Source organism: Aplidium turbinatum, chromosome 11 (genome assembly GCF_918807975.1).
Source record: "Aplidium turbinatum chromosome 11, kaAplTurb1.1, whole genome shotgun sequence".
Classification (NCBI taxonomy): domain Eukaryota; kingdom Metazoa; phylum Chordata; class Ascidiacea; order Aplousobranchia; family Polyclinidae; genus Aplidium; species Aplidium turbinatum.
The window spans coordinates 7,013,834-7,071,942 of NC_137482.1; the positions used below are offsets into that span (position 1 = coordinate 7,013,834).

General features: G+C 36.7%; 1 protein-coding gene across 2 annotated transcripts; it reads right to left on the minus strand.

The window, feature by feature from the left end:
- Positions 1-9,452: 9,452 nt before the first annotated feature.
- LOC145780044 (uncharacterized) lies at positions 9,453-57,459 on the minus strand. 2 transcript variants are annotated; one of them, XM_082591750.1, is made up of 19 exons: positions 56,987-57,459; positions 36,993-37,072; positions 29,889-30,182; positions 28,919-29,575; positions 28,727-28,832; positions 28,157-28,268; positions 27,357-27,467; positions 27,088-27,162; positions 26,910-27,003; positions 21,421-21,524; positions 20,412-20,561; positions 17,596-19,185; positions 15,774-16,586; positions 14,767-14,852; positions 13,827-13,873; positions 12,827-12,935; positions 11,047-11,113; positions 10,694-10,805; positions 9,453-10,329 (listed from the first exon to the last, which is right to left on the minus strand). In XM_082591750.1, the coding sequence occupies exons 1-19, from the start codon at positions 57,367-57,369 to the stop codon at positions 10,205-10,207; spliced, it is 5,115 nt and encodes a 1,704-aa protein (XP_082447876.1). In that variant the 5' UTR covers positions 57,370-57,459; the 3' UTR covers positions 9,453-10,204. The 2 variants fall into 2 exon arrangements, with proteins under 2 accessions (XP_082447876.1, XP_082447877.1); XM_082591751.1 differs by lacking the exon at positions 56,987-57,459 and adding an exon at positions 37,325-37,440.
- Positions 57,460-58,109: the final 650 nt, after the last annotated feature.

A 58,109-nucleotide genomic window follows, 5' to 3' on the forward strand; every position in this document is an offset into this window, starting at 1 on the left:
GCGACACGTAACAGGAACTCGATTCATCGTAGCAATTAGTGTTCGAAAAAATTTCTGAAATTATGTTATGTAGGCCTACCTTAAATTGTCAGAATTTTCTAGGGGGGGCTGAAGCAATTATTAAAATTCCAGGGGGGGCTGAATTTTCTCTAGGGGGGGCTGCAGCCCCTTGAGCACCCCTACTTCCCGCGCCCTTGCATTGTATTGCTGTTTTTGTTCAAGATAGCAATGCAATTGGGGCTATGTTGAACATGTAATCGATGAACAGGGAGACAGCATTTAGAAATTCTTTCTTAATGAGCTTGAAATTGACTATCGGAGCCCAATTGTTTCCTTTTGCCTCTCTAAGAAGAGTTTCGCCCAGTCACTGGTTGGCAAATTTTCCTTGAACTCACGAACTTTCCTGCCTTCTTCGCAGAGAATTTGCTTGGCAAACATTCTGACATCAAGAAATCAAACAAAGTGACATCAAGTTAAAAGAGAATCCCTATTCCGCAAGGCAAATCAGCAGGTGCTTTGCCATCACAAGCTTTCGTTCTGGCGTAAATACAGTAGGGTGCCCTGCTTTCGAATACGATAGCCCACCCTTTGCCTTTTCCATGGTTTGAGAGGGTTCCAAGAGAAATTTTATATTTCTTGTTAGCCTTGCTCAAAGCGTAGCCGGTCATTTGGTCGACAAGACATTTGGGTTAGGTTAGGTCTCATGACCATACTAGTAGAGATGACCGGCTATGTCACATTTTGAAGCCTTAAAATACCGGGCCGACTGTTTCGTAGCAGTTTGGCAGACAAAACACATTACTTTTGCCTTAAGAGTATGTAGACATGAATCGCAGGTTTGTGGACGTTGACTCAATGTAAAGAAAGTTTGTAAATCGAGAGCTGAAACATTGCGCAGCTGGACATTTTGCTTGATGGGAGTGAACCATTAAGTAAACTCATACGCAGTTAGTCACAGCATAGTCAAGTCTAGCAGCCAGAGTGAAAAGGAAAACAATATAGTCGCACAATATGTGCACTTGTGCAGTTAGTTTTCATGCGATATTCTCAAGCCACATAGCACAGAAAAGTACAGTAGAATTCGCCTATAACGGCACCTCTAGGGGATTTGCAAAAACTGACGTTATAACCGAATTGACGTTATAGACGAAGTACCGCAAACTATTCCACAACTGTCTTTTGATCAAAGAAAGAGGTGTATAATCCAATCAGGGTTACTGTGTACCACCAAACTGACAAAAGGCACACAGAAAATACAGCAAACAAAGAAATTGTTTAAAAAAAATAACCAACAGCGAAAGGTACAGGAAATTTGCGCAATACAACTCGTTACATACAGTAGTAGAAAAGTTCATTGTTTATTAGCAAACAAGGCATTGATCTTAAGCTGTTTCGGTTTTGACACGGATTTGACACAGCTGTAGAGCTGCTTTTTACACGTGATAGTTTTTCACGCGAGAAAAAAAAGTTGATTAGTTTATACAGTAGTGCACGTACATTGTACAACTGTTGCTTTGAGTTGTTTAAAGGTCAGCTGTAGAGCTGCTTTTTACACGTGATAGTTTTTCACGCGGGAAAAAAGTTAATTCAGTTAAAGTCCCTGCTGAGAACGACGTAGCGAAATAAAGGGAAGACATTTTGCAAGCAGCAGCGCTAACTGGATTTAAAGACTGACCGTTCGTGGTGAAGGTGATGGCTTAAAGTAACGTTATAAACGAACATAAGACGTCTGGGGACCAATCAAGGGTGCTGTTACATGCGAATTGACGTTATAGGCGATGCTGTTGTAGCCGAACTACAATGTATGTAAAAGATAGGAATTCTGCCGGGACCGAGCGAAATGTGACGTAATGGGCGAATTGACGTTATAAACGAAGCCGTTATAGGCGAATTCTACTGTAATGCACGATAGGCTACCGAAATTATGCAGCTGATTACTGAGCAAATCATGATTCTGGTATGCAATGGCTACAGACCTAGTTGTATCTTTACTTCAGCATACTTTTTAATTGCTACTGTAGCCTACTTTAACTTTGTAGTCAGTTGACGAAAGGAAAGCAGGTTAACTTCATGTTTGCAAAACTATACTAGATAAACCAATCGTTTTCTGTCAGCAAAATATTGTAACTCTTTGACCAATGTATGAATCGTAATGCAAGTCTTGGCATGTAGGATAGCCTATACAATTATACATGACCACGAATCGGTCATGATCTGTAGTTCACATGTTCAAGTAGTCAAGTAGATGATGGACTTGTTGTTTCATTGCATTGCATTTTATAGGAATTAAGTGACAAAATGCCTAACAAATGCGTTGCGTTTGATTGCAAATCAGGCTACTTTACTTCTGCTACCAATATTTCTAAGTTTGCTTTTCCTCTGGATATAGTGTAGTGTTGCTGCCGTAATGGATAAAATTTGTTAACCGAGGGAGCCTACAAAAAAGTCTGTTTGGTGTATGAAACATTTTAAAGAGAAATTTATAAGTAATGGTAAAAGAAATAACCTCAAGTGGCATCTAAATCTAGTTCCGACAGTTCACTCAATTCAAGCATTAAAACGCCATCACTCCATCAGCTTTAACAACTCCAGCAGCACCTCCACGAAAAGCACCCAAAATTTGTATAAAACAACTTGATGAACTGGTAGACTTTTCGCAGAAAACAGAATATTTGATTTTCAGTGACATAACTGAGGCACACTGCCCAGATGGTTTCCAGTACTGTCGGGAATTAAACTTTTTGATTTTTTACAACATTATTTCTGACAAGTTGTCTGGCTTTCCCAAAGTTGCTGAAGCTGTTAGTAGATCGAAATTTGCATGTGCAAAAAGATTTGTTGAAAAGGGATATTCAATTTTGGAAAGAGGATCTATAGCTGCAAGTGATCCATGCATTTTAAGCTTTGAAAAGTTTCAGGAAGACGTGGATGAAGTTGCCAATGAAATATTTGACGCAACATTCTTCTAATAGTGCAGAAGTTGGCTTTACAATAGCCGGTTATATTGCAAAAAACTTGTTAAACGCTCCAAATGTGCAATGTACAAAAGTTTACTGATTCTGCCGCTAAAGCTCCTTTGTACTTTCAGCTTTTGTCAAGGGGGGCTTCAATGTGCCTTCTCAGCCACTTTCTGATTTTGTTTATAGTGCTTTTGATGTTGTTGAAGAAACGGTACGCAAATGTGGATTGCCTTGTCGAAAAGCTATGCAGTAGCCTATGTTTTCAAAAAAATATCTTTGCTCCGGTGTAAAGTTTACATGTGACACACATGTGGTCTGGGGCAACCACTTTGCATCGAAAATTGTTGTTAATATTTATTATAATAATTACCAAAAGGTTATAAATGAGTCAAAAAGAAAGGATAACATTGTAGCATTTAGGCAAAGGCAAAAGTAGTTAAGATTCTATTGTAGTTATGGGATGTCTTTTTTCCGTCACCATGATCACTATCGTCTTTGCAGTCCCCCCCCCCCACTTCATTGAATAAAACATATATCATTATTTTCGCATGTCCTTACACTATTTCTGTTGTAAAAAAATAGTCTGTGCTGTTTGTTATTGTTTATTTTGAGATGTTTGTTCACTTACAAATTATTAATTTGCACCATCATTATGTGGTTTGGTAATGCAATACGTCTAAATGTAAGGTCAGGCACTTGTTAAATGCATTAAAAACGCCCAACAAATCTGAAAAATATCTGCTTTGTTGTACCTCATGCCAGTAAGAGCAGTTTCTTTGTTAGTCAAAATTTCAAGTATTTTTCTATCGGCCCGTTGTAAAAAGGCCTTTATATGTGACATAGCCAGCCATATTCTACTAGGTGGCCATGGTTAGGTTTAGTTAACCCTAACCCTAAAATGAATCGTGCTTTCGACCAAATGACCAGGTACTGCTCAAAGACACCCCCCTATCGGTTACTTGTTTCACGGCATTGTGAAGGCCTTCAAGGGAGTAACTTTTTGTTCTTTTGCTTTTGTAATCGGCCACCCCCACTAGTGGGGAACAAACCGACGATGGATTATGATGATTCTCTAACCATGATGAAACCAGCAAAAACATGGCAATGATCTATGGATTTTTCTAAATGTCGTCAAATGGGCTTGAACTATCGTGTGCATATGTTCAAAAACAAAGTATGGGGCGATTATAAACACTGTTCACAATAGCCCCCTAAAATTTATGTTCTTCACAAATTCATGCAAATTTTTTTTATTAAACCATCACACCAAATGTGAAAGATGACAATGTAATCATAACATATTGTGTCACTAATTGAAAAGGTAGTTTTCATCAAGCAAGACTTACCTTGCGCAGACACCAAAGTAAACGGCTTTAGTTTTACAAGTCTTTTCTAACGGCGATTTCTTGGCAATGCAAAAGACTAAATAAAGCTTGCAAAAGTTATAACTTACTATATTTAAGAGTCATAACTATACATTATACATGCAGATAACCGGCAAAAGTTTTTAAATGGTGTAACAGGATTTGCAAAATTTCAAAAAAAAACTTTTTCCTAAAATGTGTTCACAATAGCCCCTAGGTTCATAATAGCCCCCACTCTACGGTAGCATGTTAAACACAAAGAACGTGGAAAATCGCCAAGTCAGGTTTTTTCTTTAGTATTCCTTTAAGAGTTGACAGCTGTTGGAATGGTAACTACAAATCAGTTCTACAGGGTGCGGCCGAATAACTCGAACAAAAGATTTTCCTGTAAGCGTTAGATTTTTGCTGTAAGCAGTCAATTAGATGGTGCGGCTTAGAGCAGGTTTTAGTTTGGTGGAGATGAGACCAGGGCCTCCGAGAGAAATCAGCACTGGTCGGGAAACAATAGGAAAAATGGGCCCCATAATATTTTTTAGCAAATATACAACTAATTTGTATCTTGCGTTGCATGTTCGTGTTAAGCTGAAATTAGCCTAGTCTACTTTCCTCAGCATGAAAAGAACTTCCTTCAATGTTAAAATCAACAATAATCACTGGATTACACTTGCAGCAAAAATGCCATTAAGGCAAACTATTTTGTCTAGAAAGCTTTGTAAACCACAATACAGGCAACGAAAATAGTTCAACCAAGCTTTTAATTCAGGAGTGTCCAAACTTTTTCCCACACGGAGTTGGCCCGTGGGCTGGACATCCCTGATTTAATTCAACCCTTTTTGGACTTTTTGCAATGCAAAGTTACGGATCACAGCATCAAATAATAAAATTTTGCGACGTTTGAATTGATGCACAACATGTATAGTTAGGCTTTTCAATCCGTTTCGAGTCATAGGCTTACTGGAGCGCAAACAATTCTTTACAAATTTCAGTAATTGCTAAAACCACGTTCTCAAAGCGCAACCGTTGGAGGTAGCTATCGGAACACAAAAAAAAATCATAACAAAACTATTTGGAAAAACCTTTCGAAATTTGCAATCAATAATTCCTTGTGTAGAGATTATGGGGTGGTTCGTTCTGGTTTGCAGTTGAAGTTTGCTGTGTGGCTTTCTGTCAAAAGTACCAACTCATGTGGCTTTCTGTCAAAAGTACTTTAAACCAAGAATGCATACAAAGCTTGGTCAACGCTCAATTAAATTTCTTGGAACAAACACTTGGAACAAATTACCGGAACAGCTAAGAAAAATTCAAACAATTAGTATGTTTTCTAAAAAATTAAAACTGCACTTAATGTCTGGGTATAAATTAAGTAACTGATATAGTGCCATCAAACTGTTTTTACTTATTCTCACCGTATCTCGCTAATTACTGTATATTCGCTTTTTCCTTACCAGTATCCTATGCTGTGTTGTATGTATAGCCTATGCCATTTTGTATTTCTGCATCGCTTCTTGTATTCCTGTTTTATATTGTACTGTTAAATTTCGTGTGTGTATTGTTTTTTATTTTGTAATGTATACAATATATATTTGCGTTCAACTCCGACACCGTTCCATGTCAAATAAGCTATGACACCACACGGGTGTGGCAGACTTGATGACCAGTTCGGTCCTTCTGCCACTCCCATCATCGTCAGCAAACATTAAAACAACCTAGTTCACATTGTAATCTTGTATTGTTTTTTCCACATGTGCTGTTGATGCAAATAAAAGAACTTCTCTCTCTCATCCAAAATTTCTTGAAAAATGTCATTGTTGTAGCCTACAAATGGTTTAAATTTGTCCCACATGCCCGCAACTGCACAACAGACATACGATGAAATTTTCATGGAATTTCAAACTCATCGACGATATGTTTGAGTTTGTTGATACATTTGTCAATTCCAACAACTATCGAATCCTTTACAATGTACGGTAGAATACATTTCCTTCGAATGATTCAGCTAGTTAAGTGGAGTTATAAAAGCGTTCTGTCCTCAGGAAAAGAAAATCATTTTCTTTTAAATTTATAATTGCCAAGGCAACTTTAGCTTGCGAGTAGTAGCCTACTCTTCTCAGCTTTCTCTTATATAGATTACATCTTCCTTTAATGTCATTAAATTCATCAGTGAATCTTGTTTAGGACCGTAATCCACATAATGCAAAGCAGTCACAAATTTAAAACTACTAGTTGTAGGCTACTTTAGCATTGACTCAGCTTCCGATCAAGCTCTTGTTGGTTCCAACTTGATGCATTTAAGAAATGTCTTTAGAGCTTCAATTGCAAAAGGGTAATGTAAAGCATTGGGTTTGACTGCACCACGTCTTGATTACCCTCTCGAAGTCAATTTTCTTTGCAAGATGATAGGACAGCTTTCTTTAGATTTTTCAGAATTTTTTCTCTGACTGGGCTATAACTTTAAAGATGCCACAATCTTACAGATAATCAATCAGTCCAAAAATGATAAGACATTTGAACAACGCTGTCTGTAGGCAACATTATGAATTCCAATTAGATTTAGCCAAACAATAACATCCATAAACAAAAAACTCAAATAAAGAAAAAACTCACTATACCTTCCAAAATCACATCATGTAAAGCATGACCACCAAAAGGCTACTTGACCACACGAAAACAGAAGATCTTTTAACTATGACAAAATTACATCCAATTGCAGCAACAATAAAATCAAAAGTTTTAAAACTGTTCGGCCACACAAAAAGATCACAATTCGGAATCAGCAAAGTTTGCACAGAAGGAAAAGTAGAAGAAAAAAGAAAACGCGGCAGACAACCAAAACGATGGCAAGACAACATCCAATCGTGGACCGGACTCAACTTGGCGACAATGGGAGAGCTGGCTCAAAATCGCCACTCTTGGAAGCAAATAACTCATGATGATGCGCAATCTGCTGCAGGCAGAGATGACGACTGATGATGATCCATAAACAAAAAATATACAGGATTTACTTTCTTTAATCGTGCTTGGACTGATACCTTTAACTTTCCCAGATAACTTATGTTGGATACAACATCCTATGCCTGGCCAACGCAGATTTTGAAGTTAAGGTTCAGGTGTCAAGCAAAAATAGTTCCCGCTTAGCTAAAACAGCACCAGTTTTCAAGTTGAAACTATCAATACAATCGAAACCGTTCAGTGATACAGAAATCATTTCAGCTTCAGATTTTACGTCTTGAAGCTGTTAGTGTTCAACATCGCCTACCATAACACGAAAATGATTTGTTCTTGATGAGAAGCATCGAGAGTGACATTTACAATGAGTGAGAAATACTTGGAACTACGCACTTCATTTAAGAATTTGTTGATTATTTAGTTGGTACGTACATTTTTACTTTAGTACTAAAAATGGGCCCCCCTCAAAAGTGCAAAAACAAAAAACTACTCGTTTTTCCTTTACAATGTTTTGCTAGGGGGGAAACTGGCCCGACTTCCCCCCCTCTCGGAGCCACTGGATGAGACCAAATGGTTCTTTCAATGCTAAAGGTTGCCGACCGTGGGCCCTAGAAGATTTTCTGACAATGATAAACTGCATTGCTATGCTTCGCATAAAGAATCCATGTGTGTAGAAAACGATGTAATACTTTTAGAACGTGACGGTTTTCCACGAGTAGTAATTCCGCAATGTTTGCAGGCACAAGTTTTTAAACTCTTACATGAAGGTCACTGCGGAATCACCCGAACGAAGCAGACGGCACGCAGATACGTATGGTGGCCGGAGTTGAACAAAAGCATTGAACCTTGTCGTAAAAGCTCCAGACAAAGAGTACCAAGCATGGCCGAAAACAACAAAGCCGTGGTAGCGGATTCATCTCCATTATGCTGAACCTTTTTTAGGGAAGAGGTGGATCATTTGCGTTGATGTACACTCAAAATATCCTTATGTTTCTATGCAGAATCGCTTCGTACAAACCTTTAAAAGGGCAATGGACAAAAACTGCAGACCAAGCAAGATGCTCATCTGTTAATACTTACGACGTACAGAAGCACACCTCACCCATGCCTCGACTGGAAAACTCCAGCAAAAGTTCTTCATGTGCACCAGCCGAAAACGCTAATGTCTTTGTTCTCTCCAAACAATGAAAGCAATTCAAAACAAGTACCTGCACCTCACAAGCGAAGCTATGAAAAAGGTTCATTAGTTTATGCTTGAAACTATGCATTTGGTTTGAAGTGGCTACCAGGTACGGTAATTAAAAGACGGAGACGAGTCCAGTACAACGTACGAACGGAACGAAGCGTTTGGAGGACAGATAAATCAACTTCAGCCCGGGTTTCAAAACTTTCAAACTGAAAGTAAAAGTGACTTTTCTGATTCAAGTAAAGATAAGATTGCGCCAAGTCCAAAGAAAGAGTTTGAACCGACTGATACGAATGAACATTGAACACTCTGGACATAATAAAGCCGTCACACAGAGACGCTATTCTGTTCGCAAACCTGAAATTTATTAAGCTTAGCCGATACGTTTTTTAGTCGTAGGCTATGTGCTTCTGACCCTAATTGTAATATGACCATTATCACAGTGATCTGTTAGAAGCACTAAGTATATATTGTTGTGTATGTTAAGCTGTGAATACTTGGTTAGTATCACCCTCCTTTAGCTGATACAGTTTCACTAACGTTAGTTTTGCGTTGTGGTTATTGCCTTAGTGTTGGTGCATTGCACCGAGTCACGTGCACTTGATCACGTCGTGCCGCCCTGTGGCTGTGAGTAGTTTGTGATTATTGCAGCAGGACTTGGTATCCACTGTGATTTGTCACTTGTACACATAGCTTTACTCGTGTTAAGACGTCTTTTCAATTCCTTTATGTTGGTGGGTTGCTGTAGCTATTCTGCAGTACCTACAAGCGTAACACAAATAAACAATGTGTCTCGTATAACCTTATTCTGAATGTGTATACCTACTTGTTTATGCTGGCATACTAGCCTATGTCATGTAGTGCATGTTGCAAGCAAGTGAATTTGTTCTCTTCGCTTCATATAGATCACAAGGTCTGAAATCAACGTTTAATAATAACATATGCCTTAATTGACTTGACTTTCAGATATCTTCTACTGTACATCCCGTCAGGTGACATGTAAACCACAAAATGCTCAAATTTGCATATGTTTTGTTGCATAAAAATGACATTTAACAACACGATATTAATAGGCTCTGTCCCTTTTATTGTGCAAGAAAATCAGGGATTGTTGGCCTTCGGGCACTTTCGTTTGCCAAATCTAGTCCTGGGGAAATGTTTGGAAGCCCATGTCCGAAACGAACACCAGGTTTGTAGTCAAAATGTTGCTCCCGTTAGATCACTAATTTTTGTTGAAAAATTGTTTTTAACTTGTAAAACATTTCATTCCATCTGCCTAAACTGCGCTCTGAAACCATAGAGCAAATGAAGAATTTCATTGCAGTGAATTTCTTTAAAGGTTGATTTGGATAGTAGTACAGAGAGTTTAAAGTTTTACAAGCACCGCAATCACTTTTCGACTTTCAGGTAGCCAACTTTCATAAAACGAAAACTTTTCATGATTACGTGAAAATAAAAAAATAGACACATCAGGCAACGTAATTAATATTCAAATACTGACATCAAAACAAGGACGTTTTTTTGTGGGAATAAACCCCAGCCATTGATGAAGCCGCAATTGCATATTGAAATTGATTTACTTCTTTGTGCTTTACTCGTATTCTTCGCCGTGTTTTACCTTTATTGTGCATCATAGTGCATGGTACCAACACAGTGAAACATCGCTTGGAGGAAGTGGCAGTATCAGGTTTGCAGTACATACTGCAAACACATGTTACTTGACAAACTGACGTCACATTTCTTAAAGATCAAGATTTCGTCAACGCATATACTCGGCATAAATTCTCTAAATCTTGTTCCATTTTGCAGATTTTATCCTTCAAAGTATCATTATTGATTTGTATATTGGCATCAGATTCTTTGCCGCGAAAACCTGAAACAAAGCAAAAATAAATCAATCGTTTTGATGATTATTAATTTCATTGCAACAAACCCAACGGTTGATGTTAACCCAAAGCAACAATGGGTGTTAAAAACTTGTAGCATGCACAGAAGGAAGTAACAAAGAAAAACTTCCGCACAGTTTAACGTCAAAGTTATTTCAGAAGTAACTTAGCAATATTGTACTATAATGATTGTAGTGTGGTGTTAAGCAAACTCACCTCAAAATCGTTCAACAATTAGTTTCAGAGTGCAAGAAGTCGTCGTTTCAACGGCACTCTTCTGGAAGAAACGCTGAATCTACTAAACTAGGTTTTTTAAAACAAAAATCAAATACGACTTTGACAGGCACATACCTTCCAAATTACGGATGTAGAGTTGGAGCAACGTTTGTTTGTCCTTTAACAATTTTTTCAATTCTTTTAAAGTCTGTTCGTCTTTCTTTAGTGCTATGCAGTCTGCCTGTGCCTAAATTTTTACAAAGCAAAAATTCAAAGACCTATTCAACGACATAGAGTAAAAAATAACAACGTTTATTCAGGTTTAGGCCGAATAGGTTATAAATATTTGTCACTAAATTTCCATCTGCAAGACATTGAAAGGTACAGTATCATCATCATGATTCTCCTTATATAAATCGCCGAAACCTAACCATGAATGTCACAATATTTATACCAAAATCTGACATATATTATCCAAAAGTTCCTACCCGCTCTAAGATGCCTCGTTTTGATCTTTCTTTCGAGAAACTGAGCACGTCACGTAAACCTATGAACCTGTAAAGATATTTTGATATATAAAAGTGACACATACATTACTTCAATAATGAAAAGCAAAGTATTGAAATCGCAAAAAATAACCTGAAATCAAAGAGTCGATATTTGAATGATTTGAGCATCTTGAGAAATTTTCAGTTATCATGAACTCTCTTTGTAAACTTTGAAAAATAATAAAATTAAGACAAATGTACGACTAGTCCAATTGATGTCAAGTTATCTTGTTGTGTATCGCGATTTCGAATAATAAATTCTCTTCAGCACAACTTTATAACAGGCATAGTAAAATCTTCAGTAGGTCAGTTTAAGAATGCAGCAGTTAAGTTTAGAAAGAAATCAACAATAGTGTTTTTCGGTTGCTAAGAAACAAATAAATTTAGTCTGCGAGCAGTAGTGACAATATTATGTAAATTATGAAGGGAATTAAGTCATACATTAGTAAAACGGAGTGACAACGCCAGGGAGGGATTCTGGGGAGGCAAGCCATCCTCGCACAAAAGTGACACAAAATTGCCCTATAACGGATCAAATTGATACAGTCACTATCAATTAAATGCAAAAATAATGAAAAAGGCAATATAACGCAAGAGAACAACTGCACGCCCAGCAAGCTGATGCAAGAGAGAGGCCCAATTACGGATCCATAGGATGCACTGCCAAATAATTATAAATTCAAGACAAATGTACGACTAGTCCAATTGATGTCAAGTTATCTTGTTGTGTATCGCGATTTCGAATAATAAATTCTCTTCAGCACAACTTTATAACAGGCATAGTAAAATCTTCAGTAGGTCAGTTTAAGAATGCAGCAGTTAAGTTTAGAAAGAAATCAACAATAGTGTTTTTCGGTTGCTAAGAAACAAATAAATTTAGTCTGCGAGCAGTAGTGACAATATTATGTAAATTATGAAGGGAATTAAGTCATACATTAGTAAAACGGAGTGACAACGCCAGGGAGGGATTCTGGGGAGGCAAGCCATCCTCGCACAAAAGTGACACAAAATTGCCCTATAACGGATCAAATTGATACAGTCACTATCAATTAAATGCAAAAATAATGAAAAAGGCAATATAACGCAAGAGAACAACTGCACGCCCAGCAAGCTGATGCAAGAGAGAGGTGACTGTAATGACTGTAATTGTAATTGATAGTGACACTGACTATAATTGATAGTGACTGTATCAATTTGATCCGTTATAGGGCAATTTTGTGTCACTTTTGTGCGAGGATGGCTTGCCTCCCCAGAATCCCTCCCTGGCGTTGTCACTCCGTTTTACTAATGTATGACTTAATTCCCTTCATAATTTACATAATATTGTCACTACTGCTCGCAGACTAAATTTATTTGTTTCTTAGCAACCGAAAAACACTATTGTTGATTTCTTTCTAAACTTAACTGCTGCATTCTTAAACTGACCTACTGAAGATTTTACTATGCCTGTTATAAAGTTGTGCTGAAGAGAATTTATTATTCGAAATCGCGATACACAACAAGATAACTTGACATCAATTGGACTAGTCGTACATTTGTCTTGAATTTATAATTATTTGGCAGTGCATCCTATGGATCCGTAATTGGGCCTCTCTCTTGCATCAGCTTGCTGGGCGTGCAGTTGTTCTCTTGCGTTATATTGCCTTTTTCATTATTTTTGCATTTGAAAAATAAATTTGAATTTTTTTTTTACAATTATGATTAGAGAAACCACGCTTACTTCATTCTTAGCGTGTGTCTTCTTAACTTTTCGTTGTAGTTGTGAAGCTTTACTTGTTCAGCACTGTCACTTGAAAGAGTCGAAGGTGAACAATCACCTTGCGTTTTACCTACGTCAGAATAAATTAAAGACATCGTGAAAAACAAAGCGGTTAAAAAAGCAAAGCCAACTTTTTATGCCACAATGTCAAAAACAACTGGGATGCGACACAAGAATCACCGTGATGCGAGTGTGGTGCCACAGATCAGACAGTAGACCATGTCGTCCATGACTGCCCAATCCATCAACCACCACATGGAACGCTCGGACTGAAGGCCCTGGATGACGAGACTGTCGAGTGCCTGATGACCTCATGCCCAAACATATAGTCAGGAAGAAGACAGCTCATACGACGAAGAAGAACAACTCAACCAACAATCTCATACTTATCCGAGCAAAATCGTGGCCACAATGGAGCACATTATCAACACGATAAGAATGTTCATTCACTCCATAAAAGTAACTATTAAAACGTCATTAGACCTATGCTTTTTGACACCGTGGTCAGCATGTAGCTTTACTAAGCTATTCTGTTTTCGACAACAGAATATTGTACCGAGGCTTAGTGGTTAGAGTTTCCACCCTTGAATCAGTATACATGAATTCGATGTCGAGTCATACCATAGACGTTTTCAAAAGTGGTACTGAATCCTATTCCTGCTTGGCACCCAGCATTGAAATGAATTCGGGTAACAATGTACTTAGTTGCGCTTCTATACGGCTGCACTGACATTGTCTGCTTTATAAAGCACCAAGGAGCAACGCATATCTACGATGGTGCAGCGTTATATACAGTAAAATCACACATTATTATCACAAGGGCAACTTTTAAGGAAATAAATTTGCTGTGCCACCACCAGACGATTCCATGAAACTAAATACGTTGAATAAAGTTATTCAAACGTTTAAAAACCTGGAAAGAACCATATGCTGATAACCAAAAGGGTCAACTTGTACGTACGTTGTTGTTTAGCTGCTTCAATATCTTCCAGTCCTTTTTGTACTTTTCTGAAAAACAGAGCAGCTATAGGAATAATCAATGCAACATTAACGACATATCTCTGGAAGTGAAGAAGTTAATACAGAGTAATAACTAACTACTGCTGCAACTATTTTGTGTGTTGATTTTCGCAAGTGCTGCATTGTGGAGCCAATTTATGAAAAATTGGCAATACTGCTGGCGACAGTACGTCAAAAATCACACAAACCGACTCCGACAAATTAAGGTTTTAGGGCGCGGTTCCAGATACCAAAGTTTCAACAAAATGACAAAGTAAGATGACACACACTAATATGGATGGAATTTGCTGGAAAAGGGCTCATATCTATCTGCTCGTACACCTACAATCCTACATTAACATAGCACAACCATGTTTCAAATAATTTTATTTGATGTCAAAACTTATTGTCTTGCTTTCGTTCCAAATTCTATTTTAAAGAGTTTCACTTTGATCAACCAGTTGTAGAAGTTAATCACGTGCGAATGCCTTTAACAGACTGATGGTGTTAGCTCTGATAACCGTGGAAAACTTATAAAATTATGAACTGATGACATGTTCGAAGGGTCCACGACACTTTGGCATATTAATCACTCTGGGCAGATTTGAGTTTTTACATTATCGCTGCACAATTCTGATGTTACTTATCTTGTCACATTACGAACTTGGCATCTTACTTTTCTACTCAACTCAACTTATCTTACCTTTCAACAAAATACATCTCACTCAGAGCAATGAAGGCTTGAAGCCAAAATAATCCTACGACAAAATCAAGTAACATCAAAATCGTCCGATAATAAAAAGAGGACAATCTGGCGTACACCAAAGTGACTGCACCAATACGGTATGTCATGATTCACGTTTGAGCACGCAACAAAGATATAATTTTTCAATGAAAGGTACCTTGCGGTGATAACAGATCCACCAAGAAAACGTAACATCTCTTTTTCTTCGTCTTCCCACTCACAAACATCAATAACTTCTTCAACCTTGAAACGAATCATGATTAAACATTGTGCATACAACAAATAAGAAAAATTCAACGTAAATTCTCATAAGTACCTGACAATAAAACGTCAGCACAAAAATTTGATAATATAGTAGTTTACAAAGTATTCGACTTTTGCTGACACTAAAAGTAATACCACACGCGCTAATAAATTGTGAGGCACTGCTAATCGATTTATTTTTAAACAAAATTGCATTCCTATGACAGAACCCATCAAATAGAAGCATTGTATCAAGTTTGAAACAGTTTAGTGATATTCAACTGAAAAAATCAGAAGATTCAGTAATTTTTTAGATTTGGCCTCAAAGCTTAACTTGGAGAAAGTAAAGGTTTTATAACTTTAAAGACGGCAACCACATCATTAAGACCTAAACATACACAGCAACCTAGCAGCAATTGTAATGAAAAAAAAAGTGTTATTTTTGATACTTGGGTCACAGATATTAACGATTAATTCATCGGAGCACGTCTTTCAGGTGCAAACAGTTAGGTGCCTGCCAAATGGGTATGCACGCTGACGCTGTGGCATCAGAAGATTTAGGTGCGGAGCCCGGTCATTTAGGTGCTATTCCCAGTAAAATCTATTTCACTAAGTACTTGATGGTAATACCGCAGACAGTGGTGTACGAATGATTTCAGCAGTGGGGGGGGGGGGGGGGCATTGGAAAAATGCTGTTCATATCGAAATAAAATTAGCCTACCATACTCAGCTTGCATTGACGATGTTTTGTTAGTTTGCAACGCTGTTATTGAATATCGAGCGTCTGCAGCAGTATTTGCATCATTTCAAATAGCCAAAAAAACTGGTTGTACTCACATAGTCAGGAATTTGTCATTTTTAAAACTGTAGTTAACTTTGAGTTTGATTAAAAAATAAAACTTAACAACTATGTTTTCTGACCTTGATAATTTTCTTCGCTTTTCGAGCATAAACCAATTTATTGGTGGGTTTCTTTAAACCATGTTTGATTTGAACAAAAGGGGGAAGTCCTTGATTTTCCATTCGATTAGTCTTGTGAATTTCTTGTGCCACAATAATATCTTTCTCAACTTTTGTTTTTGGTGCTTCCTTAGAATTGTTTGCTTCCAAACTAGAATCAGAAAGCGATTTACGAAGTGCTTCTTGTTTATGTGGAGACCCTGCAGAACAATTAGCCTCACTACAAACAGCACTTTTCCCATTGAATGACTGTCCAGAATCGCTAAAAGTGGAACGAGACGGAGGTTTATGATCATCTTGATTTGTTGAAATAATGTCTGTTTTACTCAGACAGTCTTTAATGCAAAGTGTTTTATCAGAAGCATTATCCACAGCACCTGGCAATTGGATTGCTGTTTTAACTTTATCATGCACTGATTGCTGTTGATTGAATTCAGAAGATTTGATTTCAAATGCTCTACTTTCAGCCACTGGTTTTGATAAGGAAAACAATGATGAAGATAAGACTGGTTGTTGCAAACTTGAAGTAAACAGTGTGTTGTTGGTGGTTGTACTTGTTGTTGATGTCGTCGTAACGTTGCTTGTATATACAGAACTCGATGACAAGTCTTTGAGCAAATTTTGCGCAGTAGTTTGTACACAATTTTCTGTAGGATGTAATGCAACCGAGAAGGTTTGGGTTGAAGACTGTTTTATTCCACTACAAGCAATCAACTGCTCCTTCTTGCCATTGAAATTATTGAAGCTGAGAGCAGCAATTGATGTGGGAACAACCTAAACAAAATATAAGTGAAAAAAGTTACATTGCCAACAGCAGCAATTCAAGCAAGTCTTAAGCCACCTTGGACTGATCAGAAAACTCTGTGCTTCATTCGTCGACTTTGCAGTGCATCAGACATTCAGACAAGTCGACAATAAATAAAATAGCAATAAAAAATAGTAAACATGTGACGTTTGGCTTCGATCACCGCAGCTCGCGCTTGCCTCCAGGTGATCTCACAGCTTTTGTAAAACACATGATGAATTTTTGACTACGTTGAGAAAAATTCGATGAAAACCACGAAGGAGATGGAAAGAAAAGTCAGGCAGCGCACAACATCGTCTTTCCGCGTTTCTTAAACGACTGTTCTTTATTTTGGTTACCGTTTATTAAACTGACGCCACTCTTTCGCAACGCAATTCCCGCACAAACATACCAACCAGACTTGGATCAATTGTAATTCAATGTAATTAATTACGGTACACATTTTCGTGCAGTGGGGAATTTTGATTGGTGTGTAATATAGTTGCAAAAAAATTTGGTTCAAATTACAATTATTAAGTTGCACGCATGCTACCAGTAATTTTGGTGAGTCGCTAGTTAGGGTTCAAAACAGACCTTAACAACATCACAATCTAACTTTTATCAAATGCATTTCTACTTGTCCTTGATAAAATCAGACTGTAAACAATAATCAGTGAACATAAATATTGACACACAGAACTTTAGTGATTGAAGCTTGTAATTAACTACATTTCAATTACAATTACTTTCCAATGTAATTGATCCAATTCTGATACACACTGCACCAAATAAAGACTGATGTGACTTAGTTACATAATATTAAATATAATTTCATATTTAGTGTACAATTCCACGTAAGTTCATGAAATTAAAAGCTAACAAAGCAACTTTTGGAAAATGAGTTTTAAATTCTATGCAAAACTACAATTAATGCTCTTGTGTTGCAACCACACAAAATAATCTAGCACACTAAAAAGGTGTAAAAAATTTAATACTTACACGCACACATTTCAGAGGTACTTGGTTGTTACTTGTAGAAGTGGTAAGAACAGGTGCAAGAGGCCCATACTCCGTGTTAGGGATAATCTTTTTGCAAAGCTGAGAAGAGGATTGAGCTGATGAAGACAAAGAAGAAACCACTTGAGGTTTGGCAAATTGCTTGTGTTGTCCATGCAATGTACTGAATACTTGTAGGTCAGGAAAGGATACGGTTGGGTATGGCATTACTGTAATGCTGGCAGAAGATTTCACTGTAATTGGCTGATATGGCAATTTTCCCAGAGGGATTGCCTTCAACAAACTATTTTTTTGTGTCAAATTTTGATCGACAAAACACTTTGTTGAGAAAACCGGAGGACAGTTGATGAGTTTGGGGGTAGTACAAGAGACTTGATGTAGTACAATAGGTTCAGGCGTAATAGTTTTAACTGACGCAGGTTTGATATGTAAATTGCAAGCTTGGGATGCTATAACGCTGATCTTTGCATTTTTTGGGAGACTAAGTTTTTCAGACAATTTGGCATGAAGCACAGCAGAAACAGGCTGTTTCTGGGGACTTGTTACAAGAGCACAAAATTGTTTATTTGCTTTAAGTGATGGTTCTGCAGAGGTACAGTCTGTACTGAAATTGGAACTTTGTGGTATTCGCAAAGCAGGTTTTTTTGGAACTTTACATGCAGAGACATTAAATGTTAACAACGGCTTCATTTGCTTTTGTACAACCTTTAATGAAATCGGAACACAGAAAATTGAAGTGGCCTTAGATGAAGATGAAACAGGTGCTAAAATCGAACCGCCTTTTCCTGGTTGTAGGTTTTGAACAATTTTTGCACTTGAATATGTTGTTAAATTTGGTTTATTGGAACAAACTGTTAGTTGATTTTTGGCGAGATTTGTTGTTGACAAACTTGTAGAGGAACTTGATTCCACATGGGCAAGTACACCAACTCTATTCTTTGTCAAAGTGGGTGACTTTGTTTTATCAGGATCATCCAAAACCTTAACCTTTGGTAATTGTAGTTGTGTATATGTTGGTGAAAAACCACCTTGGTTAATGCCTTGGGGTCTTGTTGCCGTTTGGTTAGAATTAGATACAAAGGTCTGTTGAACCAACGATTTGGAAATTGATGCCTCAGAACTGACATAGTTCAGTGCTGAACCAGTGGCATTCTGTGTCGATAAATTAGCCGTAAATTTGTTTAAACATCCAATCCTTCCCACTTGAAATTTTTGTCTGCTTGCTTCGTCTATTTCATAAACTGAAGAGCTCATTGTTTGGATGTCTGGTTTAGATTGATTTTCCATTTTTTCAGCCAACTTTGACAGATCACAAGATTTCAATTTATCAACAACAGATGATTTAAAAGTATCATCACTTTTTGTGGTATCCACTTGAGAACCACTGTTTGTGATACATGAACGGTCTTGACAAACACTTTTTACGTTTATTGAATGCATGTTGGGATTTTTCGTTTTAGATACTTCTTTGTTGAGCTGCAGCATGTCTTCAATTGCAACTGCAAAATTGATTGTACGATCCAAGTTGACAGTATTGTTTGACCGCTTTGTAGGACGTGGAGAAATTTTAACCTGTGAAGTTTTAACTTCAATGAAATTCTTCTGATTTATGATATGTAATTATGTATTAGTACCTATAACCTATTAAATATATAACTTAAAATATTAAACAAACTAAAAGCTGTTAATACTACAAAAAGTCCTAACTGTCAAGCAAAAAGCCAAGCAGAGCAAATTACTTCAAATTAATTTTATTTGAATAAGCACCTTCCGATAATCCCAAACAAGAGTGAAACAGGCTGTTGAGGAGGTTGTTGGAGAATAGAAACTTAATTTGATGTAACTCAAAATGTTTATATTCCATATGCTATGTAGCAAAATAGGAATTTTGCAGTTCTATTTAAATTCATGTCACTTTGACACAACGTTTCTACAAAAATACCTCTCAGAATTCCACAAAGAGCAATTAGTAAAATAAAATTAACACAGATTAGAAAAAGAAGTGCAAACAAGAATTAACCTTTCGTAAATGATATAGGCTATATTAACGCTCTCAAACGTGCGGCCGGTGATACGATTTTGAACTTTCAAATAATTAACAATTAAAATTCTAAAACAAAACTTCATTCCTAAACTTTTCATCAAACTTTATTATAATTCAACTGGTGATCTAATAGAATGCGTGCCGGTGTGACAATCCATTTGAAATAAAGTAAACAATATCACACTAAATCATTATTAATTTATTACCTGGGGTTTTTTTCGCTGAGACTTTTCGGTCATTTGTCCGAAATGACTTGAAAAAATTCGGTCATTTTTTATTTATTTTGGTCATTTTTTCTGATGAAAATATTGCCTTTCAAGTAGCTGATACAAACAAAATTTGCACTTCCTGACTAGCTACAACATTAAGTTTCGCTGAGAAACGTTGTCGTGTTTCTCAGCGAAACTTTGAAACAGCGTTGTCATGCCATTTTGACCGATATGACTATATATTTTTTTGGAAATTTTGACCGAATTGACAATATGTTTTTTTCGGACATTTTGCTAAAAAATCTGTCAATGACCGAAAAAAAAACCCAGATTCATTAAAATATAGAGCTTTCGCCACACAAGTGTGGCTTCTTTAGTATAATCTTATTCAAATAGAATCATATATTTTTCTCTATATTTTGTGTGTGTGTGTGACAAAAGCTCTTTGTTTGGTGTAACTCCGCAAGATTAATGTGCTGTATATATAAAGTGTTCTGTGGTTCAAAAAACGTTAAAAACACTGGGCTATGTGATATAAAACTAACCAGTGAGACATATTTCCAGTGAGGTATATCTATCTCATTTCGTAAATGCAACGGCAGATGATCAAAAATAATCCGTCCAGCAACTTCTCGCAAAACTTCAAAAATACAATCGCCAACATCTGTTCGAAGATACTTACCCCTTTGCATGACCTGTACAACAGATACAACAAAATTGTGAACTCATGGGACATATCAATACACTATAAAGTGTCAGATAGAAGAAAAAAAAATCCAAAATACACAGAGATCAAATATCACTTACCACCACATAAAAGCTGAAGTCACAATGCATACATACTAAATTTTAAATAATAACCACACAAAATTAGGTAAATCAAATCAAAAAACTTCATTTGAAATCAATGTTCTTATCTAATCAAAAAGAGATGACTCGTTAAAAATTGGGCACCATGGCTTACTTATTAAAGGGATACTAAAGGAAAAACTGACTTGGCGATTTTCCACGTTCTTTCTGTTTAAGTGTTTAACATGCTACCATAAAATGATTTTCAATAAAATTTTGCCCCATTGCGGTCTGACCACCATTGCGCGCGTGCTTTTGTCAGAGCTTTCAAAACTAGATTGAGCTTGAGCAGCGAAGCGTGCGACTGTACAGTTTGCGTCACTAGAGACTAGCAATCAGCTGATCTCGCAATAATTGTTACTGCGGGCGATTTGACTGTAGGCTATGTATGTATGTACATCAAAACATCAGACAGTTTGCTCAAAACATCAGATGTGGCAACGTGGCTTTTGTTATTGCTGTCTTTTGTGACGTATTCTCAAACAGGGTTTGCACTTTTGGTTATTTTGAATAAAAATAAAAATAAATGAAACATTGGACTTTGGGCCTTGCCAGCGCCATTGAAAACATTTTTTTTTCGGTAATTTTTCTTGAAATGTAATCTTGAATGTTCAGTTTACGCATTTTAATGCTTAATTCCCGTTTGAAATTTTCATTTAGTAGGCCTTTAAACAATTTCAAGACAATGTACAATATCGTACATACCGCAAGCTCTCTGTGGCAACCAACTATGAGGTCCATAATTTCTTCAGTGTAGTTACTCCAATCACAAAGTGAGATGATTTTTACGTATATAGCGCTTTCATCTTCTAAACAAATCAAATAAAATTAATTACTGCAGCTGAAAATCACTTTCTTTCTCTATTCAAAAAAGCCTGGTCACTTCGAATCACTGGGTTCGACCAGTTGTCTCAGGTTAACAGCTTCATTTATGTTAATTTTGGGAATATTCACTTAACATTTTTTCATGACATCTTTTCCTGTATTTTTTCCATGTTCACTTTTTATATTCAAAATTCATTTGGCTTTTAACTGATCTCATTGTAGACATACTGAGAACAAAATATTTATTTTAATGAAAATTTATTTTTGCATTTCAGCAAACATTACAAACAATTAGAGAAGTACTGATACCAATATTTTGGCCGATACCAATATTATTTTTTTTAGGCCGATACCGCTATTTTGGCCGATACTTTAGTGTTACAAAAAGAAGCAATTTTGGTATTTGCAAGAAATTATATCAAATGCTAAGTTTTATCTTATTTGCATAAAACAATTAAAAAAAAAGCTTTGAATTAGCATAATTTATCAAAGGGCGGGGAAACCCAAATTAACTTTTGCGAGTTTTTTGTTTCAGCGTGATGTCATTGTGTACAACATGCGTTTTAGAAAAAACAAATCCAAATTTTGTTGCCCTCGTCTCGCTAAGGCCGCTTTTGTTTGATCCCCGTAGGCGAGGCAGCGCGCGCATCTAGCCGTGACGCTGTGACGTCACAAGGTACATACAGTATTGTTCGAAATAATTGAAACTGTCAAGAAAACAGGCTGAATTTGTGTATACTGTATTTGGTTTATTGCGATAATTTAACAGATGTGTATAGTATAATACCTAATGTGGCCGCCACCTTCTCTCAATATTGCACGAACACGGTTTGGAACAATTTTTAGGTGTTACAAGGTCAAATCCCGCAACACAAAACAGCAGTGTAAAAAAAATCAACTGTTTTTTCGGTAGAAAACTGAAAAAACCCTGACATTGCAGCATCTGAAAAATCAGGCCGCCAAAAAAGTCAGAACACAAATGCCCTGGAACAGAAATAGCTTCCCAGTTTGTTTGGTTGGTGGACAACATCTTGTTTTCAGCCTGTTTTCTTGACAGTTTCAATTAATTCGAACAATACTGTATGTACCTTGTGACGTCAAAGCGTACAGCGTCACGGCTGGATGCGCGCGAGGCTTCGCCAACGGGGATCAAACAGGCAACAAAATTTTTATTTTTTTTTGTAAAACGCATGTTGTACACAATGACATCACGCTGAAACAAAAAACTCGCAAAAAGTTAATTTGGGTTTCCCCGCCCTTTAAAAATTCAAGAATCCTATCTTAACCGCATTGTTGTATCATAATAGTAGGTTCTAGTAATGAAAGGCCATCGTGATTGAGGATTGGGTATAAAGGAAGAAACATTACATCACAATTGGGGTTTCTGAAAAATTAATAAAGCGTTTGCGCTAACTCTCCAAATAAGCTATCATAATTGATAATAAGATGTAAAATGTAAACCAAATCATTTGTGTAGTCGTACAAAACCTATTCGACAAGTAATGTAAAACCTAAGGGCGCTTGTCGTTTGGTCGAGAAGCTTTTGCCAGGCCAAGATTACTCAGGTAGCAAAAATGCATAATTTCAAATCGTTTTTACATTGCAAAACGTTTAAAAAACCATTTAACTTGGTTGTTTTAGTAAGCTGGTTCTATCAGTTTTTAATTTAACTACCACCTTTCGTTGTAATAAACTCATCAAGCTTGAACAATATCATGGCAAAGGAAGTAGGCATGGCAGAGCTAGTAGGCTAAAAATGAAAGCAATGGGACTACGAATCCTCACTAAACCAATCACTAAATGGTCTTGTTGCACCTAAAATGACAACCTTATCTTTTACTGATCTCCAAAGCTGATGTAAACCTTAAAAATCATGTCGACTTATTCTTGATGCCCGCCCTTATCGAAAATTGTTCTTTGTAACACCGCTTTAAAGGTGGATTATGACTATAAACAAAAGAATAAATTTTAAACTTCAATTTGTATTGAATAATGAATATACATGACGTAATGTCTTCCAACCTTGTCACATATTTCTTCATTACGTAATGTCTATAATAATTGAAAACGAGTCTATTCACTAAAAATGAGACCAATGGGACCACGAATCCTCACTGAACCAATCAGTAAAAGGTCTTGTTGTGCCTACTGATCTCTGGAGCTGACGTAAACCTTTAAAAATATGGAATTATTCTTGTTATGGGATTTGACTACAGTACACATATTAAATATCGATTAATGGATATTTAGTTCCACTGAACTTCAATGTCAAAACCTATTGTTCACCATCACCAAACCGTGACGATCGAATTTGTTAATTCATTATTATTTATTCATTTGAAATTAGCGTCGGCAATTGCCGACGCAGATGCATGAATGGCGCATTACCGTCGGAAATAAAAATGCCGAAGCCACACGGGCGCTTGTAAGGACAAGATAACAAAAAAAAACTAATTTTCTTAGACTACACCAAACTAGGATGTTGATTGTTGATTCAATCTTACTATTGCTTGATGTTTTATTTGGGTTGTTTCCTACTTCGCCGTCGCTTAGACACATGCCCAGCTGGGAGAATTGAATCTTTTATAGAAATATCACCCTACTTGCATTGATTTAACGCCAGTAAACGTCAAATTATTGTAAACATCTACTCCTCATTGCGCCTCGCTTTCCGTTATCTCGTCCAGATAATACAGCATATGATGATTGATGATACCCATTCAGACTAGTTCTTTATCACACAGACTTTGTGTTGCTTGCAGTGTCCCAATTGTGACGAAATTGTGTTAGCTTATACGTAAATCGAGGCAATCTTCTCGCAGGGAGCTATTAATTTGTTACCGGTAGCTGGTTGAGCAATTAACATTATTTTATGATAATTCAACGTCGTTAGATGTCGAATTAATGTAAAACAAACGTAAATTTCTTATTGGGTATTGTTGTTAAGCAATTTAACCCGCCGGGAAAATTAAATCGATTTGTGCTGACTCGATCATTGAATCAACCCAAAATTAACTTACTTCCTCTCCCCCGTGAGTTATTTAACGTGAATTACCGTAACAACGTGCGTATCGCGTTGCTACTCTAAGTAGGACAACAAATCAAACAATGTGGTCGTGATAGACTACTCTGGTATATTTTTCGCTTCTCGTTTTACATGTTTTGGTACAATCTTTTAGTAATAAATGTTCACAGCAATTGCCGAGGCAATTTCAACTTTTGCCATTTGGCCTCGGCAACGTTTTTGCCGAAGTAAAAATATGCTAATTTCAAAGACTGATTATTCGATAAAATCTTTAGATGATGTCACGTCATTATGCCAATTTGAGATATAATTTCATTCATGACGTTGTATGGATAAAAAACGTTTACAAGTTTTATACTCTGCTGAGAGTAAAAAAGAAACACAAATGATAAATATTGGAGAAATTGAGTCTCCTTCACAACTTTAGAATCGAACAACACAAAACTGCTGAAACAAAACATTTTGTTTGAGTGAAGGAATCACTGCAAGCAAACAATGTCAAAAGGTGCGCGCAAGAAGTCATGGGAGTGTGAGGTATCAAAAGTTTGAACAGGCTGTTATTTTTACAATTTTGGTAAAGAGGTCACTTTCTTCAACCACAGACATATACAATCAACATTATAGAGCCAACATTGGTTTTATATGTCTGCTGTTATTTTTCTACATCAATGTGACTTTAGTTACTACTTTAAAAAATCTATATCTTTGCTTCTGTAGAAAATCCGCAGCAAACGCCTTGTTTACATGTTTAGTATCGGCCAAATGTTGCCGATACCGATACTAAAAAAATGGCCGTACATCTCTACAAACAATAGTTGTGACCACTAACAAATGGCTTCCCAAAATTTTAGGTTTACAACCCCTTTTAAGCTTTACATTTTTTTTGCAATTTTTAATGTTGATATTAAAATAATAGTTCAAAACATATGATTTTTATTGAAAGAGTGCTGCTATAGAAAATTAAACTAAATTGTTTGAGCAGTTTTAACAATATTATGTCAAAAAAAAAACAAGGAAAATGCATAGTTAGTGTTATTTAGTGTGATGGATGTGAATTTGTTAATGTCGCCAAGACGAAGATATTATCTTGTTTTTGTGGTCGTCATTGTTAAAAAAAGCAGACTCATACAAATTAACTCTAAACCTATCAGTTTTTAACTATTCAGAGACATCCTTTTTTAAAGATGTCCAATGCGCTGGTTTCTTGAAAAAATTTAGAAATTGAAAATTAATGTGAAAATTGAAGATGCCAACTAGGCTATAAGAGAAATGGAGGAGTCACTGTAGGTGCAAACAACTGGTGGACTCTGATGTTTCAGGATGAAGACCAAGCTTCTTTAAAGCAAAATGGTGAGAGATAAATGAGTTACTAAAATTCAGTGATGGTGAATTTTTGCAACAAAAAAGACTACTGGGATCTGACGTGGCCAATCAATATTTAACTGTTTTAAATGTATAATCACCTTTTACAATGTCATAAAGATGGTTTAATGAAGATTAACAACATTCTCTTCTTTCTGATCGTTTGTGGTTGTAGCAAGAGAATAATACATTCCTTATTATAAAAGTGATTTTGCTGAAGCAAGACTGCACAACTTTTAAGAGTTTGTTAAAAATTCAATACCATCATTTTGTCACACACCATTAGACTTATTTCAAACTGTTTTCTTATACAAATTTCACATCAAGAAGCACAAATAGTTAGTGAAGCAAAGTCAATGGAGTGAAACAGATTGACTTAGCACTTTTAAATCTTTGTCTTTGTTTCATGGTTCTATTTGTACAATTTATAAATATTTTTTCAACCTACATAAGTGTACAGTACCGTACGATTTATTGTAGTTGTTTAAACTACAAATAGAAGAATATTTTGACATTTTTGATCGTTCTCAGAAAAGAAATACTTTTGATTAAAAGAGAGGATACGCCATCCAAAAATATATATAGTAACGGTTTGTGGAACAGTGGTGTACTTACAACTCCATGGTGGCTCGAGACACAAGCCCTGCACCAAAGGGTAGTAAAGACAACCAGCACTAAACATTTTTAATCACAATAGCAATCCTGCTGAAATAAGATGGTACTGCTAATTTGCATTCATCAAATGCTGGCATTGGCACAACAATCTAACCTCTTAGTGTAATTTATCGATTTCGCTATAGTAATAGCATCTTTGAAATTGAAATAAGTAGTGGTTTCAATCACATTACTACATATATGCAGAAGAGCTGGTCTGGACAAAAATTGTTGATGTTTTTGAATGGTTATTTTTTAAAGGCCGGAAAAGGTGTCATAAATCCTATGCCACAAGTTTACAAAACTTGTTCAGTGTAGCTGTACTTACTCTTTGCAGAACAAGACAACCGAAGTAGCACCATGCCACAGTTCGATTTCTTTCCCGTCTGGTTAGCTAATGACCCTTTGGAACGACACTTCATCTAAACCAAATAAACAGATGTTCAATAAATGCCTATAGAAAAAATGATTTTATTACAACGTTCTTGAAATATTTTAGTCCACACCTTTTTGACTGTTTTGAGAGATGAGTTGGAGCATTTCTTTATATCACCTCGAGTTCTTGCACAAGTGCAACTTTCCTGGAAACATAAAAAAAGTGTCTTACATTGATTGTTTTCGAATAAATTTTAATCATTGTGCTGACATTATGTACATATTTATTGTCTTATATTAGAACACCTTTAATTGTTGTCGATAGTTATAAGTGTATAACTTACACACATGTAATCTACCGAACTTCTAGTCTGAGTACTCAAATAAAACATCAACTTACCATAGTATCACCAACAGGCTTATACGTGGTAGCAGTTTTTGGTGCACTGTACAGTTCTGGATATATCACAACACCATCACTCATTTTTACTTCTTTCCACAACAGTTTGTGCTACAACAAATATGTCAGATCAAATCATGAAACACTTTTTTGTGAAAACATACTTTATTGTTATTTAACATGTTTCATAGACAGTTATAAACAATGTAGCCAGCACAAACTGCTTCAACTTTGTATGGAGATTATGGAAGAATGTAGTAACATTTACAAAACGGTTATGCGTCAATTCAAAGCTGATAATTTATTTACCATAAAGACTATAACCCTAACCTTAACCCAGGGATCTCTGAAGAACAGAGATCTCTTCTTCAGAGATCCCTGCCTTAAAATTTCATCTTTGAATTGTGTGCTTTGAATTGTCCTGATACCTGACAAACCTGTATAATAAACTGTATTCAAATGTTCCATTCGCCGCTTACTCGTTAACAATTCTTCGCAACAGCATTATTTGTTAACTGAGTTATTGTGATTATTCTTGTATTGTTTGTTTTTGTCTTTTTGCATGTTTAATAATTAATATGAACTTATTGGTCTGATGCAAATAAATAATAAAAATAAATACTGTATAAATGTCTTTTCACTTTTCACAATGTCTAAAAATATTTTTTCACTTTAATATCAAAATATATGGCTAGTAGACTTGAGAAATACTGGAGATGTAAGTCTATTTTTGTCATCAAACAAAAGACACAACTAAAATACTTTATATCAACTTTTAGTACATAAAATAATCAACTTACCTTTGCTAGTTTAAGTTTCAATTGTTTATGTCTATGAACTTCATCTCTAACACAATTGATAGGAAGTTTGGCAAAATGCAGTGCTACGTAATCTTGTAATTTCTTTGCAGCACTAAAAATCACAAATTGGTTATGTGATTTGTGAATAATCGCAAAATATCACCCAGTACTTGATGTTTTTTGTCTAATACAGGCCTACTCCAAGTTTGAATTGAGAAAAATAAAAAGCACATGAAAAACTGGCAAGACATAATTGTATTTAGCTAGTAGTGTGCTGCTAATCTACCTCATAATCACTGATGTAATGTGCATGCCACTACACCCATGGATTGAGGAAGCTATATGAGTGTGTAATGAAAGATTTGTTGTACGGTGGCGGATGATTAGATGACCGCTAAGTCTGTTGCTGCCCTCCTTATTGCACTAAAATGTAACTTGCTACTATGCAACGTTGTTTTGTTCACCATTGTATGTAGCGCCACCAAAATATTATATTGACTTGTAGCTGGTGTACTTGTTCACCAAAAAGATTTTACATAAGGAATTGAAGCTAGTCACATTCAAACTGACCTTTGCTTTTTTGCCTTGTAAACCAAATACTTTGCAACAGCAACTTTCAAGCTGAGCGGCTGAAGTGAAAACAAATTTCTTTTCAACCTTTTAATGTGCACTTTGCCTGCAAAGATACATCAGTAAGCAACAAAAATGACAAGTTAGGTATTGATTTATTTACCCAATACGTTTACCATAGCATGTACTCACACTTTCGCAAATCGTTTCGATGCAATTTCTTTGGTTGGAGCTCAGAAGTGGTTGAAATACAAGTTCCATTTAATGAAAGAGGAAAGTGTGTGACAAGTGCTGTGAGGGCCATATTAGCCATATCTTTTGTTATTATTTGCAAAATGTTCTTTCTCTGCCTGTTTCTTTTTTTAAAAACTGGAGCATCAGTTGATGACGATGAAAAACGTTTCAAAGGATTTAATTGATTGTTGGATTGGTTGCCATATTTCTTTGGCAATGCTAACTTAGCACCTTTCTTGATTCCATTTGAACCAGAGGTTGCAGTGAAACAATGCAATCGTCCAGCATTCTTTTCAGATAACTTCCTTGAGAAGGAGCCATTGAAGGGGATGTTTCCAGGATCTACTACAGCAGAAGCTGCAAAGTCAGCTTTACATAAAGTTATATCTTGCAACATTGACCTAAACCGAGGGCAACCATGACCAGTTTTATATCGTGGTGATTTGTTGAGAAAATGCATATTAGGGAGTCCAGAAAGGATGTCTGTAACTGCATTATCTCTGCGGAATTTACTACCATGGGACTTCTGTAAAGTTGTTCTAACTTTTGTCAAATCAAACATTGGTTTCTTTGCTTTGGCATAGTTTGTCGTTAACTTGGCTGATACACATGTTTCTGCAATAGAATTCAAAGAATTATGTGTTGTACAACAAAAAACACAAGAAACATTAATCATGTTACAAAAATAACCAGAAATACCAAAGGGTCCTCTGAAACAGTAAAACCATCTTAAAGTTAACTGCCAACTGCCATCATGTTGATGAAATTTTGAACATATATTAAACTTCTCTTTACATTATACAACAGTTGCATGTTTCTACAAAGTTGCAAAATACATTGCTATTACTAGCATTTAAAAAATGTAACAACTACTAGTTGACTATGCAATATGCATTGCTGATCCAACTGCAATGCTTGGTGACATTACCTGGTTTACAGTGCTGATTCTGAAGTTTAGCTTCAATTTCTCTGCGTTCTTGTAGTGCAGTAGATAAAGTTTTGACATAACTTGCTTGACAAGTTGGAGTGCTATATTTAACGTTTCCTATGTCAATAGCCCATGGTTCAGATATGCAATCCATATCACCCTCCAAAACTTTATTTTCTGAAGCCAGCATGTCATCAAGAAGTGAACTGCAGAAAACAGACTTTGTATCTGAAGGCAATGAGTGTGAGGAAGTCATGGTATTGTCTTGTTCACTTGTGGCACTCACACTTTCACCTAAACATTATTGTTTAGTTACTGCAGCAGGAGACGATTCTCTGCCTACATTCAGTAATTCCAGACTGGACGAAATTGGGCTTAAAAAGCGAGTGGGCCTATTAATTGTAGACTTGATGAAGAGAAGACTACTGCAGTTTCAAATGCAAAAACAGACACTCTACCGAGCTTCCCCAATGTCTAACTGAAATGGTTACTTAATTAAAAAGCTTTTCATTTGTTTTGTACAATTGCTAAATCCCTTTTAATGGCAACACCTGCTTAATCAGGTCAATTTGATATGACAGCCTATTCAGTCAGATTCCGCAAAGTTAATTGGATTTTTAAAATCATTAAAGGCTACATTTAAAAGAACAAAATTTTTGTCTTGCTTGTTAGATATAACCACGCAAATTTTTATTAAACTTAACGAACCGTCACTCAGCCAAATATTAGCCGTCCCCCAAATTTAAACTACACAAATGCTGACAAATTTTTATAAGGTATGACTTATAATCGTGTAAATACAGTATATATCTCATAATGTACACTAACATTGGTTTAAGTAGGTTGCTCAGGCTAGTTTTATAAATTTTTCCTTATATAAAAGTCTCTACACAAAATAGTGCATGATTTCAGCTTCCATCAACAGTTACTCGACTCTAGTCTTGACCTACACAATGTAAACCAATATTTAGTGGCATACCTCTATTTTAATAAGTAATTTTGGTACGGTATTTTTCAGTTCTTGTTGAAAAAGATATGTGCAACCGTGAGTTTATATCTGACATCCAAAAACTTTTCTACTGGTGGCCAAACACAATATATTAAATTTGGACATGGCAGCATTGTACCAATAACAGTGGACACCCTTAATATGATATAAAAATGATCTCACAGCTTTTCGCACTGCGTTGTTCAAAAAAAAATAGAAAAAAAATTAGTTTAATATTTCTGAAAACATGGCTGCAATATTAGTTTATAGAATACTGCATTATATATGAGTACTTACATCTTGTACAACTACAAACCATACAAACATACCCAGCACAGCTTCTATTCACTCCAGCTTAATTTTTAGTTTCATGGAAGAAAATAATGCTCTTTTTATATTGTTATAAAAAATGATTTTTTTTTCTCTGAAAAATTATAAAATGGATTGCTATGAATGACTGTAGATTCTACATTCCAAAAAGTTTCTGAGTTTTTGTTAAAAACAAAAGAAGCATCATCAGCCATCCATCACTATCACAAAATCGAGCTCTACTAACAGACATTGTTGCATCAACGAATTTGATATATCTAATTTGATACATCTGATAAATAGTTATATTTATTTTTACTTCCAAGCTGGAAAGTGCATTATTAATTTATTATGTTCAGTATGGTAATACCACTTTGATGTAAAAATGCAAACGCCATCTGAACACGCATACAGTCATTCCAAAAGAATGGCACCTCAGATGACTTAGGATTAGAGATGTACCGATACCAATATTTTGGTCGATACTGATATCACTTTTTTAGGCCGATACTGATGTCTGATACCGATATTTTGGCCAATACTTTGGTGTTACAAAAAAGGCAATTTTGGTATTTGCAAGGAATTATATCAAGGTTTAAAAGTCCACCGTAATTGAGGATAGTGTTGGGCGATATATCGAATTTTCGATACGATATCTTTTCAATATCGAATTTTCAATACGATATCTTTTCAATATCGATATTTATTTCAATATCGTTCGATATTTTAACTATTACAGCCCTAACTCGTAACTGCAAACCCCTACAAAAACGTTGCCAGGCCAAACGGCAAAAGTTGAAATTGCCTCGGCAATTGCTGTGAACGTTTATTACGAAAAAATTGTACCAAAACATGTAAAACGAGAAGCGAAAAATATACTTGAGTAGTCTATCCCGACCACACTGTGATTTGTTGTGATGTAATAATACCAAAAGTAGCGATAAAGCGAACAACGCGATACGCACGCTGTTGCGGTAATTCACGTTGAATAACTCACGGGGAGGAAAAGTAGGTTAATTTTGGGTTGATTCAACGTTCGAGTCAACACAAATCGGTTTAATTTTTCCGGCGGGTTATATTGCGTAACAAAACCCAATAAGAAATTTACGTTTGTTTTACATTAATTCGACATCTAGCGACGTTGAATTATCATAAAATAACGTTAATTGCTCAACCAAGCACCAGTAACAAATTAATAGCTCCCTGCGAGAAGATTGCCTCGATTTACGTATGCACTAACATCATTTCGGCGCAATTGGGATACTGCGAGCAACACAAAGTTTGTTTGATAAAGAACTAGCTGTCAGAATCGGAATCATTAGATGCGGCATCGGAGGATGAGGTTGTCGCGGCAGCACTGGAATCAAAAACAACAAGAGGCTCATCGCTTGGCTGTAAATCTACACTGTCTTCGCCGTTCGCAATGAAGCGTCCACGTATTGCGGCTTTCGGGCTTTGATACCCATCCACACGCCTCAGAGCTCCATCAGGGTGTTGACTAAGGAGCAAATCTATGGCTGTACCATAACGACTGGGAGGAATGTCTAACTAACCCTAACCTTTACAAGCACTCGTTTGGCCTCGGCATTTTTAATGCGCCATTCATGCATCTGCGTAGGCAATTGCCGGCACTAATTTCGAAAACTGAGAAACTCTTTTCTTAATTAGAACAAAAATATCGAAAAGTATCGAAATATCGAGTATTTTTTCAAATATCGTATCGTTTTGTTTTTTTCAATATCGCCCAACACTAATTGAGGAGTGGGGTATAAGGGAAGAAACATTACATCACAATTGGGGTTTCTGAAAAATTAATAAAGCGTTTGCGCAAACTCTCCAAATAAGCTATCAGGGTTCGATTTTAACGCTAGTCCAGGGGTGTGCAACGTGCGGCCCGCGGGCCAAATGCGGCCCGCAAAGAAAAGTTGTGCGGCCCGCGACGATGTGCCAATTTTGAATTGTGTGTGGCCGCGAAACGTGTTCATAATTTAGTTTAGTCTTGTACGTGCGAACAATTCATTGTAGAGTGGAATATTGTACATTTCGCACTTTCTGTTAACCATTTTAGAAATCTCCCATCGGCCACCGCTAATCCGATTGTCTTTAATTATTTGGAACGTCAGTAGACCTGAGGCCTAGAGTTGCACAGAGAATAGCTGAACTATAAAACCGTATTCTGACGGTAATATTGTAAAGCAGTGTCTTATCGATGTCGCAGAAGAAATGTGCCCTAAAATGAAGAATGAAGCTCGAAAAAATAAGTCTGTCACGGTGGACGATAGCGAGGCGTATCGATGATCTTGCTTGTGATATTAGTGACACTCTCATGGATAAGGTGAAGAACTTTGTTTCATGGAGTTTTGCGATTGATGAAAGTACGGACCAGAAGGACACAGCACAGATTGACCACAGTTGTAAAACGAGTGGACAAAGACTTAAACGAAACGGAAGAGCTTCTGTCACTACAGTCAATAAAGGGCACGACAACTGGTGCTGACATCTTCACTGAAGTAATTGATGTTTTTGACAAGTTCGAACTGGACTTTTCCAGCTTATGCGGAATCGCAACTGATGGTGCTTGATCCATCTCTGGAACTGGCATTGGATTCATAGGTCTCTTGAAGTCTGCCTTGAGGGAGAGAAATATCGATGATGACATAGCAATTTTTCATTGTATTATCACCAGCAAAATCTATGCGCAAAATCCTTGAAGTTCAAACACGTCTTGAGGCCGGTTATTAGGGCAGTAAACTTCATTCGAGTACGAGGGCTCAACCATCGTCAGTTTTAAGAGTTTCTGGATGGTCTCAACACGACACATAAAAGATCTACTGTACTTTTCCAATGTGCGTTGGTTAAGCAATGGTTGCATGTTGCGACAACTTTACAAACTGCGTAAAGAAGTCGTGAATTTTTTGAAACTTAAAGGGCACCCAATAGCTGAAATGGAAGACAAAAATTGAATATGCGATCTAGCTTTCTTGGTTGATATAACTAGGCACCTGAATGATCGCAATACAAGCCTGCAGAGAAAAAAATCAGTATGCGAATGAAATGCATGGTCACATAAAAGGCTTTATGAACAAATTACGACTTAGGAAACCCCACATGCAGAGTTGCAGACAGGATATCTTTTCCACTTTCCAACTTTGAGTGACTATAGAATGCATCCTGAGAAGAAAACTGAATTTGCAGAACATCTTGAAAAACTATTGTATGAATTTTTGGCTCGTTTCATGGACTTCAATCTCATGGACATTTCGTTTGATATATTCTCTTCGCCATTCAACACGGACAATGACAAAGCACCAGCTGATATCCAACTTGAACTGATTGATCTTCAAGAGAAAACGAAATTGAAAGCAAAGTATTTAAAAATGAATCTTGGCGATTTTTACCGAAAACATCCCAACCAAGATGACTTTCCACATTTGAAAAAACTCATGGCTTCAAAAATGGCTCTTTTTGGCTCAACGTATTTGTGCGAACATTTTTTTTCTAAAATGGGCGTCATAAAATCTCCCTATAGATCGGTTCTGAGAGAGGAACACTTGGAAAATGGACTTCGAATTGCAAGCACTTCCATTAAAGTAAATTTGGAAAAAAGTCGTCGGGAAAAGAAGCCAGCTGCAAATCTCTCACTGAACTCGTTTAAAGATGGTGTGACAATAAATTTGAATAGCAGTTTTCTTCAGAAATTTATGGGTCTTAACTTATTATTTCTGCAAGGAGATAAGGTCCCTTAATAATGCCGTAAGAATAACATGAATCACAAAAAAAATACTTTTTTTGTCTGCAACTATTAGAAAGCATGTGTTAAATAAATGTGCGGCCCGCAGCTTCACCCAGATATTTATATCTGGCCCTCCTGTAATAAAGGTTGCACACCTCTGCGCTAGCCAATGGCTAGCGAAAATTTGCGCGGACTAGTAGAAATGTTGCAGTACTAGTCCGATCGGCTAGTGAAAATATTAGCCGGTGAAAAGTTTTTTTATGTTTTAAAATTGCATTGTTTGCGTCTGTAGTACGAGAAGGTGTTTGTGCGTATTGTTGCTCTCTTGTACGTACTAAAGTCTGAAAGCCTTTACTTTAGTTAGTTTCAGTCTAAGCCAAAACGCTTATCTTAATACGTCATCAGACAAGTAAAAAGTCAGTAAACTGGTCGGACTAGTAAAAAATTGTGCGGGCTAGCGAAAAAAAAAGAAGTTAAGATCGACCCTTGGCTATCATAATTGATAAGATGTAAAATGTAAACCAAGTGATTTGTGTAGTTGTACAAAAACTATTCGACAAGTAATGTGCAACCGAAGAGCGCTTGTCGTTTGGTTGAAAATCTTTTGCCAGGCCAAGACTACCCAGGTAGCAAAAATGTATAATTTTGCATCGTTTTTACGTTGCTAAAACTTTAAAAAACCCGTGTGACTTGGTTGTTTTTAGTAAGCTGGTTCTATTAGTTTGTGATTTAGTTTCCACCTTTCGTTGTAATAAACTCACCAAGCTTAAACAATGTTATGGCAGAACAATGTAGCAATTTCAATTTTCATTTTTTATATGACTAAAAATATTAAGATTGTTTTTTGTACCGGTACCTAACAAAATATATAAAGATGAAACTTGGCTACCGGTAGTTTTCACTAAAACTAATCGTTTGTTTCATTTTTCATGTCTTCATTACTGTCTGCTATGATTTTTTTTGTGTTGGGCACAAACTGGAAATGGCCAGGGTTTTATTCCAATTGCATTTATTGGACAATGGGTGAAACTTCACTTATTTGTTCTCACATTTTATTCAATTACTTTGGCGTTTATATCAGCAATTGCGGACACCAAATTTAAAGGCTGGCTACGCCACTGCACTCCCCTGAATGATTCTCTAAATAAACAGACGTCATGTAGGCTTTCGATACTGTCGCCAACCAGACAGTTATATTTTTATCATGAAACGCCGTTTGACTGCAAGTCAAAACCTAATCAGTCTTTTTTGAAAACAAAACGGTGTAACTTGATCTCCTGTGTTGTTCCTGAAGCAGCAGGAACGAGATTAACTATGAGAAACTAGACTTACACTGTGAGTTTGCCAAATGTTTCTGATTAGTATTGCAGACTTACCCATTAAGTTTTAAAAACAAAAAATGCATTAATGGCACCTTAATACGTAAGTGCAAAAAAAACAATTTTTGTATTTTTTTTTATGGAGAAAATGAAAATTGAAATTGCTACAGTGGCAAATGAAATTACTAGGCCTGCAATATTAAAAAAAACAATTAGTTTTAGTAAGAAATAACCTACTTTCATCTTTATTTTATTAAGTAGAAGAACATTTTTATATTTTTGTTTGTAAAAAAAAAAAAGAAATTTGAACTTGCCACCTTATTCCTTATTCAAAATAATTAATTTTAGTACAAAATAATCAAATCTTGCATCATTTATGCTTTGCGGCCTAAGCATCATGTCATTCGTGTTCACGTAATTCGAACTATCGCATAAAGTCATGTCACATCCTTTCCTTATTTTCCAAGCGGTCATTTTTTTCATATCAAAATATGCTTTTCTTTTTATGACAGGGAATCAGGAAAGTGGAAAGTAGGTTATACGTTATGGAATCAAAAAATCTGGATTGTGGTTTATGGTTTACGTTTGGAGTCAAAATTTCCAAAATCATTACAGCAGGAGTGGATTTGGAGTCATAGACTTCAAAGTCGAGAAACCTGGCAGTACACCACTGCATCTCAGTGTTATAGAGAGAATACAGTATCTTGAAAACTGACTATAGATATACTTTAAGCCAATATATTCAAAATAATTACCTTCTGGAACCAGTTGTTGAGGGAAACCTGCTTGGGCCTGACTGTGGGTACTCTGAGTTGCATAATCATGTGAAGAAAACCTAAGAAAACAAATGAGTTAACTTTCAAATGATTACAGGGTGACTTTTTTTCCTTTTACGATTAAACATATTGAATGTCACATATATGCCTTTTATTATGCTAAATATCTTGCTAAACTATTAAAACTTTAGGTCTTATTGTAAGCATTAATTGTAAGGTATAAAATGAGCCAAAGAGAAGCCATCATTCAGCTCCATCACGAGAAAAACCAACTCTGAGATCATCAAGCTCTTAAAAGTTAACAAATTCACCGTTGACCATGTTGTGAATAGATTAAGGAACTTGGTACATTCGAAGATCGTCCTAGGAGTGGAAGACCTCGCACTGTTCAAAGAAAGTGAAGGCTGTCTGATAAAAGGATGAAGAGAAACCTAAACAGATCCATCCATCAAATAGCCAAAGACATGAATGTGAGCAACACTTCAATGAGAACAATTGTGGAAAAGGATCTTCAGTTGTCTCCTAACAAGACGAGAAAACGGCAATTCTTTATACCTCTCCAAATCCAAAAAAACTTGAAAGAGCACAGATTCTTCTTAAAGCACTGAAGGCAGGCATGGCAGGAAATTATTTTTTCAGACAAAAAACTCTTTACACTTGCTCAGTTCAATTATAATCAGAATGATAAAATTGATGCAAAGTCTTCAGCAGATATTAAAGATTCTGTGAGGACAGTTTACCGCGACCAAAAACTGTCTTCAGTCATGGTGCGGACCGCCATCTCCAAAAATTGGAAATCTTCTCTGACTTTTGTGGAACAAGGAGTTAAAATCAATTCAGATCGCTACATCAACAATATTTTGGTTTGAGGCCATCAAGAGATGAAGAAACAGTACAAAGATCAGTCCTTCACATTCCAACAAGACGGTGCACCATCCCACACCTCAAGAAGCACTCAGAACTGGTGCTCACGTTACCTTCCAAATTTTTGCAGCAAGGAAATGTGGCCTCCCTCATCGCCTGATTTGAACACATAGGCGCCAAGTTTTCAAAATAGCTGGGCGGGCGAACACATACTGTCACGTCATAAAGGTTATTTTGTGCGTTTTTCAAAAGGGCGATTTTGCTAGGTTGTTGGGCTAGCCTAGTTTTACATTTAATGTCCCCTCTAACACGATTTGGATACAAGTACAAGGCTTCCTAGTTCCTACTACTATAAATTGCAAATATCTAGCGATGAACTGCGCTATTGAACTGAGCTTACATAAGTTACATTGAATCTACAATTAGAACAGTTATTTAACGAAGGAACTGAATTGCAACTATCGACAATCAACGGTTTCATCCGGCCAAACCAACACGTGTGCAGTGTGCACAGTTTAATATTATCAGTGACGTAACAGACGCAACTGTGATGATTGAGACGACAAAATAGAGCATTTTGGCAGCAGAGTTAATTGATAATGTCGTTTGAGAGAAAATTACTCCTTTGGAGAACAATGCTACAGTTTTTACACCGATTTAACATTGGGCGATGTTAAAACGATGTAAAAGCAGTGGAAATTGCGGTCAGACTTTTGCCACGAATGAAGTTCCTCACAGGTTTGCGCAATTTACTTGATTTATAGCACTGGGCTACAAGTGGCAGAGTGGAGAAAAAAGGCGAGGCTGGATACTTTTGCTCGTTTAACGGCGAATTAACGTTGTTTAACGTTGCATGAATGTAACAATGGCAATAATTGACAAAAACTAATCGCTTAATTAGTAGGTCTAGTAGGGCCTATCATATGGCAACAAAACTCTGCGAATAAGGTAAGTAGGCTAGTATCAGAAGGTGGCAGATGGTTACAGAAATTTTGGGACTTAAAATTATATTAAATTTTTTTTTAATTCCTGAAATGTCCGGCGGGCATGGCACGGGCATGGCCCGCCCAGGACTCGGCGCCAGTGTTTGAACCCCATGGACTTTATCAGAATGGCCCGTTTCGGTGAGAGCCCTATTCGGTGATTTTTTTTTAATTATTGGGTACCGTAGCCTAATTATCATTGCCGTTATAGGGTTAGGGGGGTTATGGGTTAAGGGTAGGAGTTAAGGGTTAGGGTCTTGTTTCAACGTTTAGTGACGTTAAAACGATGTAAAAGCGGCAATGATAATTAGGCTACGGTACCCGATAATTTTCAAAAAAAAATTCAAAAAAATCACCGAATAGGGCTCTCACCGAATCGGACTCACCAAATAGTAGCAGACCCGGACTTTATAGTCGTAGTTTATAAATCTCGCAGTAGGTTACGCTAGCAGTACCGTATACAACAACTCTTATGAGCATTTTGGAAGGGAAGTTAACATTGATAAAACTAGGATATTCAACCAAACGCCACCTGATCACAGTCACACCTCCCCAGAGATAAATATCAAGGAAAGACCTCTAGGTGAAGTGGACTATTTCTTCTACCTTGGTAGCATACTTTCAACAGCCCCAACAACATGTACAAAGTATATTGAACATCGTATAAAAGCAGCACATTGTGCCTATGGAAGACTTAACCACCGTGTTTTCAACAACCAAGGAAAAGACCCCCCCCCCCCCCGAAAGACCAAAAATGAGATACAAAGATCGGCTGAAAGTCTCCTTCAGCCATTGAAACATTGATCTGGATTCATGAGAACAACTTGCTAGTGACAGATCACTCTGGAAAAAAAGAACTAGGGAAGACACGGAAATTTTCGGACAAAAAACAGGATACAAAAAGCCCAAGAATAACGAAACACTAGAAAAGCTAAAACTACCACGTCCCCCACCCTCCATACAATGTGACTTTTGCCCACGTCTTTTCCATCATAGACTGGGCCTCTGAAGCCACATACGACATCACCATTCAAAGCCACATTCTATTTGAAGACGAAACCAATGCTCGGACACGAGCTGGAGCCGACGACGATAGCCTAAGGGCTTTTTTCTTTTGCGATCCTCAGTTTCGCGTTTACAACAGTTCTCTTCCTGGAGCAAAACAAATAATATACACATCCGCCGTCCGGTAGGTACACAACTTAGAGCTTGATATTCCTTTGCAATAACTCAACCAGCGTGCGATTAAAAACTTAAGTAACTCTGACATACATCCACACAACTTGTGCAGTAATTTACGGCCAAACGCTTTATCTGACTCTTGAACATCATAATACTATTCGACAAACAAACGCAGAATTTTTGGTTATTTGACAAGAAAGAAAACCTTGCAGCCCTGGTCTCGGTGAACCTCTCAAAGTAGTAACGGACCCCGTAACAAGTCATCATCATCATCATAATCCATCGTCGGTTTGTTCCCCACTAGTGGGGGTGGCCGATTGTTTCCGCGCAGCAATTGTCTTAATCCCTTTTCTCCATTTCACCCTGTCCCTTGCATCTTCCTCCTTCAGTCCGACTTTTTTAAATTCATTCTTCACTTGTTGTTTCCACGTTCTTCTTGGACGACCGTGTTTCCTCTTCCCATCCACCTTTAGATCTAGTGCCTTTCTAAGAAAACTTCCTTCCTCCCTCCTTATCACATGTCCATACCATCTTACTCCATTTGCCCTTGCCAGTTGGTCTATGGTCTCTCTCATCTCTAGCATATCCAACAATTCTTCAGTCCTTTTTTCCCTTCTCGTTTTCACCCCACACATTGCTCTCACCATTGACCTTTCCGTTCTTCTCAGGATTGCCAGTTCACTCTCTCTCAATATCCATGTCTCGCTACCATATATCATTGCAGGCCGCACACAGCTCCGATATACTTTTCCTTTCATCATTAGTGAAAATTTTCTGCCATGCAACAGTTCCCCACATTCCCTGAACTTTGCCCAGCCCAATCTTGCCCTTGTTGTCACCGCTGCTTCACATCCACCACTTCCATTTATCCGATCACCCAGATAACAGAAGTCTGTCACTGTTTCGATGCCATGGCAGAACTCATCATCATGGCCTTCCACTTCATTCCTTCCTTTACTGCATTTCCCACAAACAAAACACTTCGCCAATCTTGTTGCGGCTCTCTTGACATTAGCACATCTTGCATGTACCCACTTTCCGCATTCCTTGCATTGCATACCCTTGGTTTCAAATGCTTCTTTCCATTTCTCAAACTTTCTCTCCAGTCCCTCCATACTATTACTTGTCAAGACCAGGTCGTCTGCATACAAAATTTCACTCAATAAGCCCTCCCTCACTCCTTCAGTTACAACGTCAACCACAATAGCAAATATCAGAGGTGACAAAACTGATTCTTGGTGTACACCAACCTTCACAAAAAACTCGATTGAATATAATTTGATCCAACTCTCACTTTTGTTCTTGCATCCTCATACATAGACATCACAGCTCTCACTAATACCTCCGGTATACCTCTTTTCCTCATTGCCCACTCCATCACTTTCCTTGGTACTCTGTCAAATGCCTTTTCTAAGTCGACGAAACACATATATAGTTTTCTCTGCTTCTCTCGGTATTCCTTCTGCATACTTCTCAATATAAACAGAGCATCCACTGTACTTTTTCCTGGCATAAATCCAAACTGTATATCATTTAATTTCACCACTGTTCTCAACCTCTTTTCTAGTATTCGCTCCACAATTTTCATTCCATGCTCTAGTAGTTTTACACCTCTATATGCACTGCAACTTCTCACATCCCCTTTTCTCTTGAACAGTGGAACAACAGTACTATGCTTCCACTCCTTCGGCATTCCCTCTCCATCTAATACCCTTTGGCTAAATTGTAGCATTACTTCAATTCCCAACTCTCCACTTGCTTTTATCATCTCTACGCTCACTTCTGATGGACCGGCTGCTTTATACAGTTTCATTTGCCCCATTGCCTCCACCACTTCATCACGAGTAACCTTTCCCACTGGACCCTCCACCAGATCAACCTCTGTCATATGATCCCATACATTCTCCTTATTCATAACATTTTCCATATGTTCCTTCCACACTTCTCCTCTGAGGCATTCCATTATAATTCAACAAATCCAAATAACCACTAAGTCTTCAATTTTGATGACTAAAGCATATGTCATAGTATGCGAAAAATGCATCTCGGCAAAAAAAAATTTTCAAAATCGGACAAGCGGTTTTCGAGATATCGCGTTCTGAAGTTTTGTGGCTGTCACTAGGTGGCGCTGTTGATATTCCCAATGTTTTTTGATTTTAGGGTTATATTTGAGGTAGAAAGTCGGTTGAAGTGTCTATTCCACCATTTTTCATGAGGCAGAATTCAAAAATGATGTCAATTTTAGTCTACAAGAATTAGCTAAGGAATTGTGTGGCATTTAAAAAAATTGGGGGACCAAATGCCAACCCCCAAATTGTCATGTGGGTAACAAGATATCCCAAAATTTTTTTGTTCTTTAACCCTATCTTAATATGAGCTGTTTTCGTATGCGGAAAGTTCGACACGGGCTATTTTAGCCCCGTGCTAATTAATCGCTAATAACGGGAGCTATGAAAATCACAGAGCCAAAATATTTTGCAAGATAATAGCCATGTGTATTGTGCGTATAGAAATTAAAATTTTACCCAACAAATTTATTGAAATAAAGTGTTTGAGATGAAAAAACGATAGAAAGTCGGTTTTTATTCTAATTTCCCGAAAATAGCTTCAAAATTGACCGTTCGAACGCATATTTTTGAATAATAACATGGAGTAATGCTAAACTAAACAAAAATTTACTTTTACTCATAAATATAAGGCATTTTTGGGCGCTTTTACATTACAAAGAAATTGCACTAATATTTATAATCTACCATATAATTTGTTTGCTCAAATATCAAGCAGCGAAAGGTCAACTCTGGTTTACCGCTCTTGTCCTGACCCAATTTTCATCGTAGAGAAATAAGCACAGCTTGATATGTCCTATCGTGTCATTGCGAGTGCTAACAGCTTATAGATACTTTGCTTATGTCGATACAACGTTCAGCGGTGTTGCGATACAACCTAAGAAAGTCATGCGTTTGTTTCAAATTGCATTCCTCTTGAATGAATGCTTTTATGTTACTCAAAACTTTTGCAGGAAATATCGGCCGCTTTACAGCGGTTCACCGTCGTCAGACGTTGAAACAGTACAAACATTTGATCTGTGAAAGTAATGCCTATCAGCGAAAATGGAAACACATAATGTCATCCAGGCACTGTTTATTGAAAATGAAGACATGCAGCTCGTCATTGCATTGAGAAAAACTGACTTATCAAAATTCTTCGAAGACAAGAAATTCCAGTCACAAAAAAATATGACTTGTGCGAAATATTGTACAAAACAGACCGTATTGCAAGTGTAGTAAATTAGCATCGTCAAGTATAATGGTAATGAAATTGAACCGCACAGCTTTATAAGTAATATTTCGATCAATTTATAGATAGAAAAATACCCCGCTTTTGAATAAAACGGTGATGACCAAATACTGTGATTAAAATATCTAATCCCATAATCAACGATAACATGATAAGAACAAATCTTATAATAGCCCGCTATTTCATTATGAAAACCACTGGTAATAGCAAGTTTGAGTTTGCTGTTAATCTATGGTTTCGTCCCAAAAATGTTGACATTGTATCAGGGTTGGTTGATTTAAATCAAATGATTTAAATCATTGATTTAAATCATGATTTAAATCAAACAATAAAAATCAAAAAAATCAATTAAAAAAATCAAATGATTTTTTATTTGCTAAAATAAAAATAAATACATCAACAAACGTTTCACTGCTTCTCTGTAATACAAAAGTTATATTTAAATACTTTAGGCTATAGGCTATGCATGCTTTGAAAGGCAACTTAGTTTACTTGGCAGTTCACAAACGGTGTTGTTCACTAAACATAGTTTTTGAGCGAGTTTTTTCCACTTTTGGTCTGGTTCAATCAGAAGCTCGAAATCGATTGGGCACTGCAAAAGCTGGTGAGCTTGTATTTATGTACAAACTTCTCAATGCAAAATAAACTGCAATTTTGTGTCATCTGAACTTTTATTGTTTTGGTATGGAATGTCGGTAACATAATTATATTACACCGGTAAACATTCTTTGCAAAAGCCAAAAAGAGTGGTTGTAGGCTAAGCATCAGTTGAGCAAAAAAGCAAAGTGATGTGTGCTCAAACCTAAGGAAAGATCTTAGTGTAGTGAGATGACAGTCTGAGACGTACCTCAATCTCGATATGCACATTATGATTTAGTATAAAGCAACATATCACACCTACTTAAAAATATGTGCAATAGACAGGCTAGCCTACAATATGATAATAAAAATGATTAAACACTTGCAAACCAAAGCCTTTCAATCAATCAAGGGGTTAAAAATAATTCTGCTATCTTACTACAATGATCTCTTCCCCCCAAGTAGACTCGACGCTTTTTTATATAAAAAAAAATCAAAAAAATCTGATTTAAATCAAAAAAATCCGATTTAAATCAAAAAAATCCGATTTTTTTGATTTTTTTAAAAAAATCATGATTTTTTCCAACCCTGCATTGTATGGCGGAGTGACCCACGTAGAATAGGTACATCATCCAATCGTCTGGACATGTGTGGTTTGACTAATGACATGGCTAGCTGCCACCCCTCCACAAAACTTTCGTCTCCCTTGGCTTGTGAAAAGGACAGCTCGCGGTTCAAGTAACTAATGGTCATCGCATTGACCCGTGCAACGTCTAAAATGTAAAAAAATGCAAACACAGTCCATTTTGCTGACTTCGTCTTGACGCTATAATATGCCATCTTCTGGTCGACGACATCAGTCCCACCCTTGGTAAAATCGTAGAGCTTGATTATTGCAAGTTTTTTCTTTCCGTCATCTTTGGTTACTCCAAGGATTGGCTGCATAGTTGATAAGACCAGAATATTTCGTTTACCGGTAGATTTTGGTTTGACTGCGTACGACGTAACGGTAGTGTGGTTTCTCGACTCCTCCCAGTAAATTTTGGTACTGAAGGCTTCCCAATCAGTGAGAGATTTTAACTCGCTAACCCCTTTTCTATTGCTTTGCCATTTTCCAACTAAAGTTATGTTTTTGTTCCAAAGCCATTCTACCTAATCAAACGAAGTGTAAAAGCGATCAAGGGATATGTTTCGTCCTTGAAGCGAAGAAACTCTGTCCAAACTGTGTACCAACGTTTCCACATATTCCATAGTGGAAGTCAGATAGTGTGGTCCTGGTACACCTACTGGCTTACCCGCATAAGCTATGGCGGTATAGTTGAATGACATTCGCGCACTATTTATGCTTCTTAGCAACAAATCATATTTAGCAGGCTTATTTTTTGTCTAAAGCGTATTGCTTGAAGGACACACCAACGCGAGGTGGAGCAAAGTCTCATCCAGTGATTGAGTGAAAGGAAGTCTTCTGGTATTAAAATCTTTTCACAATTTCCAGTAAAATATTGGAAAAGTTCTCCTTTTTGCACAATGCAACCTTTTATCAAAGACTTGCATGAGAAGTTATATGATCTATTAATGCAATATTTGAATGATGCGACCTTATGATGGCACAATAACAAATTACAGATTTTCCCAAAAAACTTTTTTCATAGTGAAAATTGCTCAGGAAAACCAGCCCTTGTTTCAAAATTGCAGTCAAATTTTGTTTTCCCGGGCAATTTTCACAATAAAAAAAGTTTTTTGGGGAAATCTGTAATTTGTTATTGTGATGTCATAAGCAAGCATCATTCAAATATTGCATTAATAGATCTTTGATATAAGGTTGCATTGTGCAAAAAGGACAAAAGTCTCATAAAAAAATATTATACTATCATGAAGTATATGCAAGAAACTTTCAAGAACAGAATTTTTTTTCGGGATATCTCGTTACCCACATGACAATTTGAGGGTTGGCATTTGGTCCCCCAAATTTTTTTAAATGCCCCATAACTCCTTAGCTAACGCTTTTAGACTAAAATTAAGACCATTTTTAAATTCTGCGTTATGAGAAATGGTGGAATAGACACTTCAACCAACATTCTACCCTAAATATAGTCCTAAAAGCAAAAAACATTGAGAACATCAACAGCGCCACCTAGTGACAGCAACAAAATTTCAAAACGCGATATCTCAAAAACCACTTGTCCGATTTTCAAAATATTTTTTTGCCCAAGTTCAAATTTTGAACACAACAAAATATATCAAAACCAACACCTTTTGAAACCTAGTGGTTACATTTCTTTCTAAAATTTGTTGAATTATAATGGAATGCCTCCTCTGCTTTCCGAGCTGAAATGCAACTTCCCATCTTCACTTCTTATACATCTTCCCCCTACAATATCTTTCCCATCCTTTTTCATTTGCTTTATGAGTCTGAATACTTTGTTTTGGCTTTCCCCCATTTTATTAAGTTCCTCCTCAGCACCATTCTTCATAGCTCTTGCAACAACCCTCTTTGCCTTCTTTTTCATACTCTTATACTTCTTTTTATTCTCTTCTGACCCATTATTGCGCCACTGCTTGTATGCATCTCTTTTCTGTGAAATTGCATGCTTCACCTCTTCATCCCACCACCATGTGTCTCCACGATCCATCCTCACTTTCTTTTTCCCACATACTTCATCACATGCTGCTAGGACACCTTTCTGAAATGAAGCCCACAAGTCCTGCGCACTCATGTTTACCAGCTCTTTTGCTCTTTTCACAAACTTAATTCTCGTTTCTTTTTCCTCCAGTTTCCACACATTTCTCACAAAAACTCGTTCTTTCTTCACAATTTTCTTCACTTTTTTCATAACAAGTCTATCTGAAATTTTGGATATCGCTTTATTTAATGGACACAAATGTTTCATGAGTTCCCCAAAGCGATGCAATTAGAAGAATTTTTCAAATTTGCGACACACTTATGATGATTGATGACATTGACAAAGTTATGTTATGAGCTAGGCTTTGTTTGCAGACAGGATCAAAAATCAGAAATCTATACCATGATTTAATGTTTTTTTATAATTTTTGTTACAAATTAACTTTAAGATTTTTTGTGACCTTTAAATAAAATTCTTCTATTTTTTATTTGTAAGCTAATCAATATTTCATCGTAATCACAGTCATGGCAAAACTGTGAGCAATAACCAGCTGCTGATCAAACGTTTGCATTTCTGAATTAAACATTGCTCAATAAACTACAATCTCAAAAGAATTAGTTGAACATGCATAGACTTATAAAAACATTTAACTCTTTTGCATTAATTTTTTTGTTAGGAAACGAAACTCTTTTCTACAATACCTTTTGAAATTTTAAACGACGCAGTTTGAAAATAACTGTATAAATATACAAATAAAGTACAACCAATTTTTAAATGTCGTATTTCATCAATCATGCTGCAAATAAATGGGTGCCTGCGGGACCCGGGTTGAGAATCGCTGAACTAGAGAATTGTAACTTTGGCAGAACGCAGAAGCTTCCTCCACTATTGGTAATTCATACTTCATATAATCAATACCAATAAAATAATCCAGTTATCTGATCATCATATAACCAATGTTCCAACAAAGTGGTTGGTACACCACTCTCACGGGTCTGCTACTATTCGGTGAGTCCGATTCAGTGAGTTCCTAACCTCTAACCCTAACCTTAAACCTCTAACCCTAAAACGGCAATGATAATTAGGCTACGGTACCCGATAATTTAAAAAAAATTAAAAAAATCACCCGTTAAGGGATCGGACTCACGGAAACGGGCCTTTCCGATTCTCACCAAGCACTCTCAAAGAAAGTGTTTTAAAAGGGTTCATTTAGAAGTGAACTTTTGGGAAAATTTTTAGCAATTTGTCTAACATGGTTTTACCTGCACTGTGCAGTTTGTAATGTAAGCTTGCACCAAGGCGACCTTGATACACAGACCATGCCAATATGCAGCTTAAAATTGGACTGCAGGCCGATTTGCTAGTAGCCAATATCATTAGTGTAATTTGATCGTTTGAGTAATGTAGTTAAAAAGGTAATAGTTCTTTGTGCATATTTTGAGGTGCTTTTGTGCTATTGTTATCATACAAATAATGGACTATAATGTGGCACTTTAGCTTTAAATCCAAAAACATCAGGCAACACTGGTAATAGCAAAAGATTTAGCATTTTTTAACGTAATCATAGGAGTTTTGCAGTGATTTGAGATTCAGTAATAACACTTTAGCAATTTAGATTCTAAAAATCATTATTTCAGAGGGATATAAACTTAGCTTACAGTTTAAAAGTGAAATTACATTGTCCAGCTTGCACATTGACAAGGTCTGTGTGTGTATATAAATGGCCACGGCTTGCACACACACATCAGGCTAGAGCCATTATTAGCTCCGGCCTGAAGCTTTAATGGAACAAAATAGCTGACGTTTGTTCCATCACCAGCTGCATTGCACTTGGACAGTACACTGTCAACAAAGGAAGCATTTTTCTGCAAATTGGGGCAATCAGGCTTCTTGTCAACTTTAATGATCTGTGTTACTTTTAAACATGAACTCTGACCACCGATGGCTTTGCTATGGACGTTGGTGAGTATGATCAATCCTTCTGTCTGTTCTTTTGCTTTGACAAAGTCCAGAAGCACAAACATTGGATCTTTGCTAAAGAATGTCTTGTGCATTAGATTACAGCTACTTGTTTTTCTCTTAACCCTTTGCTTTTCAACGTTTTTTTGGAAGTTAACTGCTCAAGGGGGGGCCGTTTTTGGATCAAATTCAATCAGCTGTTACGTGTTATCCGCTGATGCTATTTCAACAGAAGTTGCACTGGTGTAAAAGCAAATCATTTGTCTATAAGTTTGAAAACTCATTATTTTAAAATTTTATATGTTAAACTTGATATTTCAATTTTTGCAAAGGTACCCAAAAACGACAATTTTGATTTAACTTGCCGCCTTTAATTAACCGTGCTAATCCGATTTCATGCAAAGTTCTAAATAACAAAGAGCTCGATCGAACGCACGAAGTGTGTGTGCGGTGTGCCGAATCATTGCATTGATTAGAATTTACGACTTGCGAGCAAATCTTATTGTAAGCTACTCACTGATTCTAAAATAGTTACAATCAGAGTAATAGTGTTACACGAATTTGAAAAAAACAAAACTGCGTTTGTTGTCTTACATTTTTATCCTAAACTAATGCATTCCGAAACTCATGGCTAGCTTCTAGTTTTATGGAACCAAATTTCTCATAAGTAACACCTTAGCCTGCTTGAATAGCTGTTTACATCTTCGTTTGTGTATTTTAGGTCTACAATTGAGTTTGTAGTATGAATATTTTTAGTAGAGAGAAGACAATTGAACAAGTTGTTGAAATAATCTGAAATTTCTAAGTTCAAATTAGGTGCTTTTGAAATTGTGGATTTGTGTCAAGTCGCATCACAAATATCATGCAGGCCACATCATAAGTCATTTCGCTTACGGGTGTTTATAAACATGACTCATAAATTACATCCACAAAAAATACAGCATTTACATCAACAAAGCTAAGTTCGAAGCTCACTTTTTATTGAAGATTGTGTCAATCAATTTGAAAATACATTTTTAGTCAGCCAGCGTCGAAATAATGCAACAGCGAATTGAGGAACATGCGTAAACAAAGGAAATGTGAAATAACCCACAGTCAGCAAATCTACATAAATTTAACGTTTACAAATGTTGAATCAATGTAATAGGACTGGATTGCTGACTGGGTCCTTATTGTTTGAAGCACTAAAAATACGCGTAAAAGCGACAACGTCAGCAAGGCAGTGATTATGTTTCTGGCCAAAAAAAAAATAACGTTTGACTTCAAAGATAAAAATGATTATAACGAAGCTTCAAAGTTTGTCGTAAAACATTTTACTGAGATACAATAAACATAATCATTCTGTGCCAGATTGTGAGAAGACTTCCTAGATTCTTTCCAACCATTTGCATGATTGCAAATTATTTTCTATAACTTTACATTGCTAAAAAATGGCTTCTTTGTTGAAACAACGTGGCTACAATTCTATAAAAAATTCATAGGCCTACTACATTGAAGTAATGAAATTTTTTTTGTGATTTTGCTGATGACGTTTTACAATATCCGAGAAGTAAAAAATAATAATGATGAATTATTTTACAAAACCGTGGTTTGCAAGTGCTTCACAAAAAATTGTTGGGGGAAAATTTACTATTAGACGTAAAACGTTTGTAAAAGAAAATTGTCGGTTTACGTATTTATAATGTTTATTGCGCTGTTATCGAATTATAAACTGCCTGTAGGCTATTGTCTACCTTTGTGGTTGCCGGCCAGCTTAGAGCAGCATGCAAACTAAGCGTTTGTGGTATTTGCATCGTGTTATGATTCTCGAAAATTTCCCACAAGGTCTTTATTTTTATCGTGATATTTTGTGCCTCTTCTGTCCTAAACTTGAAGTTATTGTGCAGCACTATCCACATCGGTTTTTAGACTCAGTCTTCATTGAAAATCTTTTGTGTGGTGCATCATTTCAAGTAGTGTCTTCCCCTAAACTGTTACACAAATCGCCCAGAACCAGGTTGATTATTATGTATCTTACAGCAGTTGAGAGCCCGTTATTGTATGTGTGGAATTATTACTGTAGATGTCTGACTAAATTCATGCCAAAGTCGAGCAAATTCTGCTTTCGGGATCCTTGCCGTTATTTACTGTATTTTTTGTTGATAAGTTTAGGCAGCATTTTTCCAAGATAAATGAAGACATCGGTATTGTTCGTCACTTAGATTTAGTTTTCTCAGCATTATTTATTCATTCTTTGATCCACTAGTTTGTCCCACTTTTGGTATAATCGGATCGTTTATAAATGGCGGGTCTTCACAATAGCCGGCCTCTTATACATTGGCGCAACGTATTCAGATGTTGAATCAATGATGAAGAAAGCTGATTTGTTGTTTGTCTTATGTGACGCCTAAATTTATGCCTCGTCTACAGTACAAAATATTTTGTAATGTACATTGTGTACATTGTACATTTTGTTTGTAGGCCTACATTACAAAATATTTTGTAATATTTTATTATCATCTTTTGTAATATTTTATTATCATCATTATCATTATCATCTATTATATTATCATCTTATATTATCATCTTATTATCATTATCATCATTTTATTATCATTATCTATCATCTATCATCTTATCATTATCATCTTTATTTTGCCCTCTTTGGAACAAAACACAGTGCACTGTGAAACAAAAATACAGGACATAACAACAAGTAGGCGACATAAAGCAGTGAAGGGACGCCATCGGGTTAGCTGCTACGTGTAAATGGAGCCTATCTCATAATTTTGAGTGTATCTCACAATTACTGTTTGCAAAAACGCTATTTCTCCGGCTTCTCCCAAAAGCATTTGCAGTGATACATTTCCTCAATTGCAAGTTTTGTCAATGAGAGCATTTCCATAGAACGTTTATTTCGAAACCAGGTTTTCGTGTCTTTATCCAAGAGAAGATTTCTTATTGTAACGTTTTTTATTCGTCAATGAATATTATCTGCTTGAAACAACTGTTTTGAATAGTTTGTGGCCTCCATAGCCTACTGTTTTGATCGTGGATTGCTATTCTTCTTTGTAGAGCTGATAACGCAAAAAAGCTTGCTATTATTGTTTCTAATTAACAGCTTTGCGATCACTGGCTTTTCTTTGCAGCATAAGAAATAACGCGCTTTGTATTATTGAGGTCAAACCGTGGCCTGGGTCAAACCAAACAAAAGAAAGCAAGAGGATGCTTCTCTCTGCTCGCGCAAATCGATGCACGAAGCAATTATGAGCTTATGGCTTGTCATCGCAATGTAATCCATTTCACGCTTTGCTGGAAGTTAGCTAGAAACAGCAAAAATTCACCAAAATCTTGAATTTACAAGAAAACTACACAACTTTTAGCATCAAATTTAATATCATCAGATCCGCCTGGCAATTTTAGGAAAAGTCAAGAAAAACCAAGTGCATGGCGTTACTGTGCTTCAAATAATTAAAGGAAATATGAGGGGGGGGCCAAATCTGGCCTCCCTTTGAGGAGCAAAGTGTTAATGCATCTGTAGTACGACCTTATTTTCTATCTTTTGCTTTTGAACAGAGCTACAAATGTTAAAAAAATGACATGTACGTGATTACATTTGTTGCTTTCTGTTGCTTTTGAACATCTGGCTGTCCTGAACTTGAAGTCACTGCGCAAAAAACTGTCTGCACGCATCGCACTTTTGGGGCGGTTGGCGGGTTTCGGCTGGGGGGCTGGTGATGAGACTCTTCGTGCAGCTGCCCTGGCCCTTGTTCGTTCCGCCGCTAGGTGCTGCGCGCCGGTCTGGTGTCGTGGTTCTCGCGCCTGCCGGATTGGTGCCGCCATTGGCGACGCACTGCGTGCTGTGGCTGGGTGCCTGCGTCCCGCTCCGGCGGACTGCCTACCCATCCATCCTAGCAGGCATCCAACCCGCTGAGCTACGCCGTAAAGAAGCCACGATTTCTCTCGCTCGCCGCGCTGTGGACCCCGACCATCTCCTCCATGCAGCATTCGGGAGACCACCACCTACAAAGCAGCGGCTGAAATCAAGATGCCCATTTGTGCCTGCCGCACAACAACTACTTAAGCACGCAGTGGAACTTGGTTTAAATGAGGCACACTGGACGAACCATATGTGAAACACGGAGTGGCAGGATCACACCTCCGCGCTCCGTGACTGCATACCCGACGCCGATCCCCGTCCACCAGGGGTGTCTCTCGCAGGGCTTGCGTGGGTCGGGCTTGACCGCTTGCGAACTGGCGTCGGCCGCTTTCGTTCGGACATGCACAAGTGGGGCTTGGCTCGTTCATCAGAATGCGAGTGTGGTGCCACGGAGCAGACCGCAGACCATGTCATCCACCACTGCCTAACCCACCGGCCTCCACACGGTGCGCATGGTCTGAGGGTCCTGGACGACGAGACTGCTGAGTGGCTGAAGATTTCCTGCCCTCCAATCTAGCCTGGAAAGATCGCTCATACGCCATCATCATCTGGCTGAAGACAACAATACAAAAAAACAAGGAACACATCCTAATCCAATTATCTGATTTATTTCTTATGACGACAGTAACCGATAGTTTTATTGAACATTAGATATGATTTGGTTTGCAATGTCAGATTTTGATGCACTAAAATTGTTTATACATTTAGGCAGGGTCTAATTAACCCATTTTATATGTACTGCATTCTTATTGTACTCCATATTAAAATGCATGAATCTTTGTATTCAAACTGAAACAGGTTTATAGAAATACAGTGAAATCTCAAGTAGAATAGGAAATAATATCAACTTCAAAGGAACGAATTTTTAAGGCCACTAAGCATCTTCAATTCTTCAAAAAGCTTCCAAAACTACCATACCGGTAGGCCATGTTTGATCGCCGGCTGCCAAAAGTCAACATTTCTCTACTATTAAAAACAGAGAGAGACTGTTCACCAGGCATTTTATAATAAAAGTAATTTGCGTTCTTCTGGTGACTATTTACTAGGTTACCTCCTGATGTTAAAGATGATAACTAGCTTTTGTATTTCCGACGTTTCGTCAGTCAGCACGACTGACTTTATCAAGGTGGCTAAAACAGGTTAACACAACCTGTTCAGCAACGATGGCACAACACAAAAACGTACTGATAAAATGAATAAAGTAAGCAGCAAGAATCAGAATTAAAACACGCAACAAGACACCTAGAGGTAGTCTCTCAGTGCGTCTTCTCTATCATTGTTATTGCCAATTCCCTTGGTTTCTGTCTTGTCTGATGACTTTTCAATGTTTCTTGACGGTGGCCCAATAGATAGATAAATTTACGCTGTTGGAAAGCAGCCTACTGGTTTTAGGCATTCACTGCATTCAGTTTAACCTCTAGGTGTCTTGTTGCGTGTTTTAATTCTGATTCTTGCTGCTTACTTTATTCATTTTATCAGTACGTTTTTGTGTTGTGCCATCGTTGCTGAACAGGTTGTGTTAACCTGTTTTAGCCACCTTGATAAAGTCAGTCGTGCTGACTGACGAAACGTCGGAAATACAAAAGCTAGTTATCATCTTTAACATCAGGAGGTAACCTAGTAAATAGTCACCAGAAGAACGCAAATTACTTTTATTATTTCTCTACTATGTTGGTACTTAAAATTGTTTTTTTCACTCGCGTTACTAGTATTTTTAACCTTTTTCCCTTCACTTACATTTGCAACCTTTTTTTCACAAACAAGGCAAAGTATCTCATATGCTGACCATAAATATTGCTGAGAAAAGTTTTGCAAAAGAGCTGAGCTTCGACCTATACCTATAAAAACTCGAAGACTAGCTTCGCACTACTTGGGAAGCAGTAAATTAAAATGCAACTGCATTAGTTTTCAGGGCTTTCTTTGCATTGTGTTTACCTGAGCAAACAGAAAAACACAATATTAATTAACAGCATTTTAAAAACACACTTTTTTTTATTTCAGCTATTGGTGCGAGAATTTGGCTGCCGAAAAGAAGCTTTGATAGGCCATGCTTGGTCATCGAAAAAATAAAAGAGCGTAGAGGCCTAGCTGTACGTTGTACTGTATTTGATTATCTCATTTTGCAAAACCAGATGCATGACATAAAAACGGTCCATGATTGCTAGTTTTCAGTCAATGTGCTGAATTACTGTCACTAAATGCAACAGATATCTAGATAGGACAATGCACAATTCTATGCAATTAACCTCCAAAAAAGCATCACTTGGATAGAGTAGAATGATTCTCCTTAAGTTTGTGTTCTTTGCAGCTTTATAATTCTTCATGGTTTATAAGAAGTTTTGATTGTTGCAATTAACATTCTTCTCAAAATGTTGCATTCCTCAAAAAATTTGGTGCTGTTTTCATTTCTTCACTTTTATGCCTTATAACATTGTCACACTTTTTTGCAAAGGTGAAGACTTTAGCTTTCAAATTTTCTTGACACTGTTTAAAATCATAATTTGCAGTGACCTTATACTTATAGTTATGATACATGTTTAAATAAGTTTCTACATTCAATGCACGTATCTGAATTATATCTGCATCCTAGGCAAAGGCTACTCTTCATTACACTTCCTTGCCTTTTCCATCACCAGATCAAACCCGATACAGAATGCCAAGGGGCAATCTTAAAATTGCGCAATCTTAAAATTTCCCTAACCGCGAAACTTACTATCTCCATCTAGCGGTTGCTTTTTTAACTTTTATTTGTCACATGGCGCTAGAGTATTACTTCCCGATTCCATTCATGTTTCACTGGTCATTCTAGGATCACCAGAAGAGAATTTACAGCAAAATTAGTGCAGACGGTCAGAAAGTTTTCAATTTTATTTGGGAAAGGTGTTTGGGCCTAGGTCAAACATTTGCTGATTGCTGTAATCCGAAAAGTGGTTTTGGTCTAATTTTTAGAGCAGAAATAGGGATAGCAATCTTCTTACCTGTATCATTTCAGTTTTTGAGTTGAAACAAACATTAGCCCAGTGGTTCCCAACCGGGGTGCCGCGGCACCTTGGGGTGCCAATTGCAATGCTCAAGGGTGCTGCGAGATATTGCAATACTGCAGCCCATTCATTATTTTAACTTTAACCCGTTAAGTGCAGACTTTATTTATTTGTAACCGAGTTTTAGTGCCTATTAAGTTTCGCGTCTCGCAGTTATTTCCGGCTTCTTTCAGGAGAGTAGCTTAGTGGGGAAGTTTCTGGCGGTAGGCTAAATAATCCACGGTAAGTCTTTGTTTTCTCGTCCAGGGAAAAACAGTTGAAAGAGATTTTGACTGGTTGCTGTTCTGTCCATAAAAACGTTTGAAATGCATCATTATTGCCAAAATGTCTAAGTCCAATTAAATGCAGAGAATGCCAAAATGTAGGGTAAAATGAAACTCTCTTAACTTCAACTGATAAAATGAAAGCACTAATAGAAAAACTGCAAACGTGACCCTCAAAAGTGGAGAACGGAAACTTTGACATGCTTTCACTTTTCTCTGAAATGAAGAACAAAGAAGTTGTCGCATTAATAACTCAGCACCTAAAATCATTGGAAGAAAAAATTGAAAAGTAATTTCCCAGCTTGTCCACGGAAAATTATGCATGGATAAGAAATCCATTTTTACTGGACTCTTATATTGTTTTAAATCTTAAAGAAAAAGCATTAATTGACATTCGTAACGATGGAAATTTTAAGCTTTTGTACAAGCAGATGACCCTCGACAAGTTCTGGATAAAAATTCAACATGAATATCCTTGCGTTGGAAAGAAAGCTATTGTGCTTTTGCTCCAGTTTTCCATCTTGTGCCTATGTGAGAGCGGATTTTCCGTATTAACAAACATAAAAACTAAAAAACGAGGACTGCTTGCATCGAGGTAGAAATGCGGGTGGTTTTATTGAATGTGCCCCCAGATATTAAGGGATTTTGTGAAAGAGGTCAAGCCCAAATTTCACACTGACTTTTGAATAAATACATTTATTTAAGTGCGCTATACTGTACAACTCATTCTATGTTATTTGAAATATGAAACCTCATAAAATTGATCCAGTTTTGCCAGGGAGCTACAAACTATTTATCTTTTTGACAGGGTGCAGCAAGGTCAAAAAGGTTGGAAACCACTGCATTTGCCTGTTTATTTTGAAATTCGTGTTTCAGGTTATTTCACTAAATATTCGTGGTTAGGAAAATCACTATACATAAGCCAGCTATTTACAGATTAGTGAATTGAAACATGTAATCACATACCGGTAGCTTAAAAGGGTAGAAAAAATGTGTGCAAATAAATGTATGAAAAATTGCAGCAAAACAATAAACACCTTAGAAGTGCAGTATGACATCCAGATAGGCAGTGAGATTAACTTGTTCTGTTAGTGTAATGATACACTTGTCAAGTGCAATTATGGGAGAAAGTTAGCTGGGCAAAACATTCTAAAAAGCATGTGATATGTTGGACCAGGGAAAAAAGTATCTAGTCAGGCTGATTCTATTGTATATCCCATGACAAAAACACTAATAAATAGTACATCATTAAAATACAGTACCTGTTTAGAAAGTGGTTTGATTTAACATCCATATCCATAGATTTCATATTTTTCTGTTTATCATATTGGGCTAGATATGAAATGCTCTCTTTTTCAGATAGAGCTTCATTATGTTTGACAGTTGTAGCAAGGGAATACGTTTCCACAATCTTCAAACCAAACTCATCATCAGATGCTGAACCTCCAGCAACTCCATTCACTTCTTCAGTGAATTTTTTATACTGGTGTTCTCTATCACAGGATTCAGACATTTCTGACAAAGAAATACATCTTCGGCCTTTCAAAACATAACTTATATCTTCAACTTGAACTGAGCATGCACTTTTAAGACATGCCATGATAGCAAGTCGAGACAAATTCTTAGAATCACCATTTTTTTTCATATTAGCCAATGCGTTCACTGCAGATGTCTTAATGCCATAGCTCTTTTTAAGTGAATGAAAATGATTCTTATTCTGTTTAGGTTTTTTTGAACTTCCCATGTTTTCCTAACCTACAAACACAAAAAGTTACTTTGTATTTGCTGATACACATACTGCTATTGCATTATTGATGCACATAGATCACAGGCTCAAAGACCTGGTGAGCTTGATTTCTGTTGATCGATCCTAAAAACCTTACATGTATAGTCCTTATTTCTGTTAAACATTTATAAAATATATACAGGAAAACAATGTGCTTTAGCTATATTTTATTTGTGGTTGCTCTGCTCTAAATTATCTACCTGGCAAATAAAAGAATGTTGTACATAAGCAATGCAAGAAGTTCAATATAGAGCATACATTGTTCTTTATAATGACACACAGTACCTGTTTCATAGCAACACAAAGAAGCAACTATAGTAAAACACTTAAAAGTTCAAACTGCATCAAAATATAACTTCAAACAGGTGCAATTACCAATTACTGTGTAAATTATATAATAGGACTATTGCTTTATACTTATGTCTAAATTTACAACAAGATCAACATAGCCTACATCCTACAAGATCATCAACAGTAGCATAGTAAAAAATCGAAAATTGATATCCTGGTGATTTTGAAAAACACTGTCTAATTAAGGTTCTGGTTTTGTACAAACATTTCTCTATTATGATACAATGGAATTATAATATATTGTTCGC

Bases quoted from the DNA above. Each gene is read 5' to 3' on its own strand.
- LOC145780044 (XM_082591750.1), bottom strand. From the start codon at position 57,369: ATGAAAAAAAATGGTGATTCTAAGAATTTGTCTCGACTTGCTATCATG. The intron at 30,183-36,992 runs GTAATTATTTTG...AATAATGTTTAG, and splicing joins TCAACAACTGGTTCCAGAAG to GTGAAAGTGTGAGTGCCACA. The intron at 12,936-13,826 runs GTACGTACAAGT...ATTCTGACGTAG, and splicing joins TGAAGCAGCTAAACAACAAC to GTAAAACGCAAGGTGATTGT.